The sequence below is a fragment of the Periplaneta americana genome, chromosome 15 (assembly GCF_040183065.1).
Source record: "Periplaneta americana isolate PAMFEO1 chromosome 15, P.americana_PAMFEO1_priV1, whole genome shotgun sequence".
NCBI classification, from domain to species: Eukaryota; Metazoa; Arthropoda; class Insecta; order Blattodea; family Blattidae; genus Periplaneta; species Periplaneta americana.
The window spans coordinates 167,213,556-167,285,644 of NC_091131.1; the positions used below are offsets into that span (position 1 = coordinate 167,213,556).

At 35.1% G+C, this 72,089-nt stretch overlaps 1 protein-coding gene across 1 annotated transcript; it reads left to right on the forward strand.

Moving 5' to 3' along the window:
• Positions 1-5,246: 5,246 nt before the first annotated feature.
• On the forward strand, positions 5,247-46,455 carry LOC138715511 (allergen Bla g 4-like). The gene is made up of 6 exons (XM_069848520.1): positions 5,247-5,348; positions 12,724-12,867; positions 13,601-13,731; positions 16,256-16,335; positions 37,457-37,546; positions 46,198-46,455. The coding sequence occupies exons 2-6, from the start codon at positions 12,760-12,762 to the stop codon at positions 46,335-46,337; spliced, it is 549 nt and encodes a 182-aa protein (XP_069704621.1). The 5' UTR covers positions 5,247-5,348; positions 12,724-12,759; the 3' UTR covers positions 46,338-46,455.
• Positions 46,456-72,089: the final 25,634 nt, after the last annotated feature.

Below are 72,089 nucleotides of genomic sequence, written 5' to 3' on the forward strand. Positions count from 1 at the left end.
GGCAAGCATATATATAATGTAGGCCTACCTCTGAATGTTTCACATCACAGTAATGTCACGTCAACAAGTTTGTTTTCTTTATGCAGAAGATTGGTCCAGCACGTACGAGAGATTGGCCACAAATAATGGAAGTTTCATTATCGCGGGCGGATGTCCCAAAGTCATAAATGCAGAGAGTGGGTACACATGTAATTAGATGCCACATTCCTACTACAAATTAAACCGGTATCAATGTAGAACTTTATTTTCAGCTGTGGCAATTATCCTTTTTCCTACGTGGACCCCTACCGAAGAAGATGTGAACGTAGCCAAGGTAGCGCTCTCCAAGACGGGTCTGGGGTTTGAAGGCTTCAAGTTGTTCTGCCCCCTGAGCGAGATATGATTGGACTACGTTCCCAGCTGAGATCCATAAATAATAATATTAAAATACAAGTCTCTGCAAAGCGAAGCAAACCATGATCTTATACGTTATAGGCGTCTTCAGCCTCAAAATCTTATATAAATGTTAGTCAAAGATTCCATTTCAGTGAATAAATATTACGTTTTATAACAACACTTTCAAAATGTTTCGAATAATTATTAATTTCTCCCAATGCAATGAACACCGCATTACTATTAACTTCGGGGTGGTAGCTTACAGACTCAAAGCAAATCATTGCTGAGTAGTGAAACACCAGCTTCATTACTCATTGTTACTGTAGCCGAAAATGAATGGATATTACGTACACCTTCTGCATCCAAATTCAATAAACATTTCTTAATTCTCAACAGTTATTTAATTATGGACACTTATTCATATTTAGTTTACGTTTACTTATATATGCCCTAAGGATATCACATAAAATGGACCTTGTGGACTTTGACGGAACATGCGTGCGATGTATTGTGGATTAAATTGGCAGTGAATGTTGGATATACAGTGGCTCTTCCTGAAAGCGTTATCATCACATGCTACTTACTATGACTGTTTAGAAACAGCCAAACCATGAATATAATTGAAGACCTCCCTGGCAAATGAATGCATCCAAAAGCTTAATAAACTCGTATCCTTGATTAATCAAATAGTTTCGCTAATAAATGTAGGCCTTAAGAAATATGACCTGAAATTATTTTCTTTTCTCCTGAAACGTGTATTATAGATTTGTTGGTTACACCCTCATTCGAGGGAGGTCTTCAATTCTTTTCCTTTTTATTCTTCTATAAGCTCTTGAGTTCAGTTTTGCCACAATTTTCGAATGACCCGTATAATATCTTCTTTCTGTTAACAGAAACACAATTTTCGTGTATTTAGAGGAAAGGAACCGCGTTTTCCAATTGGGAGAAGAAAGTGATGCCATTGCAGTCCATATATGAAGTTCGTGGAAGTGCTGGTACATCTATTCCTCAATACCGCAAGCGCATTTTGTTAAGAAACGTGATTTTCCACCGCACTTGAAAAAGCTGAAATAACACTTTTCTCGTGGTTTTCCATGAAATATTTGTCTGTCTCATCATAAGAGGAATTATCAGTATTTTTTTATAATCTGATTCATTGGAATCCTAAAAAAAATCTACTCAACAATTTTCAAACATGTATATGTAGCACTGACGTTTGAGCAACAGTGCTAAAAACCAACATTTTCCTTTGAAACAAACGTAAGTATCGGTTAGCCTCGGCATAAATTTTAGAATGATTACACAGGAACTGGAAATGTTGTTTGCGATAGCATTGTTGTCTCATTATTATATAAATAGTTGAACGATATATTTTGAAATGATATGGGCACACGAAAGTTGACAGTGAGATAGAGGCTCGAAGTTATTGCAAGAAGCTTTTACGTTTGAGTTCGATACGTCCCACACATTCATAAAATTAACGCACTATCTTTCAACACGGCAGAACGATTCATGGTCATCGAGTCAAGTTCGTTGAATAACATGTGCTGTGTTATCAGCAACTTGCTTGTCTCAGAATGCCGTAAACAGTTTATATTTATGTATGAGCAATTTTCAAAATTCGAGTTGGGAGAAATAAATTATCTTTGTAATTAATTTTAAACATGAGCAATGCATATCTCTGACATTGAGTACACGATCAGGAAACGTATTTCAGTGAAATTCGCATCATGCTCTAGTGATTTACGCTTTATTTAATCTTCCTTTATATGTGTGTAAAGTAAAATTATTAGAATAATATCGTCATTAATTATTACACTACACACTAGTCGAAATTTGTCTCCCGTCCGAAGGGCACACGTCTTGCATTGTCGGAGACCAATATGCTTGGGATATTACGATCGCATATCCTTACTTATAATTATTTTGTCTTTTAGTTTACTATGGATTGTATTTTAACTTCATAAATTCATTTTATCATTGAAGTTACGTTATTTCGTTGATTATCACATGTTTCAATATATATTCAAAATCATGTTCTCAATGCGATATATGCGGTTTTATCCGGATACGCCGCTTCTCCTGTAACATTCTAACAATAGAATAATTCTCAATCAACATTATTAATTACGAGTGTAATGCACAGTATATTCATCGCATATGGTGTAATCAAGGTAGTTTCTTGTGTACCTAGTGATCTACCTTCTCAGCACTAGCGACACCTGTGACTCTGCTTCTATACTTGAGGCGAATAATAATGTAGAGAACTTTACAAACAATACATCAATTGAATCAGTCGGAGCTAAAAGGAATTAAGTCACTTTTCACAACTTTTGAGGAGAAGCAGAAAACATTCCACTAATAACACGAATGTATACATTTTTAAGTTATAGAAGACAAAAGAATATTTAAAAGTCTTAGTTCCTTCTTCCACCGTTCGATGTGCATGACATCCATTGTTGAAATTGTTGCATAACCCAAAACTCCATATTTTGACTTAGTTCCTTTTAGCTCCGACCGATTCAATTGTATCCTCTGCTTTCCTCTCCGGTTCTGTAAAACTTCAAAAGAAAATTCAGTTGTACAAATGTCTCATTCTCCCAGTAATACTTTATGCAGCGTCTGATTGGGAGCCTACAGCAAAGAAACTCCAAAAACTACAAGTCCTTCAAACTAAGTTTGCAGAGTAATTTCTGGAGCAGATTACAACATTTGCATTCTTCAATTACATGAAGATCTTATCTTAAATATATGACACAAGAAGTTCAAAAGATAGCCAGCACTTTCTACCTTCAAACCAGTGAAAACATTAATCCAGTTATCTCAAATTTAGAAAACAATGATCCTTATAACAACTCCGTGAATAAGTAAAAACACCTGGTACCATGACCACTTCATAGATTATGGTAGAGTGTTATCATATCATCTGTTGTTTCTAAAAATAGTGTTATGTATTTATGTTGAATAGGTATTTAGTCAACTGTCGAAAGACATCTCTGAACCTCACAAGTGATACCAGCAAGACACCACTTACGAAGCAACTAGGCCAGGAGATAATGGGGTTTGGTGGCCAGTCCCTTTCCTCCTGCATTGCATACATCGCCAATTAGCTACATATTAACTACATGTACTAACGCGGTTAGTTCTTGACAGTAATTACATGATAAATTAAACCTAAAATAATAAAGCATGTCTGTTAGTACAATCTTAGGGTTATCTTCGATAGAAAGCTGAATTAATTATTCGAATATAAATTATTTTATCAAACTTCATGTTGCGATACCTCTAAAATTTTCTTGAGTGGAGTAAGGTAGAAGATTTTATTTCCAGCCATTGGTACATAAAAAAAGGATTCAATTACCACTCTATGTTTATTTAATAATCTATTTAATCAAACCTTGCATTACTTATTGTAGTATCAATAATAATGAAAGTAATACTCTTGTGAACTCTAGCTCTTCCATCTAAAGCGTGTTTGGATGCTTTGTCTTGAAATGATCAGCCAGCAAAGTATTGAAGTGGGCTACTGCAAACTTATCATGCTGCGTATAATCAGACACTATAACATAGGATTCATGGTCTAATTGTTCAGTTTCTGAAGCAAAATATATTATAGCAGCATACAAAGTACAACTATGTGACTCCCAATGAGCAGACTGAATCTCATCTTGGTATTGGAAGAATAATTATTGCATTGGGCATAATGTTTTCTTCAGGTTTTCAAAATAATAAGATTGTTTTGAGTTAATAAGCACACGTTTAAGGAATTGTTAGGAACCACATAATTTATAACTTTGTTCTTACTAATAAAAGAACATAATAATTTACAATCGATTAACTCGAAGCACTACGCCTAGAATCTGAAAATTCACAAAGTTTTATGACTTACACGACAATCGCATCTTACTTAAACAATTAACTTTATTTCAGCATTCATTGCCAACATTAACTTACCTTTTAGTTCGGTGTGAAGAAAAATAGTTATATTTCAAGTTATTATGGTAAGTAATATCTAGTTTTAGCACTTATAAACGTTCTACATGCTTTTATTCTTAGTATAATATTTAATACTTCAGTTTTATGACAGTTTCCTCCAATCTGACAACAGTGCTGCCAACTGTGTTCAAAATTTAAACTATGTCATATGTTTCTGGAAGCTTCAATGATTAGACAACATTATTTTTTAGTGTTACCAGCTTAAAATAATACTTCAATATTTTCACTCTGGGTATATATTTTCATGAAATTCACCGGTGAACATGGGGAAGATTACGAGAAGAATGGGAAAACAAATAGAACGTGGGAATACAAGGAAAATGGAAAGAGAAGAACAAACGGAATACAAGAAGAACAGAAAGATAACGACAAGACTAAGACAAATGCATGGAGAACAAAGAAATGAAAGTTTTCTGTCTTCCGGCAGAACTGTAGATAATTACATTATTTTAGGACTATAGCTCAACAAATTCAACAGATAACTGGAAGAATTGTCTGCGATAACATACAAGCGATTGCAAAAAAAAAAAAAAAAAAATTCCCCATAATTATCGGGATAAGGAGAATCATAAGCAGTTGGACGGGAAATGAGATAAGAGGTCACTATTGTCATTATTTCCAGGAATTTCACAGCGACATATGAACGGTTCAGAGCCATAGTGGTCCAAGCGCCATTAATGAAAAACGCAGAAAACAAGAGTTAAAAGTAAGTGATTACCATGATTTAACGAAACATATAGCAAGTAATATAAAGTATGCACATTCAAACTAAATGATATGTCAATCTTCATTAAATTATGCTATTCACTTAACTTTAACCCTTGCTTCCTCCGTTTTTAATAAATGGCGCTTGGCCCTCTACAGCACTGAACCCTTCATATGTAATGGAAGGGGAACGTTGATAAACTTTAGAATAAATTGTCCATGAAGCTACGTTAGCTGCATTAGTTCGTGAACTAGCTGACAGCATTAAGCAAGTAAGTATGCGTAGTATACAGTAAAGATAATAATGTTATCCAACTGAGAGTATGTAATTTATTCTCACTTCAAACTAGATTGTATACAAGCGGTGCTCATATTCGAAAAGTGCGCTGCAAAGCTGTGCAACATGAAGTGTTGTTACCTAAACTAGCGGTAAGCCTCGGTGATTGGCCCCACAATGCGTCTAGAATAAACTTACATACATATGAAAATAACTGTTTCGGTATCGTACTACATTCCGAATTTTAAGGTGATTAGGAACCGGAATTTAATTTATTGAGCGTATGGAAATTGGGTCCAAAATTAGGAATAGGTTGAGTTTCGTTGTCGGAAACTGTGCGATGTGAAAAGACTCTCGACACACTCTGAGTAACTTTTTGGGGTCGCGCATGTGAGATGAGAGGAGAATGCAGCACAAGGGGAGGTAATATTTACCGCATTTCGCTTCATTCCCATAGTCGTAACTCAATAACCAATAAATCTACGAAATTAAAATGCAAAACTACTGCACGTTAAATGTTATATAGTAAAATTAGAAAAAAAAAACAAGAACCAAATTTTGGACTTCATTTCAAAATGTTGAATTGCAGCCAATACGAACCGAAGAATTCTCGAAATGAGACAGACTTTTACCAGGTCAAGAGAAAAGTCGAAGAGGTATTTGGGAATAGTCCGTGAACAAGACCAATTTTTGGATTCTTTGTACGTAGTAATAATATAGATGCCACGGTATTTGCAACAGAAATATGCTTTACACTTTTAAGAGCTCTATGTAGCCTAGTATGCAATCGCTATTATTATTAGATATGTAGAATTCCATTTCGAGGTTCAGGTAAATAAGTATTTCTTATGAACCTCCTCACTTATTTTATTATCTTGATACGCCAAAATAAATTCGCGATTATATATTTCGCATTACTTCCGGGAAAAGAGCAAATGAATGTTTCTCCCTCCTATCAGCATAACAAAATGAGAGTGGACGTATTTGAAGATAGTTCGTGAACTCGTCCTAAATGCGCGTTTTAAATGTTTAGTAATATCATCAACTGCAAGGTATGGAGAATTAATTATGTCTCTCTATTATCGTGCAATATCATACCTCCTCGCTCATCATACCATCCTCAATCCTGGCAGCACCAGGGGAGGAAGTGACTTCACTAACGATTGCATGCATGTAAATGAGAGTGACATTTTTTAAAAAATTCGAGCCGCTAAATAGAGACTGTATAATAAATGTATTTCACAACATAAAACGAGACAAGAGGCACAAATGTCTGGGGGTGCTGCACCTTCGCAGCCCCCCTTCGAAAGCCGCCCCTGGTGACAGCAATAAAATACCACTCATGAGGCAACTAAGCAAGGGGATCATGGGGTATGGTGGCCAGATCCTTTCCCCCTACTTTGCATACATCGCTGTCTAATAAAATATGTGGAATATTAACTTCAATATTATTGGAGATGAATTACACAAACGTACTACATACCGTATTAAGAATTTGTGGATTTATAATATAAGGATATTTAAAAAAATGTGTTTTCATATAAGTTACTTCAGAACTACACACAATTAATAGACACATTTCAGTTGCTTGATCAAGATCGCATGTTTACACTACTTTGTTGTATATTTCAAGGCGTACTGTACCTACAATACATTACTTATTATCCACCCCAACATGATTATGTAGAAACTTATTCCTCTACACAGAGCCATTCTCTGTATTCCGAAAATCATGTCTAAGCTGATCTCTATGACTGCACCTCAATACCAATTGATGTGCCTAACACTGATCAAGTTATGAATCCATTTACTTACTATTGTTACATATTTTTATCTAGCTTTTACTTTACATCAATTCTAAAATATGGAGACCTACAATGAAACAGAAAAGAAACTTTCTGGAATGATAGCTGACCGAGAACTATTGTACAATAACTTCACAATGTATTTGAAGATAGCTTCACTTAGCAACTTGTATTAACAGGAGCAAATTACTTTGAGTTATCGAGGATGCCGTGAATTATGTCATGCAACATTGAAGAAAACTATCTAAAACTTTTCCATGTTTGATGTCACGTACGCCAAATAATAATATCAACAATTATACTTACTTACTTACTTACTTACAAATGGCTTTTAAGGAACCCGAAGGTTCATTGCCGCCCTCACATAAGCCCGCCAGCGGTCCCTATCCTGTGCAAGATTAATCCAGTCTCTATCATCATACCCCACCTCCCTCAAATCCATTTTAATATTATCCTCCCATCTACGTCTCGGCCTCTCTAAAGGTCTTTTTCCCTCCGGTCTCCCAACTAACACTCTATATGCATTTCTGGATTCGCCCATACGTGCTACATGCCCTGCCCATCTCAAACGTCTGGATTTCAAGTTCCTAATTATGTCAGGTGAAGAATACAATGCGTGCAGTTCTGTGTTGTGTAACTTTCTCCATTCTCCTGTAACTTCATCCCGCTTAGCCCCAAATATTTTCCTAAGCACCTTATTCTCAAACACCCTTAACCTATGTTCCTCTCTCAGAGTGAGAGTCCAAGTTTCACAGCCATATAGAACAACCGGTAATATAACTGTTTTATAAATTCTAACTTTCAGATTTTTGGACAGCAGACTGGATGATAAGAGCTTCTCAACCGAATAATAACAGGCATTTCCCATATTTATTCTGCGTTTAATTTCCTCCCGAGTGTCATTTACATTTGTTACTGTTGCTCCAAGATATTTGAATTTTTCCACCTCTTCGAAGGATAAATCTCCAATATTTATATTTCCATTTCGTACAATATTCCCGTCACGAGACATAATCATATACTTTGTCTTTATACAGCTTAAAACATAATTTTTAATATTTCACCAAAAACAGACCTACTACTGGTTGAAAAAGACGAAGAACATAGACCTCATACGAAAATTATACTGTATTAACATTACCTTAAGTGTTTTAAGTAAATGTGAGGCATAATTCAGTGCAATGGTTATTTGACGATAGGCCTATGTGTGTTTATTTACGGATGTATACAAACGTCTATAATTTCAGGATGTCGTAGCAATAGCATACGTGCAGTTAACGCATGTCAACCGGTACTACCACAGTACTTGATGGAAATCGTCTTTTAGCTGCCTGGAAGCAGCAGTTCCGGTGCGTCACACAGCTAAAAACAAGTGACATTTAATATGAATAACAGCAAAGTTCTGCAACCATTACTTCAATTTCTGGCCTCATCTCATATCAGAGAACTCAGGTTGCCGCTGGAATCACCAGTACCAAATTAATTTCTTGTTTATGAAACGACCATTTCAAGTCCAGATTAAACCGTCTTTTTGTGTTACTATTCTTGCTTTTTTATTATTTGCTTTGAGATTTATTGTGTAATATGCTGTATAGATTCCCTCATTAAACAAAATAATGCTGGAAATGTTTCCGTTACAATCTTAAAATTAATTTTAGTTATTCAATTCGAAATATGAACAGTACTAGATCTGCTTGATAGATTTGTTCTGTTTAGCCAGGAAGGACGAACATTTCTAGCTTGAATGAATTAAAACAAACAGGATTTGAGAACATTGCAGCATTCTTCCTCGTTTCATCAACGGCCACGAACAATGTGTGGGGCCTGAAAGAGAAACAGAACTGTTACTAACGCAGCCTAGCCTATTCATGGACTTCCTTTTGCAGTTTAAAAGCATCATACTCATTTCATTTTATCATTTCGCTTCGCCATTCTTTTTCATTCGAAGAATTTGTTTTCCTAATATTTAATAACAGATGAGTTTACTTTTTTGGAATCATACATAATATTAACATTACGTAAATAATACAATAATAACAGAATAGCTGACTTTGTTCAAATCCTAAACTATTAATATAAATTAACAATATTCTTCAAACTATCCACGACTGTACACAGCTCCACAGAATGATACTATGCGTTGTTTATGTGAACTGCATATCGTCTGTAGTAGGCGAGGCACGAGTGACATCTAAACCCTTCGCTGTACTTAACGGAAGTCTACTGTTTTGGTACGGACTTCCTACCTGTGGTAATAACGCATTTACCACACTTTTATCGCAATGTACTGTATTATAGTCAAACTATATCATTTACAGAAGAAATGAAGTACCTCATGGGATTTACAAAATTGTCTCTTGCATACACTAAATAACTTAGACGTATATAGAATTCCAAATTTATATATTTAGTAAGTTACATTAGATTTGAGCTACATTAGGCGTTGCAGCAAGGAAGAGCAGAAGCTCCTAATGAATTTAACAGAATTAGAAGAGGGTGAAATTGGTTTTGCAAGTATTCTGTGTAGGCATTCAGGGATACATACCGGCATACAAGATACCGTACCGAGGAAGAGTGTTCATTTTCCTTTCGTTGATACATTGCAACTGTTCATACACTTTCCCACTTCTGGGTCCTCCCTATTGCTATCGTCGAAAATAAAAATTCAGGATTTGGATGATTTCAGTTATACGTGGTCAAATTAAACTCCAATTAAATAGAAGCTCCACTATTGTGCACGAGGAAATTCAAGGACTAACTAAACATCGTTCATCGCATCGCGTAAATGTATTTCTACAAAAGAGCGCAATTTTCACCTAAATATTACTTAACAGCGTTTTTTGCTCTTAACAGCTGTATCTGGTCCTATAAATCCTTCCAGGAAATTGTGTTTTCTTTCTCTAAACGCCCCCACGGAAACTTACTTTCTGGGAGGCCCTCGTAATTGCGTTCGAGTGGCCAAAATTTGCACAGGCACTTGTTTTGATATTGTTAACATGGTGGAAGAAAACAAGTAACATTTTTATCTGCCCCCGTGAGAATGTTTGCTTATTAATATTTTCGTGAAGAATGTGCTAATTTATATGATCCAGTAGTGATTATTAATAATTCTGTAATTCACTTTCAATTTCGAGAGAGTAAAAATAAAACATGGATATTTATTACATGCTATTGCAATTTAATGTTTCACATTCCGGTTACATCCAAATAAAAAAACGGTCTCTTGCAGCTTTTAATTCCATTATTTATATGGTAGAATAATGTATTAATATAGGCGAATTTTATTCATTCTGGTTATTTTCTGGCTTAGAAACACATGACATGTCCCTAAGAGAAGCTCAAAGACTGTTTTATCGAAGCATAGGTTAAAATCAGTGACAAATTCTGAGTTCCTCTTCTTGGAACACACTGTAACTACATTCCTGTTTCCTGACAACAAATTGATGTACAGGGCACCGAAATATATACTTTCCATTAAGACTACTTATGTTTTAAGCTGTATGATTGTTGATATTATTATTTGGCGTACGTTTCACCCTGTTCGATTTACTCTTTCGAAAGTCTGCTTTACATACAAGAAACGGGTGAAATTGGGCCACGTCAACACTTAAATGAGATTCTTTGAATCTTAATTTCATAAGCCTGAATTTTCAAGTAAAACTGTATGTCAGGGTTCAAGGTAACTTTACAGTTAACATCCGACAAGACCTAAGGTTCTTTCGCTCATGTTGAAAGAAGAATTGCTACCTTCAAATTTACACTTCATTAGACATAATGAAATTAAGAGTTAAGAATTGCCTGGTACGTAACAGGAGAAAACTTCACTAATAAAATGTATTCTGTTGAATTTAAAGTTTACGGAATGACGTTCAGTCTTTAACCACGTATTTAACAAATTTAAAATACTTCAATCAAAATTTAAACCTGATTCCATTGTTTGAACTTCAAGTACAGGGGTTCTGTAAGAAGAGAGAGCTACTGCGTAACAATCATAGACAAATAAATAGGTAACAACAGACACCATCTTGTCCGTACAGCAATTACCAACCTGCTAAGAAACAGAGGATGGGAAGTACATGAAGGTATTCATTGTGTGTCTGAAGATGATTCTCATAGAAGAGTCGATATAATTGCCATCAATAGAAGAACCCAGAAAGCGATGATCTTAGACCCTATGATTTGCTTTGAACGAGACAGGAATCAGGCACTGCAGATAAATGATGACAAGCGAGCTAACTATGTACCTTGTCTTCCATACTTCAGTGTAAAATATGGCATTCCGCTTTACAACTGGGATGTTATAAGCTTACTATTTGGAGCGAGGCGTTGTTTACCAAAATTTATATGTGATATCCCTAAATCCTTTAAAATTCCCTTTTATGAGGTTCAGAAGATTGTGATGGAAATTCTTAAGACCTCTCTTCAAATTCTACACTATCATTTATATGTCATCACGTAAATTTTTGTTTTACTGTACAAATCGAGTAATTATTTTAGTCGTTTCATTTCACTTTATCTTTTAATGTTTGTTAATTCCGGATCCCAGTGATCAACATCACTTGAGAACAGATAATTTTATATAAAATTTAGTAGTGAATTCCATTCCACTAAACTAGAAAATATAGTTTTGTAAATTGAATATAATCTCCCATTATGAAATTTGTCTACACGTAGCCTATATAAAACGAACAGTGCGAATGCGGTATCAATAATTGAATAACGAATAAAAACGGAATCAAATTTTCACGCGTTAGAATTATCGTGTAAAATTGTCCGGCGTATCAAATTCATTGAACATGCAATGTACTTTTTATTGTGGGACCATTTCAAAACCCTCGTTTATAACACACCGATCGAATAAAAATATGACATGGTACCAATGATCACACAAATCACCATTAGAACATGCCGGGAAGCTTCGAACGAGTTCGACAGTCGATGGCACGAAGTTGTAATAACTGCCTGTACTGAGGCGGGTGGAAGATTTGTGTGATGAGTAAGGTTGCTGGCATGTGAGTAGTGATATGCTTCAAGTGAATATTCTTTGTGCGCTATCTATTAATTAAAAGTTCACAATGAAATAATGAATATTTTGTGCTGTTATTCTGCAATGTTAGCACTCACATCAAGTTCTATATCTACCAGACGAAACGTTTCCGGATAGCCTACGGGTTCCTATATGAAAGTTGCTCACAATGATCTCCTCTATCATCTGTAAAATCGTGTAACAAAGTCACAGTACCACTCTGTTTATATGTACAGTATAAGTATACAAATCATATTTAATAAATAACTGTTCACTACATAGGGTAAACTGTCTGTAATATTGTGATATGAGTAATATTGTAATAGTTATTTTTGATAATATATTACAATTTTACTGAGCGAGAGGAAGATCGGTTTTTTGTGTCAACGTATTAAAGGAATGTTCGTGGACAAGTTTCTGCACAAAACAGGTTCTTCTCTCGCTCAGTAAAATTTCAATAAATTCTGAAAAAGAAATATCACAATATTACTCGTATCACAGAGTTACCAACATTTACCCTATATTTTTCTCTTGGCCAGGTGTAATTTTGGTGTCCCATTCCTTTACTGTGTACCATGGCGTCGTTTCTACTTGTATTTGCGCTTTGTCTCGTCGTTCAATCGGCCGTGGCCGAAGACTGCAAGACTGGAAGATCTGTAGTCGAAGACATCGATGTATACAAGGTAAGAAATTGTGTATTGTTTTAAAGTGAAAGATCTCTCGAAGACCCCTTTGAACTGAAATATCTGAATTCAATAAATATTGTTACTAATGAATATCCCAATTTATTCTGAGTGCTTTTCATTACTTAGAAGTAAGTGTCCGTATTAACCAGTGTAACACAGAGGAAGATGCCTGGCTGTTTCATACAGCACTCACCAGAGGACCAATAAAGTGGTGATTCGGCTCCGTGGAGATTCATGTTTCATTAGTTGTTTTAGCAAATAAAAAGAAGGAACCATTACATTTTGATTACCATCACCTCTTACGTCTTGATTACTAGAAGAGGCGTTGTTGCCGGACTGCTGGAACTTCCTACTGAATTTTCTAATTAACCGTGCATTTAATTACGAAACGTAATATAGGTTTCCTATTTCTTTAAGTGTACCCTATCGCCCCTTTCAATCTGCAGGGGTATTTTACTTCCACCCTGTATATAATATAGACCTTTCTACGAGATGTATAGATGAATTCTTTCAATTAAAACTTTACACGACTTTATTGTCATCCTTCAAACAGTTAAAATATGTTTCCTGTAGCTCACTCTTACTCAGATAAACGCTTTATTATTTTTTTAAATCTAGACACAAGACCAAGGCTTCAGCTTCCTTTACAAAGAGTCATGATAATAATCCTCACCCATGAACATAGACTGAGGACGGTCTTGTCTAATTGAGATCTGTAATCTTTATATAGATACAGAAATCTTGGAATGTTGTGTACGTCAACAATAACGAACTGTGGGAAAAATTCTCCTGCTGGGTAAGCGACTACAGCTCCTCGCCCGACGGGGGGCTTCAACTGCAGGTCAGCATCGTTGACAACAGGTAAGACAAAACAAAGCCTAACAGGGAATTTGAGGACATCTATAATATGATTCCTTATACTTATACAGTCTTACTAATAAACCGTGTATAGTTTTTATACGAGACTTATGCAGAGTTGAGACAGAAAACGTTACTAATAAACCGTGAATAAGCTATGGACGTATAAACAGGCTGTAACTATTCAATGGAAATTGCTTTGCAGTAGTTATATACACGAAACCCCTTGTTTAAGCGTTGTATATAGAGAAAAAATGGCCGCACCTTTAACAGCTGTTCGTATCGACTGTCATTTTATGATGATGTTTACCTTGTAACCACAGAAGAACAAACCAAATATCGTAGAATTATTAGAATAATATTGCTGTAGCTTGTACTCTTTGACCAAAATGTAGTGTGGTAATCGATTAGAGCCAGTTTTATTATCGATACTTAGCACCGCACACTAGAGCGCTCTACCGGATCCAGTAGAGAACCTCAGATATTCTATTACCTTTCGTAACGAAGTAATGACGAAACTATGACGTAGCTGTGTAACAATTATACTGTTATACACGACGTATGTAGTGATTATTAGTAAGGACTTATAAACGAGCTACTCATTGTATAAGTATAAGACAGTTAAACGTCTGTATATAGAGTTTTTATTAGTAAGACTGATAAAGTATAAAGAGAATTAGTATTGATAAGTAACTTACAATTTTCTGTAAGATTTCATTGTATGTAATAAAGGAAGGAAATGAGCTGTGTGATCAAATTCAATCTTCCAATAATAATAATAATAATAATAATAATAATAATAATAATAATAATAATAATAATAATAATAATAATAATAATAATAATAATAATAATGATGATCATAACAATAATAACAATAGCAATAATAATAATAATTTATTTATATTTATTTACTTATATTTAATTTATTGTACAACAGCCAGTGGCCAATTACAGTTCCGCAGAAAGAATATACTATAACAAAATCATCAGCAATGATATAAATTACAATAGAAGTACAATGACGTAATTAAAATAAGGGGAATGAAAGAAAATGATAATTACAAATTAAATAATAATAATAATAATAATAATAATAATAATAATAATAATAATAATAATAATAATGGAGTTATATAAATGAAGAATGGAAACATATAAATAGTATTACAAAGGTACGCAGGATGACGAGAATATTATAACACAACGAGAATAATGACATTGGATAGACGGAATAAAGTGGATGAATAAGATACATAAAACAATGACAATTAAAGTAATATTATTTGAAAATGAAAGGATGGAATCATGTAAATGAATAAACAACAAAATAATATAAAAGGTAACGATAATAATATTAAAATACATATTTAAACTAGAGACATAATAATAATAATAATAATAATAATAATAATAATTATTATTATTATTATTATTTATTTATTTATTTATTTATTTATTTATTTATTTATTTATTTATTATTTATTATTAATATTTGTGTGCTGAACAACAGCCAGAGGCCAATTATAGTTCATTATAATAATAATAATAATACAATTTAATACTGAAAACAATATTTAAAATGACAATAATAAAAATATTAAATTAAAAAAAAATTCTTGTTTAGCCGATGATATAATATTATCGGTACTATAAGAATAGGAATACTAGAAATGTTACCATGAAAATTAAGTATAATTTTTAGAAGAATAAATAAATAATAAGTCATTGCAAGAACAAACTGAGCCTATACATTGAAAGGTTCGAATTCGCCTTCATGTATCTTGGCGTTTTAATGCAACTGGAGACTGGTGAAAGAAATGTTGAATTTCTATTATAGAAAAGTTTGTGAGCTCTCGTATCATCGTCTGAATACGTAAGATAATATTCTTTAAGAAGAAGTCACAGGGTACACCTTTTAGAACCTTGCAAAGAATGGATAATCCAACTCATGATAATGAGCAGAAATCTGAATGGGCATAAGGATATAATGTTTCTTTGCATGTATTCTATTTTAGCCGAATCAGTAGTTGTAACAGAGTTCCAAGCTATAGATGCAAAATATTCGAGTTTCGATCGCACTGTTATATGCTGTAGTAGATTCTTAAAAGAGAATCAGCCGTGGAAAAAGAATAAGTTATTGACCGCATTATTCCCAACGTTCTGATTGCATGATTGTAAATTAATGTAATCAACATGATTACGAAAATACAGTTTACTGTCAATGAATATTCCCAGATATTTTACACAATCAGTTCTGTTTATTATAACAGTATTTAGATAATAATTACATTTCAGTGAAGAAGTTTCCGTGGAAAAGGTTATTACATTACTTTTGGAGACGTTAATTTTCATATCATTATCTTCTGACCATTCTGAAACTGAGAGACATAGAAGAGACTGACTTATTTCTAATAAGTTTCCCATTTCATTCTAAGCGTAAAAATATATCTAATTAATTATACGTAAAAAGTTAGTAAACAAGAACAATGTGGAATATTTTACATGTTGTTGTTCCTGTTGCAGTAACGGACAGAACAACACCTTCCAAGGAACCTACGAGAAGGTGAACGGCCACTTCCTGAATTACATTCTTTCTGACAATGGTGAGTGCTAATAAAGTTGCAGCCACGTCGTTCCGGCTGATACTCGTACACTGACGTCCAAAGAAATCTGACCTACGATTTCATGATCGTGTAAGCGAACTTTCCAACCACGGATAAGTCAGACCCAAAGATATCAAATTTAACGAACTTTGAAAGAGTTCCGCTAGTTACTCAGTAGATGGGATGATTATTGGGGCGGTTAAAAGTGTCAGGGAAATTGATTATGTCGAGTAATCATAAATTATTCTCATAATTGACAATATCAGCGGTTTGCAGCTTACCCAAGGTTGTTTTACAATAAGTAGAGTGGTATGAAAAATTGAATTCTATGATTCGGATACATTTATGTACTATTGGCAATAGGCCTACTAATATCTTAGCCAACTATTCACAGAAATAATAACTCAAGAAGTCACACTTAAACCAACAAATTATCGACTACTATCAATTAGTAGGTTAAGATATCTTTGAACGTCAGTGTTCATTCGTAAAGTGTTGTAGCAACGCACCTCCGCCTAGTTGGATATTGGAATATTGTCAAGATTCTCAGGTCGCGAAATCCATTGCAGAGTTGTCAGCAGTTATTTTAGCTCTGTAAAGTTAACGACTTACGCATTTAAATACTCGTACGTACAGTTTCCCTAGAAAAGGATGAGACGATTGAATATTCCTAAGTCTCAGATGTAAGACACTGCGCATGATCAAAGACCAGAGCACTGATACACAAGATAACGAATATTGAGTTACTTAAATTCAGGCTATTTGGTTTGTTACTAGCATCGTTCCGAAATTCACTTCAAAAACTGCAAAAAATATGATAATATTACGTAAATAAAAGATAAATATATACGTAAATCGTGTAGTTAAATCGACAATGGACCTTCATGACTAGCTCGACACTCCGCACAGAAAGGAAAGCTTTCGTGTCGTTTCAATAGCTCAAACGCTAAGACTAGTGCGTCTCGTGTAGAAAAGTGCGAGTTCGATTCCTAGTCTACACAACGATTTTTTTGTCTAAATAACGTTGAAATAGAGTTTTACAAATTCCTCAGATTAAGTGTTAATGATCACAGACAATACAAAATTACAAGTTATAATATTGTAAACGTTAATCTAATGAATGGATTTATACATACACACATACAATGTAAATGCATATATATTAAAAACTAACAATTAAAATGAAATTAAAAAATATTCCTAAGCCACACAGACAAACTTTTACAAAGGTTTAGAGTCCTTAGGCTATGTCATTTGTTGAGTAGTTATTACAATATTTTATTAGTAGCTTTCCCATATGTGTAATAAATGCACTCGCACAAAACAATTTTTGTTAAAAGTGTGGCTTTGGATCATTTCATTATCATCCCTTCAGTTGATTTTAACTATTTTATCTACATGTTTGCAATAGTGTTTAATTTAATGTGCATTCAATTTTATTCATATTATGATTGAATGAAAAAGCACTGTTGCAGTTATTGACTAAATACATATATTAATACGAATTATTAAATGCATCTGTTAAGTAACCAATTGCAGTATCTTTTGCAATATCCTGAATGTTTAAGTTGTCAATAATATTTCTGTACTATATACTATAAGACATTAAAAGAATTTGCAGTAGATTTGGGATCCTCTAGTTTATAATCACTGGTTTTAATGAACAAATATTTTCTTTCTTAGAATATCTACAAGTTCAATTTTAATAATATTCCGAATAGCTTTAACTGCATTATCTGAATGTTGTACTTTTCTATTCAAATGTATTCTATTCCCCTGTTTCATAATTTTTGACAAATTACACCGTACTTCTTGTAGTGTTTAAGAACATGAGGATCATTACATTGCAACTCAATACATATAGATTCTTCTTTTTAGTACATGAGATTTTGAAGTCCCTGCGTTATCTACATATTTTTACTTTTGGATTTTTTCACAACATTGAGTGGAGAACATCCACTAAAGTGATTCTGAAATTAAAGTGAAAAATACAATACATTTACTCTTAATATCAGTAGTACCAGAATCATATACATTTTTCCAAGATTCATTTTGTAGACATAAATGTAAATAGTCACTAGATACAGCATTTACGACCCTTTTTAGTTTTTAAATTAATATTTTGAAATTGTTCAGTGACATTGGAAACACTTAGGATTTGTTTATCATATTCAGACAAGCCATTGATTATAGGTTCTGTCGAATAGGAATTCAGTCTAATTCTGTGTACAAAAATTTATCAATGGCTGTGCTACTTCAGCTTGTATGCTGGTGGGAAAAATGACTCTACGACTAAGGTTTCCAGTTTCAAGGAGTGAATTTAATTTACTTTTACGGAATAGTTCCGAGAGATAATCTATGTTTATGTCACTACAGATCACAAATTCCATATGAGATTTCTAAAGTCTTTTCTTTACAAATTCAATGTTGGCTATAAATATTAATAAATAATGTAAGAAATATGAATGATTGTAGTTAGAAGTCTGATTTACATTATAAAAAGCAAGAAGTTACATTCCGCTGCAAGATTCGAACTTTCGATGTTTGGTTTTGTCGTCCAACGCATAAGCACGGACCTATTCAATGCTTATGTTAATAACTAGAATTTAGCTGTAGCAATGTGGTGTCATAACTTGGGATTTGTTTACTTAATGTAATTAGATTTAATTTGATTAGTTTCGCAACAATAATTGGATTTCTGTTATATCCTGTTATTTAAATATTTATTTTAGGGTTGATTTATTAACTCTTACTATGCAAGATGCCCCTTATTTCAATAATTCTATATCACGCTAAATAGTCATTGTCTACACTAAAGTATTATCGTCATCCCTCATTTCTCATCTTAATGGCGAACCGACGTGACATGAGACAGCGAGTTATAGCTCTAGTTGAGGCTGGATATGGGGCTAGATCTGCTGGCCGTTTGGTCGGTGTTCCTGGAAGTACAGCCGCGAGAGGGTTCTTCGTTACAAAATTCAGGGGAGATCGAAAATCGCCCTATTCCTAGGCGTCCGCGGATTTCTTCATTGGAAGAGGATGCTCTCTTATTCGAGACAGTTCGACTGGACCCCCTTCGGACTGCTAACGAAATAAGAGCAGCATCTAACTTTCCTGGTTCTTCATAGACTGTGATCAGCAGGTTGAGGAACCGCGGTATTAGGAGCCGGAGGGCTGCGCAAATGGAAATATTGGGAGAAGCACAAGCTGTCAACCAACTTGCCTTCGCTACCAATCGAGTGGATTTCGATTGGAGAAATGTATGATGGTATGTGGACAAGATTTTAAGTTAACGGGTCTCTTTTTGTTTTTTTTTAATGATTTTTGTTTGAGGAAGAATATTTTTAACTTCCAAGTAAGATTTATTTTTTTACGAAGTTCAGCCCACTTGTAGACCAAAAAAATTGGACATAAATTATTCCACATTTTTTCGACAAATTATACAGTCGAGGAACTCTGAACGAATTAATTACACCTCAATAAAAAAAAGAGTTTTACCTGGGATCGAACACGAAACGTCTCGGTTATACGGTGGAACCGACACGCTACTATATGAGCTACCGAGACAAGACCGTGACAGCCGCAGTCCAGAATGTAGATCCGATAGCAGGCATTTGCCATTCGGTACAGAGAAGCAATGACATTTTGTTAACCGAGCTATGTTGTAAAATAGTGGCCTTAAATGGCTGTCTTCTTCGTGATCCTTATTCTGGTCCTTGTCCTTGTGGTCCTTGTAACAATTCTTGTTCTATTTGTCATGGTACTTATCGTTATACGTCGATATCGAGTGAACCGCGCTGTAGAACTTTAACTTCCGACAACCAAGAATCGTCTCATTCTTTTTAAGGGTAACTGTACATTATCAAAAAAAAAAAAAAAAAAAAAACGAGCACTTTCCCTTTATGCTTTAAGACGTAGACCTCAATAACAAAACAGTATGACATTAAAGTAACAAACTGGAAACAAATTTATTACAAAGTCCTTACTGCCACATATTACATAAATACTACGACTTGCATTAACTTGTTGCTTACCTCGAAGTGAAGGTCACTGATAACCAATACTGGTGTCTTTGAACCAACCTGTTAGTCAAGTCGAAATATCTCTCGTGCGCTTAGAGACAGTTATGGCTAGCTAAATGGTGTTATACGGCCAACAGTATTTATGATTTTAAATAGAAAACCTGAAGCAAGCACGCCACTGACAACTGTAACTAGTCTGACGGGTACAAAATTGTGGGAAGATGTACAATTGTCAAAATGTTAGCTAGTTCGCATTATTTTGATTTGCTGAAATTGAAACTTATTACAAAATAATTTACATCGCATCCTTTCAAATTAGGAAATAACAAGGAGAATATTAGTAGACCCTGTAGTTTTCACTTATGAGTGCATCAGTGGCGTCAGTTCAGCCTTCTAAATCTAATTCAAGTAAATACGCTGTTTCCTTGCAAAGATTTAATATGTTTTATGTATTATGAAACCAGGAAGCCTATAAAGAAAAACTGTGGTGCTGTGAAGAGTATTGCTGCCATAGTTCATGGGAGGAGTTCAACGGCAGTGACTTCACAGAGCAAAGTCTTTTATATAAAAGGAACAACAATTTATGTTGCCAATTTGCGTTATAACTTATATTTAGTGGACAATTGCCTTTATTTGGAGAAAAATTGCAACATCGTAATAAATTCAGTATCACTTCCCAACGCATGGAAACTCCCCCTCTTCGCAGCTGTGAGGGCGGTTATGTAGTCATTGTCAGCAGCAAATCTTTGTTTTTTTTTTTTCGATATTCTGATGAGCTGTTGGTATGTCTAACAATATTACCAATAATAATAATAATAATAATAATAATAATAATAATAATAATAACAACAGTCCTGACACTTATCTTTCTTGAAATTTAATTATTTGTCTTTAGTTTGTGTCAGGACCAACGTTTTCGACTAACTGAAAATCATCTTCAGGTCCCAATTTACATAAATGAATAGGTCTACCTGCGGGCAAAAAATATTTTAACTGCCAAAACCTAAATTTTTCAAGATAGACAAAAACTATTTTGACAAAATTTTATTGGTAGATATTTTCAATTTTTTTCTTTGGATTCCATAATATTTCTGCAACAATGTAGATTATAGAGAAATGGAAAAACATTTAACATTGCTGAACTTTCAGAAACTGAACAGAATACTAACTTTCCATCTAAGAGTTCGTAACACTTCGTTACATTGTTGGTTACAACCTTTTAACAATTTATACAGTATCTTCTAGAAATTGCCTGACGAGTACTCTTTCTCCTGACATCTATAAGCTCCACACATTCAGCAGATGGGTAAAGACGTCGCTGATTATTAATCCATCTGGCACAATTTTCCAGACAAGAGCTTGCTGTCTTCCTTACTTAAATCCTTGCATGGATAGGGGCATTTGCGTGGAGCCATAAGAAACAAAATATGTATTAGATTGAAATCATTTACGGCTAAGCATTACTGTAATGTTGTCTTTTACTAACTTAATTTTGTATTGAAAATGTTAGTTGTGTCACCATAATCTAAGATTCATATGTGTTTAACAAAAGCTTACAACCTTTATGCACCCACCTCTTCACTTGGTATTTGTCCTAGTCTATGTCTGTTTCCACAGCTATATACTGTATGGATGTCCAGAATTCCTTTTGTGTTTCTTATGATTCCCCTTCCACTTCGACATATTATTTTCGCTTTTTACTTTATTTCTGTCGCCACAAAACTTTGGACTAACTTTAAACCATGCAGTGTCAGCCATTACTACTAAACGTTGCAACCTTCTTGTTCCCGCTCAACAATATAATTTCAAATATAAACAGACAAATATCAGAGTAGCCAAAATTAACTCCATACAAACATTTCTCATGGCTTCTACAGCCTTTCTGTATGGAGCCATGTCTTTGAGAAAAGAAATACAATTTACAACATTTTTTCTCGCAGGTATTCAAATGTAACTACTTAGTGAACACAGTAATATAAGTTACGGTATAAGGTTTACAAATCAGCATATATTTAAATTAGAGCTTAAAATTGCGTAAAGGTGGAAATCATACAGTTAACCAGACGACAACTCCGTAAGGTAGGCTATTGCCAAATTAATCGAATAACTGCAATATTAATAAAAATGGAATATTCCATTTCAAATTATAGGCTTAATTATTAATTTTTTACAAACTCGCATGCTCGGAACGTCAATGCTTTGGATTATCTCACATCGCCATAATGTAAAATTGTTTAATTATGATACCTGTTTGCAATTGGTGAATTAACATCTTTCCTCAAGAATTCGTTAAATGTTCAAATGTTTTTAAGCAGTTACTGTTTGTAAAATCCACATTAACTGTTAAACCATAAGGTTAGCTTTACGTAATTTTAACATTTAATTTCAATACATGACTGTGCTAATCTGTAAACCTTATAACTGACATTCCTGTGTTCGCAATGCAATTATATAGGGCGTATGTAAATTGGGACCTGGAGATGACTACCATATTAATATTATAAGAAAGATAATTGTTTAAGACTGTTGCTATTACTTAGTTATATTGTCAAGTTTGTTTTACGAGATGACTGACTGCCTTTTGCAAAATAATCATTCATCATAATATATATATATATATATATATATATATATATATATACATATATATATAGTGTTTTATTAACATATTTATATTTGCGCACTAAATAAATTACTGTACGAGTTTTACTGCAAACCAATCAAGTATCGCTACTTAATATCAAACAGTTAAGTAATTGGATGAGGCACAAGATTGTGTAGGCAATTCAGAAGCAAGTTTTAAATAATAATAATAAAAAAAGTTAATTTCAAACTATGTCTAATATCATTTCCACGCTGCATTGAATTCAATAAACGAAAGATGTCACTTTTTACTGGAATAATAAAATTAGGCGAAATATGAAGCTAACATCAGAATTACAATATGAAGACTTAAAATTTTCTGTTCTGTAAAAGTCCAGTACACATCTTAAAAATCTCTGTTTATTACTATGATGCATCAGGTTACAAAAATATCCCATCACATTAAGTTTCAAATAAAAATTTATTACACCAAAATATGAAGCCGTAATCCATTTCACGCAAAGCGCAGTAAAAAGAATAAGTTTTAGGTTGAATTGTTACTTTCTTTAAAGTTATAATGGGTTCCTTATATTTTGTTACAGAGTCGAATTAAGTTACAATCTGTGCCATTTTTCCATTGCTGTTGTTTGTAGTACAACTAACTACCAATTATTAAATTATTTTCATTATTTAGTACATTAAAAGTCTCTTTAGCATATACATAAGCTTTTCAGAAATATATTTGCATAAAAAATTTCAACGTATATAGGTGAATTTGAAATAAATGCTAGATCCCCTTTCGTAGGAATCCCGTAGCCTACCTTCAAAGAACCTAACATAAAGAACTCACCCTCTCGGCAGCATGTTACGAAAAAAAGATAGGGCGAAGCATGCGTCTACATATCGGTAACTATTATATTACAATTGCTTTTAAAGAACCCGGAGGTTCATTGCCGCCCTCACATAAGCCCGTCATCGGTTCCTATCCTGAGCAAGATTAATCCAGTCTCTAACATCATTAGCCCACCTCCCTCAAATCCATTTTAATATTATCTTCGCATCTACGTCTCAGCTTTCCCAAAGATTTTATTCCCTCCGGCCTCCCAACTAACACTCTATATGCATTTCTGGATTAGCCCATACCTGCTTCATGTCCTGCCCATCTCAAACGTCTGGATTTAATGTTCCTAATTATGTCAGGTCAAGAATAAAATACATGCACATCTGCGTTCTGTAACTTTCTCCATTCTCCTGTAACTTCATCCCTCTTAGTCCCAAATATTTTTCTAAGCACCTTATTCTCAAATACCCTTAACAGCTGTCCCTCCTCAAAGTGAGCGTTCAAGTAAAACAACCTACACAAGAACCAGTAATATAATTATTCTTTTATAAATTCTAACTTTCAGCTTTTTTTTATAGTAGACTGGATGATAAAAGCTTCTCAACTGAATAATAACAGGCATTTCCCATATTTATTCTGCGTTTAATTTTCTCCCGAGTGTCATTTATATTTGTTACTGTTGCTTCAAGATATTTGAATTTTTCCACTTCTTCAAAGGATAAATTTCAAGTCTTTATATTTCAATGTCCTACAATAATCTGGTCACGAGACATTATCATATAATTTTTCTTTTAGGGATTTATTTCCAAACCTCTTTCTCTTTACTTGCTTCATGCAAAATTTCCGTGTTTTCCCTAATAGTCTGTCGATTTTCTCTTAACGTAGTTACGTTATCGGCATAAACAACGAACTGATGTAACCCATTCAATTCCAAACCCTCTCTGTAGGCCTACATACCGGTAACAGCGTTGCCAAATATCCATTAATTTAACTGCTTTATTAATTATTAAAGTAATGGAATACCCCTAAATTGTAAACATGGCAGACACATTATACAAAATATTCGTTGCAACTGAGCACTCTTATGCAAAGACATTCATAAAATACGTGTTTGAAAAATAATAAGATCAAAATTTATAATGTCAAACAATTATTTCTGGGAAATTTAGCGAAAAAGAACAAATAGTAGAGTAGGCACTTTTCCTATACGTACTTTCAAGAAAAATAACGCCAAGAGATTTTATGAGTTTAGGACTATCACCCTGTTATCGGACTCGATGAAGATTCTCTTGCGAATATTGAATCAACATTTATATTCTAAGATGGAAGGATAGTTGGAAGAAGAGCAATTTGGCTTCAGAAAGGAAAAATTACGAGAGATGCTATTGGACAACTGCGAACAATCGGCGAAAGATACCTAGAAAGAAAGAAAGAAAGAAAGAAAGAAAGAAAGAAAGAAAGAAAGAAAGAAATAGAGAAAGAAAGATAGAAAAAGAAAGAAAGAGAGAAAGAAAGAAAGAAAGAAAGAAAAAAAAAAAGAAACACGTGTCGTATCTGTGGACATGGAAAAGGCTTATGACAGAGTGGATTTAAATAAACTTACGGGGTACTGAAAAAAATTGGTATGGATTGGAAAGAGAGGACTATTCCATAATTTATACCAATAATAAATCTGTAACCGAAGATTTCTGGTAATTTTCGCTTTTCCAAAAATAATTGGTGTCAATATGTACAGTATAATTAATCATCCTGAAACCGAAAATCGATTTTTTTTTAAATTATTGTTTGTATATCTGTCTATGTGGATGTTTTTTTTTACCTTTTTCACGCGATAATGTTTGAATGGATTTCGATGAAAACTGGAGTATAAATTAAGTGCGTTGTAACTTAGATTTTAGGCTATATGCCATTCAAAATACTTTATTTAAAAGGGGGGTTATAAGAGGGTCTGTATTAAATAAATCCAAATATCTCGCTTATTACTAATTTTGTGACAAATGTTTCATAATAAAAGTTTGTTTAAAAATGATTTCCGATAACTTTTATTCTATGCGAAATTTTGATGGTACTGATATCACTATGTAATATATCCGTGCAGGAATTCTACATTGCCATGTGCGAGATATATCTGTTTTAAAATAACAATGCTTTGTATATCATGGCCAAGTTCGATTAATATACGAGTAATAACGATAAAACAAATGACTCTGCATTTATTTAAGGCGGTAACAATCGGATTAATATACGGATGATATAATATGTGTTTATAGTATACTAAATATTACTAGCCTATTTTGTGTGTTTGTATGAGGCAATCTCAGGAAACTATATAATAGGAGGCGCGTCCATAAAGTAACTTTCCAACTCGTCCCACATATGTTGCGCGAAGAGACGGCGTGTACGTGATAGAATAATATCTTGGCATGGCGCATGCGCTAGCGGAACTTCCCGAGTGCTCTGAGTAGCTTCGTTGCATTGGTTGAAGATGGACGTTCATATTCCAGCTCCCGCTGCATGTGAAGTGCGATCGGTGATAAAGTTTTTGAATGCACAGGGCATAGCGCCGATTGAAATTGATCGTCAGCTGTGCCTAACGTCGTGAGCAAGCAGATGGTGCGTTGCTCCACAAGGTCGTCTGTGATGATGGTTGGCCTTCCACTGCGCTCCTCGTCATGCACATTTTGGCGTCCTGCAGTAGCAACGCACCATCTGCTTGCCCAGATATCTGGCACAGCTGACAATCAACTTATTTCAATCCGCGCTATACCCTGTGTATTCAAAAACTTTATCACTGACGCGGCGGGAGCTGGAATAGGAACGTCCATCTACAACCAATGAAACGAAGCTACTGAGAGCACTCGGGAAGTTCCGCTAACGCATGCGCCATGGCAGGATATTACTCTATCATGTACACGCAGTCGCTTCGCTCAACATATGGTTTGCTAGCTGTGGGACGAGTGGGAAAGTTACTTTATGGACGCGCCTCGTACATTTCAATAATTGTTTCATCATTGGAAAGTGTAGTTCCTTTAGATGGACGTAGGCTTTATGTCATTACAGAAGGTCACGGATGAATCGATGACTGGGCACAAATGCATATAAGGTAGGAATAAACAGAACCTTACGCACAGAACACTTTGTATAGTGTCGAAACTAATAATTAGCTATATGTACTGCAGTTAAATTTAATGCTATTTGGAGGTACCGTACAGTACTGAAATTTGATGTCAGATTTGCGTTGCGTTTTTTATGAAAGAATGAAAGCCAGAGATGGAATAATTTTACAAATACACACGCGGCACATATTAAGTATTAATTATTCAGTAACATAACACTACAAATTTTTATTTCTTAATTACGTATTTGGGTGAGCTACGGTAATGTATAGGAGGTAACAGTTCTATGTAGTGCATAATACTCCACATTGAATAATTAACAAACCAACATTTTTAGCATGACTTGTGGTTTGGAGGCCATCTCAAACTCCGAACTCCAACCCTCTGAGCGCGAGATCTTATATACTCGGTCAGTTATGGCCGAATGTTACAATAAAAACAATTAAAAACATAGGTATTTCAGTCATAACGTCATACAACACCAGATGAAATTTTCAAGTAATTGCATAATTGAAATATGACTACTTTGTCTAGGGAGTATCCGTTTTCGCTGCAAGAATAATTCGTTCGACATGTTTGTAAATTAGTCTTGAATACGTTGCGGTGCTGGGAAAGTTTTTCTTCATCAGATTCAAGAGCCCTCACAACCAAATAAAACCTCAGGTAGGTACTTACAGCAGTACATCTGTTATCAACACACGCTTTAAATAATATAGGGCAGTACAACACCTTATTTCAAATGGTATCGTTTGGTGACAAAGCCTTCTTCCAGCTGAGAGTAACAACCTTAAGTTCTTACAAATATATTCTATTTCAGACGCTGTTAAGTCTAACATAGTACCAAACTTAAAAGTAGAATTAATCGAACAACTCCAGAACCTATTGCATGGTAATAACAGTAACTTTCATATTTCTAAATACAATTGTGAACGTAATTCAGGAGCAAAAGATTTATAACTGATAATAAATTAATTATTTAGTAACAATAACAAAGCTGTATTTGGAAATATATCAGATTTAAGACAATGATATTTATTTATAACAAGTGCAGCGGGCACGGCTAGTCTTTATATAAAACTATGAGTGAAAGTCAGGATAGGAGAAGAAATGTCAGGGAGAAGTGGAGTAGGGAAAGGAGTGCGACAAGGATGCTGTCATTTACCGCAATAGTCATATGAATAGATTCGAGAAAGTGTGAACACATTATCACAGCCGATAAACGCCGTTCTCCGTAACACAGGCTACATGCGTATATGAGGACGTGGGGTTTACGCCGTTCCTCCGTAACACAGGCGTACATGCGTATATGAGGACGTGGGATTTGCGCCGTTCCTCCGTAACACAGGCCTACATGCGTATATGAGGACGTGCGGTTTGCGCCGTTCCTCCGTAACATAGGCGTACATGCGTATATGAGGACGTAGGATTTTGCGCCGTTCCTCCGTAACATAGCCTACATGCGTATATGAGGACGTGGGATTTGCGCCGTTCATCCTGCCGTTCTGCGATACATATCCGCGGTGTAGCACAGAAACTTTATGCGATGGCAGCAACGGAACATTGACGTCATTGGTGAAATTTTACCAGTGACGTCAATGACACTCAAGAGGAAATTAAACGTAGAATATATATATAATATGTATTTGAAATGGCTGTTATTATTCGGTTGAGAAGCTTTTCTCATTCAGACTGCTATCGAAAAACTGGAAGTTAGAATTTATAAAATAATTACATTACAGGTTGTTCTGTAAAGTTGCAAACTTGGACTCTCACTTTGAGAAACAGACGTTTAGGGTGTTCGAGAATAAGTTGCTTTGGAAAATATTTGGATGAAGTTTCAGGAGTATGAGGAAAGTTACACAACGCAGAACTGCACGCTTGTATTCTACAACTAACATAATGAGAAACATTAAATCCAGAGGTTTGAGATAGGCAGGGCATGTAGAACGTACGGGAGAATCCAAAAATTCATATAGAGTGTTAGTTGGAAGATTTGAAGGGAAAAGACATTTGGGGAGAGCAAGGCTTACATGGGAGTATATTAAAATAAATTTGAGGGAGGTGCGATATGATAGGGACTGGATTAATCTTGTCACGATAAGGACTGATGACGGGCTTATGTGAGGGCGGCAATGAATGATTAATCTTGTCAGGATAAGGATTGATGACGGGCTTATGTGGAGGCGGCAATGAATGATTAATCTTGTCAGGATTAGGACTGATGACGGGCTTATGTGTAGGCGGCAATGAATGATTAATCTTGATAGGATAAGGATTGATGACGGGCTTATGTGAAGCTGGCAATGATTGATAAATCTTGTCAGGATAAGGACTGATGACGGGCTTATGTGAAGGAGACAATGAATGATTAATCTTGTCAGGATAAGAACAGATGACGGGCTTATGTGAGGGCGGCAATGAATGATTAATCTTGTCAGGATAAGCACTGATGACGGGCTTATGTGTAGGCGGCGATGAATGATTAATCTTGTCAGGATAAGAACTGATGACAGACTTACGTGAAAGCGGCAATGAATGATTAATATTGTCAGGATAAAAACTCATGACGAGCTTATGTGAAGGCGGCTATGAATGATTTATCTTGTCAGGATAAGAACTGATGACGGGCTTATGTGAAGGCGGCAATGTGTAGGCGGCAATGAATGATTAATCTTGTCAGGAAAAGGACTGATGACGGGCTTATGTGTAGGCGCCAATGAATGATTAATCTTGTCAGGATAAGAACAGATGACGGGCTTATGTGAAGGCGTCATATAATGATTAATCTTGTCTGGATAAGAACTGACGACGGGCTTATGTGGGGGCGGCAATGAATGATTAATCTTGTCAGGAAAAGGACTGATGACGGGCTTATGTGAAGGAGACAATGAATGATTAATCTTGTCAGGAAAAGGACTGATGACGGGCTTATGTGAAGGAGACAATGAATGATTAATCTTGTCAGGATAAGCACTGATGACGGGCTTATGTGAAGGCGACAATGAATGATTAATCTTGTCAGGATAAGGACTGATGACGGCCTTATGTGAGGGCGGCAAAGAATGATTAATCTTGTCAGGATAAGGACTGATGACGGCCTTATGTGAGGGCGGCAATGAATGATTAATCTTGTGAGGATAAGCACTGATGACGGGCTTATGTGTAGGCGGCAATGAACGATTAATCTTGTCAGATTAAGGACAGATGACGGGTTTATGTGAAGGCGGAAAAGAATGATTAATCTTGTCAGGGTAAGCACTGATGAAGGGCTTATGTGAAGGCGGCAATGAATGACTAATCTTGTTAGGATAAGGATTGATGACGGGCTTATGTAAAGCTGGCAATGAATGATTAATCTTGTCAGGATAAGGACAGATGACGGGCTTATGTGAAGGAGACAATGAATGATTAATCTTGTCAGGATAAGGACTGATGACGGGCTAATGTGAGGGCGGCAATGAATGATTAATATTGTCAGGATAAGAACTGATGACGGGCTTATGTGAAGGAAGCAATGAATGATTAATCTTGTCAGGATAAGAACTGATGACGGGCTTATGTGAAGGCGGCAATGAATGATTAATCTTGTAAGGATAAGGATTGATGACGGGCTTATGTAAAGCTGGCAATGAATGATTAATCTTGACAGGATAAGGACAGATGACGGGCTTATGTGAAGGAGACAATGAATTATTAATCTTTTCAGGATAAGAACTGATGACGGGCTTATGTGAAGGCGGCAATGAATGATTAATCTTGTCAGGAACAGGACTGATGACGGGCAAGTGAAGGCGGCAATGAATGATTAATCTTGTCAGGATAAGCACTGATGACGGGCTTATGTGAAGGCGGCAATGAATGATTAATCTTGTCAGGATAAGCACTGATGACGGGCTTATGTGAAGGGGGCAATGAATGATTAATCTTGTCAGGATAAGCACTGATGATGGGCTTATGTGAAGGCGGCAATGAATGATTAATCTTGTCAGGATAAGAACTGATGACGGGCTTATGTGAAGGCGGCAATGAATGATTAATCTTGTCAGGATAAGAACTGATGACGGGCTTATGTGAAGGCGGCAATGTGTAGGCGGCAATGAATGATTAATCTTGTAAGGAAAGGGACTGATGACGGGCTTATGTGTAGGCGCCAATGAATGATTAATCTTTTCAGGATAAGAACTGATGACGGGCTTATGTGAAGGCGACAAATAATGATTAATCTTGTCTGGATAAGAACTGACGACGGGCTTATGTGGGGGCGGCAATGAATGATTAATCTTGTCAGGAAAAGGACTGATGACGGGCTTATGTGAAGGCGGCAATGAATGATTAATCTTGTCAGGATAAGGACTGATGACGGGCTTATGTGAAGGAGACAATGAATGATTAATCTTGTCAGGATAAGAACTGACGACGGGCTTATGTGAGGGCGGCAATGAATGATTAAACTTGTCGGGATAAGCACTGATGACGGGCTTATGTGAGGGCGGCAATGAATGATTAATCTTGTCAGGATAAGCACTGATGACGGGCTTATGTGAAGGCGGCAACGAATGATTAATATTGTCAGGATAAGGACTGATGTCGGGCTTATGTGAGGACGGCAATGAATGATTAATCTTGTGAGGATAAGCACCGATGACGGGCTTATGTGTAGGCGGCAATGAACGATTAGTCTTGTCAGATTAAGGACAGATGACGGGTTTATGTGAAGGCGGAAATGAATGATTAATCTTGTCAGGATAAGAACTGATGACGGGCTTATGTGAAGGAGACAATGAATGATTAATCTTGTCAGGAAAAGAACTGATGACGGGCTTATGTGAAGGCGGCAATGAATGATTAATATTGTCAGGATAAGAACTGATGACGGGCTTATGTGAAGGCGGCAATGAATGATTAATCTTGTCAGGATAAGAACTGATGACGGGCTTAAGTGAAGGCGGCAATGAATGATTAATCTTGTCAGGATAAGAACTGATGACGGGCTTATGTGAAGGCGGCAATTAATGATTAATCTTGTCAGGATAAGCACTGATGACGGGCTTATGTGAAGGCGGCAATGTGTAGGCGGCAATGAATGATTAATCTTGTCATGATAAGGACTGATGACGGGCTTATGTGAAGGCGGCAATGAATGATTAATCTTGTCAGGATAAGAACTGATGACGGGCTTATGTGAAGGCGGCAATGAATGATTAATCTTGTCAGGAAAAGGACTGATGACGGGCTTATGTGTAGGCGGCAATGAATGAAAAATCTTGTCAGGATAAGAACTGATGACGGGCTTATGTGAAGGCGACAAATAATCATTAATCTTGTCTGGATAAGAACTGATGACGGGCTTATGTGGGGGCGGCAAAGAATGATTAATCTTGTCAGGAAAAGGACTGATGACGGGCTTATGTGAAGGCGGCAATGAATGATTAATCTTGTCAGGATAAGAACTGATGACGGGCTTATGTGAAGGCGACAATGAATGATTAATCTTGTCAGGATAAGGACTGATGACGGGCTTATATGAGGACGGCAATGAATGATTAATCTTGTCAGGATAAGCACTGATGACGGGCTTATGTGAAGGCGGCAATGAATGAATAATCTTGTCAGGATAAGCCCTGATGACGGGCTTATGTGAGGACGGCAATGAATGAATAATCTTGTCAGGATAAGGACTGATGACGGGCTTATTTGAGGATGGCAATGAATGAATAATCTTGTCAGGATAAGCCCTGATGACGGGCTTATGTGTAGGCGGCAATGAATGATTAATCTTGTCAGATTAAGGACCGATGACGGGTTTATGTGAAGGCGGCAATGAATGATTAATCTTGTCAGGATAAGAACTGATGACGGGCTTATGTGAAAGCGACAAATAATGATTAATCTTCTCTGGATAAGAACTGACGACGGGCTTATGTGGGGGCGGCAATGAATGATTAATCTTGTCAGGAAAAGGACTGATGACGGGCTTATGTGAAGGCGGCAATGAATGATTAATCTTGTCAGGATAAGGACTGATGACGGGCTTATGTGAAGGAGACAATGAATGATTAATCTTGTCAGGATAAGAACTGACGACGGGCTTATGTGAGGGCGGCAATGAATGATTAATCTTGTCGGGATAAGCACTGATGACGGGCTTATGTGAGGGCGGCAATGAATGATTAATCTTGTCAGGATAAGCACTGATGACGGGCTTATGTGAAGGCGGCAATGAATGATTAATATTGTCAAGATAAGGACTGATGTCGGGCTTATGCGAGGACGGCAATGAATGATTAATCTTGTGAGGATAAGCACCGATGACGGGCTTATGTGTAGGCGGCAATGAACGATTAATCTTGTCAGATTAAGGACAGATGACGGGTTTATGTGAAGGCGGAAATGAATGATTAATCTTGTCAGGATAAGAACTGATGACGGGCTTATGTGAAGGAGACAATGAATGATTAATCTTGTCAGGAAAGGAACTGATGACGGGCTTATGTGAGGGCGGCAATGAATGATTAATCTAGTTAGGATAAGGATTGATGAAGGGCTTATGTAAAGCTGGCAATGAATGATTAATCTTGTCAGGATAAGGACTGATGACGGGCTTATGTGAAGGAGACAATGAATGATTAATCTTGTCAGGAAAAGAACTGATGACGGGCTTATGTGAGGGCGGCAATGAATGATAAATCTTGTCAGGATAAGAAGTGATGACGGGCTTATGTGAAGGCGGCAATGAATGATTAATATTGTCAGGATAAGAACTGATGACGGGCTTATGTGAAGGCGGCAATCAATGATTAATCTTGTCAGGATAAGAACTGATGACGGGCTTAAGTGAAGGCGGCAATGAATGATTAAACTTGTCAGGATAAGAACTGATGACGGGCTTATGTGAAGGCGGCAATGAATGATTAATCTTGTCAGGAACAGGACTGATGACAGGCAAGTGAAGGCTGCAATGAATGATTAATATTGTCAGGATAAGCACTGATGACGGGCTTATGTGAAGGCGGCAATGTGTAGGCGGCAATGAATGATTAATCTTGTCAGGATAAGGACTGATGACGGGCTTATGTGAAGGCGGCAATGAATGATTAATCTTGTCAGGATAAGAACTGATGACGGGCTTATGTGAAGGCGGCAATGTGTAGGCGGCAATGAATGATTAATCTTGTCAGGAAAAGGACTGATGACGGGCTTATGTGAAGGCGGCAATGAATGTTTAATCTTGTCAGGATAAGAACTGATGACGGGCTTATGTGAAGGCGACAAATAATCATTAATCTTCTCTGGATAAGAACTGATGACGGGCTTATGTGGGGGCGGCAATGAATGATTAAACTTGTCAGGAAAAGGACTGATGACGGGCTTATGTGAAGGCGGCAATGAATGAATAATCTTGTCAGGATAAGCCCTGATGACGGGCTTATGTGAGGACGGCAATGAATGAATAATCTTGTCAGGATAAGGACTGATGACGGGCTTATGTGAGGACGGCAATGAATGAATAATCTTGTCAGGATAAGCCCTGATGACGGGCTTATGTGTAGGCGGCAATGAATGATTAATCTTGTCAGATTAAGGACCGATGACGGGTTTATGTGAAGGCGGCAATGAATGATTAATCTTGTCAGGGTAATCACTGATGACGGGCTTATGTGAAGGAGGCAATGAACGATTAATCTTGTCAGAATACCATTGATGATGGGCTTATGTGTAGGCGGCAATGAATGATTAATCTTGTCAGGATAAGAACTGATGACGGGCCTATGTGAAGGCGGCAATGAATGATTGATCTTGTCAGGATAAGAACTGATGACGGGCTTATGTGAAGGCAACAATGAATGATTAATCTTGTCAGGATAAGAACTGATGACGGCCTTATGTGAAGGCGGCAATGAATGATTAATCTTGTCAGGATAAGGACAGATGACGGGCTTATGTTAGGGCGGCAATGAATGATTAATCTTGTCTTGATAAAGACTGATGACGGGCTTATGTGAGGGCGGCAATGAATGATTACTCTTGTCAGGATAAGGATTGGTGACGCGCTTAAGTGTAGGCGGCAATGAATGATTAATCTTGTCAGGATAAGGACTGATGACGGGCTTATATGAGGGCGGCAATGAATGCTTAATCTTGTCAGGAAAAGTACTGATGACGGGCTTATATGTAGGCGGCAATGAATGATTAATCTTGTCAGGTTAAGGACTGATGACGGACTTATGTGAGGGCGGCAATGAATGATCAATCTTGTCAGGATAAAGACTGACGACAGACTAATGTGAGGGCGGCAATGAATGAATAATCTTGTCAGGATAAGAACTGATGACGGCCTTATGTGGAGGCGGCAATGAATGATTAATCTTGTCAGGATAAGAACTGATGACTGGCTTATGTGATGGCAGCAATGAATGATTAATCTTGTCAGGATAAGGACTGTTGGCTAGCTTATGTGTAGGCGGCAATGAATGATTAATGTTGTCAGAATAAGGACTGATGACAGATTTATGTGAGGACGGCAATGAATGATTAATCTTGTCAGGATAAGAACTGATGACGGGCTTATGTGAAGGCGGCAATGAATGATTAGTCTTGTCTGGATAAGAACTGATGACGGGCTTATGTGTAGGCGGCAATGAATAATTAATCTTGTCAGAATAATGACTGATGACGGGCTTATGTGTAGGCGGCAATGAATGATAAATCTTGTCAGAATAAGCACTGAAGACGGGCTTATGTGTAGGCGGCAATGAGTGATTAATCTTGTCAGGATTAGGCCTGATGAGGGGCTTATGTGAATGCGGCAATGAATAATTAATCTTGTCAGAATAACAACTGATGACGGGTTATGTGAATGCGGCAATGAATAATTAATCTTGTCAGAATAATGACTGATGACGGGATTATGTGTAGGCGGCAATGAATGATTAATCTTGTCAGAATAAGCACTGAAGACGGGCTTATGTGTAGGCGGCAATGAATGATTAATCTTGTCAGGGTAAGAACTGATGACGGGCTTATGTGAAGGCGGCAAGGAATGATTAATCTTGTCAGGATAAGAAGTGATGACGGGCTGATGTGAAGGCGGCAATGAATGATTAATCTTGTCAGGATAAGGACTTATGACGGGCTTATGTGAAGGCGGCAATGAATGATTAATCTTGTCAGGATAACAAATGATGACGGGCTTATGTGAAGGCGGCAATGAATGATTAATCTTGTCAGGATAGGGACTGATGACGGGCTTATGTGAGGTCGGCAAGGAATGATTAATCTTGTCAGGATAGGGACTGATGACGGGCTTATGTGAGGTCGGCAAGGAATGATTAATCTTGTCAGGATAAGAACTGATGACGGGCTTATGTGAAGGCAGCAATGAATGTTTTATCCTGTCAGGATAGGGACTGATGACGGGCTTATGTGAGGTCGGCAAGGAATGATTAATCTTGTCAGGATAAGAAGTGATGACGGGCTTATGTGAAGGCGTCAATGAATGATTAATCTTGTCAGGATAAGGACTGATGACGGCATTATGTGAAGGCGGCAATGAATGATTAATCTTGTCAGGATAAGAACTGATGACGGGCTTATGTGAAGGCGGCAATGAATGATTAATCTTGTCAGGATAAGAACTGATGACGGGCTTATGATAAGGCGGCAATGAATGATTAATCTTGTCAGGATAAGAACTGATGACGGCATTATATGGAGGCGGCAATGAATGATTAATCTTGTCAGGATAAGAATTGATGACGGGCTTATGTGAAGGCGGCAATGAATGATTAATCTTGTCAGGATAATTACTGATGACGGGCTTATGTGTAGGCGGCAATGAATGATTAATCTTGTCAGGATAAGAACTGATGACGGGCTTATGTGAGGGCGGCAATGAATGATTAATCTTGTCAGGATAAGTACTGATGACGGGCTTATGTGAAGGAGACAATGAATGATTAATCTTGTCAGGATAAGTACTGATGACGGGCTTATGTGAGGGCGGCAATGAATGATTAATCTTGTCAGGATAAGTACTGATGACGGGCTTATGTGAAGGCGGCAATGAATGATTAATCTTGTCAGGATAAGTGCTGATGACGGGCTTATGTGAGGGCGGCAATGAATGATTAATCTTGTCAGGATGAGAACTGATGACGGGCTTATGTGAGGGCGGCAATGAATGATTAATCTTGTCAGGATAAGTACTGATGACGGGCTTATGTGAAGGCGGCAATGAATGATTAATCTTGTCAGGATAAGGGCTGATGACGGGCTTATGTGGAGGTGGCAATGAATGATTAATCTTGTCAGAATAAAGACTGATGACGGGCTTATGTGTAGGCGGCAATGAACCTGCATGTTTCTTAAAAGCGATTTGTAAGTATGGTTATATAACTTATATAATATGGACGACAATTTTGGGCAGGAGGATGCAATTATAGCTACCACGCATTCACATCGTTTTTTTTAAGTGTGCTCTTTCATTCTCTTGGTTTTCTAGTGATTTTACAAAGTCTACGAATGTGTGCTTATAATTTATTTCTGTCTCATTTTTGTAGCGGCCTTATCATCTCTCTACGAGATTTTGGCGGTGGATTACCTGCGGTTTAAAGTCGTTGGAGGATGCCCTGGCGCCATTAACGGACAACGTGAGTATTAAATTCAAATTCGTATCAAATTTTGTATGCATTGTTATTAAATCATCACATAAATAGTTACGGACTGCAAGAAAATTGAGTTCTACCTCTTGGAAGATCGTATGCGGTTTGACCGTCAGCCTATTTGTATAGTTCTCTGCACGACTCAGTAACGACAAGAGAGTTCAGTCAGTGTCATGAAAAATAATACAATAAACCACCATTCTTCTGTTCCCTATGGAAAAACGCAATTTTAGAGCTGGAGCAGTTTATCTCAATATGTAGAAGAGCTCTTCTATCCCACGGATCGCTTCTATCCTGTATTAGTACATGATGAAAGTTTGAAATGGCATTTCATAGCATTTTATAGTATTTTAGAAATTCTTGTTTTATTTTCCAGAAATATTACATACAAATGACGTTATTGCTTTTCCACTGCTTTATAATTTTCTTCACAAAGGAAAGTAGTAGCAGTAGTAGTAGTAGTAGTAGTAGTAGTAGTAGTAGTAGTAGCAGTAGCTGTACTAGTAGTAGTAGTAGTAATAGTAGTAGTAGTAGTAGTAGTAGTAGTAGTAGTAGTAGAATTTCCATTACCCAGATAGGCTATAATGCTTCGATATGGAATATAAATAAGAAACGAGAATACACTAATTCAGGGGTTCCTAACCTGTGTGTCGCTGAATATGGAACTGAAAAATAAGTTTTATGCCATCCAGAAAGTATCTTTACAACTTAGTTTTTTATTTACAACGAAGTCTTTGATATGGCACATTTTATTTTGAAACAGACTTTAACAACGAAACGTGAACACCTGCAACAATGCTTTGTAATTATAATTAATTTACTCTTACCACTTAGTAAAAAACAGAGATTAGAATCGGCGGAACATATTGGCCAGTTTCAGTATATAAGTACGTGTGAGCGGGTGATAGTGCTTCACAAAAACGTTCTGAGTTTCATGAATATAATGATGAATACTTATAATATGGTTTTACGTGGCGTGGAGATGAATATAAACATAATCCCGAGTGTTTATATGCGGAAATGTTTTATCAAATCAGTCGATGGTACCGAATAAACTAAAAATTTATTTAGAACTGCCGTTTCCAAATTCATACTTGTGTCAATCAGCAATTTTCTACCATCAAATAGTCAAGTCTAAAAAAAAGGGAACTGACTGCTGCATCTTGATGATTTACGTGCTGGCCTGTCAACCATAAGGCAGCATAGAGAAACTCTGTGAAGCCCACCAAGCGCACACTTCATATTAATTTAAATACGTGAGTTTTCAAAAACGATAATAAAAATCATTTATCAGACATCCAGTATAGACAGGTTGGGATTTTTTACACATAGGTATTGTACCTTTGCTTTTTTCTAATGCCACTCAAGTTGCTGCTTTTTTTTTTTTTCGATTGCGTGTTAACATCGACCTAACTACAGCACTGGATGTCCAACATTACACAGAAGTTATCAGTGCTTTCTTTTCTGGCGGAACGCACTGGAACGGCTTAGACCTTGAAAGTCTTAGTTGAACGAAAAGGAGGTAAAACGACAAAATTCTCGTGGAATGAATAGTAATCATCACCCTCGTTTGCTACAAAATATTCTACACAGAGTTCAATCACCTTTTGCTCTAGAAGGAAGCACTGGTTATTATGTATTATTATTATTATTATTATTATTATTATTATTATTATTATCATCATTATTATTATTATTATTAAAAACAAATAATTGTGTCGGGATATCGTGGGCATTCTGTAAAGTTTGTCTTCAGTCGCAAAAGCTTGGGAACCACTGCATTAATTGATGAATTGTAAATAAAAATAAAATAGAATAGGTAGAAAGTAATCATTAAAAATAGGAATTTACAAAGGAAGTAAAATTTATTAAGAAGAGGAGTATATTTGGATGTTTAAAATAGGCAGAAAATCACATGCTATTTAAAATTGAATCGGTATTTTTTTTTTTTTTTTTTTTTTTAGAAATACGATAAGTCAAATTTTAACGAAATAGAGTGTATTGCTAATTATTTATGTTGCATAGGGATAGATACACCATTTTCAGAAAAATGTCACAAGCCGAACGGCATTTCTGCTGTAACATGTGCGCTTGAAAATTGTTTCGTGGATAAGTCACAGGATTGACACAGAATGAACAAAACTATAGCCTAAGCTGTTGTGTTTGATAAATTAATTTAATTTTGAGTGTGAATTTCGGATTTGTTAGAATAATGTTTATAAGGTATTACTGATTTATTGTACTGAATTATTTCATGCAGAAGTTCATTATTTATGTCTTTAGTGACATTATATACAGGTTGGAGTAAAGTTTGTCCACAAGAAGCAAAAATTATGAACTCAGCTTCTAAATATTGTTTTCGAGAATGAAATTCGTATTTTTTAACCAAATTTTCTATTATTTCAAGAAATAAATATATTGTTGTGTTAAATCTTTACCAGAATTTGATAAACGCCATAAGTCAGACATTTTCAAACATGAATATTGAGTCATATTCTATTTAAAATTATTCTTTTGGACATAGAATTATTCGTTAAGGTTTCACTAACATTTCCCATTTCAAACATTCCAGTTCTCAAGTCATGCATTTGTTTTAAACATTTTTTTCTTTTTCCCCAAACGCTGTATTTCGTGACTTAAGGGGTTTCTAAAAAAACGATTCAATTAACGATAACAGTGCAAATAATTTTTTGAAGTTAATATCAAATTGCAAGCTAACAAAATTTAACAACATTACAAATGCATCTGTGGAATAAATAGCAAATCACAGACCACAAGTTAATTACAGTGACAGCAGTGTAAATGATTTTATTTAAATAAATACCAAATTACAAGCTAACAAAATATAACATCTACAGTATATACAAATGAATGTTTAAATACCCGTGAATGGCAAATTACAACTAACTAAAATTAACATTTATTCATAGAACTAATTGCTCAGCATAGCCAAACCGTGATTAAACGTTAGAGCAAACATAAATGGAGGGATATATGGCAGAGTATGAAGTACAGAGGTAAAGAGTATCACAGAAACCTATGTGAGCAGTTTACGCTGAGTTTAGAGTACTTGCATTAGTTGTCCCTTTGTACATTGTTTCTGAAGTAGTACGATTGTTTACGAGGAAATGCTTTAGAGAGTTTCAAAAAGAATTTTCTGTTTTCTGAATGCAGATGTTGGCCGGAAGCGAATTAAAAATCTTGAAACATTGGTCAAAGGGAGGCGATTCAAAAAGTTTAGTAGTATGCTTAGAGAGGGTTAGGGCGTTTTTTTTTTTAGTATAATAATATTGATAACCACAATATCGCTTGAATAAATTGTTATGTTTCAAAGCATTATGGACACATTCGAAGACAATTATGGACAGAACTGTTAGAATCTTCTGTTTTTTGAATAGACGTTGTAAGACTCGCGAGTTTTAATTCTGAAAATGGTTATAATTATTCGTTTTTGTAGGACAAAAATTCTGTCTGTTAAGCACTGTATGCTGCACCCCAAGAGATTATAGGCTTTGGTATTTTATCCTGGGCTAGTTACTGCTATAAATGCAAGGCGAGGTGCATTCATAAATGAAATTAATATGTCCTAGAATAGAAAGAGGCAGGTAACTTCCTGAATAGGCAATAGCTAATATGCATAGAATTAAAGAAATCCCTACGAAAATTCACTACTTGCTTTATTAAATTATAAACTGTTATTCATTGTAATTACTCGGTTAAAATTTCCACACGAATATACAGATCATTCGAGAACAACATTGGCTGTGATTGGAAAAGGAGCATTCTGCTGCAAATCCCTATTGCACGAACATAACAATATTAAGCCTTATTTTTATGCATGGAACTGGGGCGGGGGATTAGGTGATCCCACCTGTAAGTAGGGCACTGATACTGATATTAGTATGCAATCCGGACGCTCTTGAAGTTCGGCTAGTGCGGAAACTATACAATGCAATGGCGCAATTTTCATTGCAATGTTTGGTGAGAGTACTACTTCAAAACGGAACGTTACTTTACATAAGTTTAATAAGTGAGGGAAGCGTTTATTAGAATTTTATATGATGTGTTATAGCCTCGATATTAGCCTACACTGAATTGTATGTGGAACAAAGATAAATATATCACTATTAGCAGATTGTGCAGGCTAACTGTAGTAATAGAATTTACTAAGGCAGAGGTTCTCGCTTATTAGCACTGCGGACCCACTGCCCATAGGTCGCGGGCTCCATGAAAGTTGTCATTGGAATGATGGATAGGTTAATTTTGGGTTTAATAGTAAATGAATATGACTAATGAAAATTATATTTCTGTTATATTTTCCAAAATTGAATCAATACTAATACTATTTCTGAATGAAAGCAATCGTAAATAATATAATACTGTCTTGAATAAAGTAGAAAGCCTTCATTGATATCTTAGAGGGGAATTGGTATTGAAAAAGTAAAGCAAAAAATATTCTACTACATGATTACTACTCGGTATGTCCTTGACTTAGTGAACCATTGAGCCTTATAGTTCACAAGCACGTCTGTGTACAGTAGTGGCAAATACAACCGGACCGACCCTTCTACCTGATTCCTTGTTCACTCCAGAGCACGATTGACTGGTAACTAAGACTTTCGTGGTTCGAATCGTGCCTGGGAAGGAAACTTTTTTTTTTGTTTCTTTTTCAAATTTATTCCCAATACTTTTTTAATGATTTTTTCTCAGACAATCTATCAAAGGTAGAGAAGTGATCTTGCATCATATTGTAGATATGACATGCATAAATATACACAAAAAATTTCATCACAGAATGTTGGATAGATTTGCATCATATTGTAGATATGACGTGCATAAATATACACAAAAAATTTCATCACATAATGTTGGATAGTTTTTGAAACGCTTCATCACTGCATAGTGAACTGAATTTTGAAAAAAAAAAACAATAATGTAAATAATTTTTTAAATCTTACAAATATTTTTTCATATAGCAGAAGAACAGTGTTTTGCACATGCTAATTTTCATTATTGTACAATATACAGTAGTGGAGGAAAAAATGTTGAATATTTCCAAACTTTTACTGCTGTAAGCTGTACCTAACGCATTGAGAAAAGTGAAGTAAAAAGAACAGAGACCTCAGAATTATGGTTCTTGAGAACAGTGGCTGCCTTTACTCTAACAGATAAAAAAGTAAAAGTACAGAGCTAGGTATAAATATGATGACAGAAATGTTCGAAAATAATATAAAAAATAATGGAAAGAACATAGAAAAGAATTGAAACGGTGAGTTCAAAAACTCCCCAAGTCCAGGGAAGTAAAATTTTCAGAAAATGAAAAAAAAAAAATGTATAAATCTGTATTTTTTAAAACAAATTTAATTTTTAAGGTATCATATTTTAGAATGATATCATATGAATTGTTCAATAAGTTTTTGTATCAGTTTGTACATTAAATCATTATTAAACGACATTTGAAGGTTGTGGGGTTGGGAGACATTTAAAATCACTCACCTTTTTGTAAAGGAAACGCATTGCACAAAGGTTAATTTCTGTATTAAGGTTAGAAAATTACACAGAAACATGAAGCCTGTAAACTGAGTTATTCATGATCATAATCTCATCCTCATTAACATTATCATTAGTGCCAACAACTGACTGAATGTAATTCACAGCATCATTGTGTAAGAATTTCATTGTGGTATCAACACAAATTTCATCAACATTGTCACTACTGAATGTGAATCGCCCCTATTTTGTGTTGTATTAAACTTTTTCTTATTTTTGGTGACATTACTCTTAAAAATATTTTAAATTCATTCTTGAAATCAATTATTTCATTGCCATTTACAGTATAAACAGAGAATGTATTTTCAATTAACTGAATCTATCCTTCACACATTTCCATGGACTCAAGATTTCTTTTCATTTTTTCAATGACGGCAAAATGCTGGTCACAAGCTTGGAAAGAATGTCCGCAAACTGAGAACATTTGTTGCATTTTCTTGAGCCTACCAAGTTCTGGACTTCGAATCATATTGAAATCACTGAATATTTTCAAGGCTGTCGAAATACCTGTGAGGAGCGTGGACTTGGACATTTCTTACATTCCTGGATGAAATGTATATAAACCAATGTATTTAAGTAAAAAAACACAGTTCGAAAAAAAGTGCCTTGGGAAGTTTTTGAACTCAACGTTTCAATTGAAATTAACAGGCCACCAAAAACAATATAAAAATACAACCGTCTGGGCTATAGAAGTGTAGGCATTCAACGGCGATATTGATGACAAAAATAGCGAAATTTTAAAGAACTACGGATACCATGACTGATGTAATTTGGAGGCGAAAACCGACCGAAGACGTGATTGTTATTGATGATGAAAAAAATGGACTTAGTTATTTTAATTAATATAGCAAATTTTTTACCTAGAACAGAAAAATAGCTGGACATAAGGTACACAGCATTTGTGACGTAATATATTATCAACTGGTACATAATGGATCATCAGTAAAATCTGAGAAATTTAATTGTATTTTTATTTAATTTAGTAGGTTATTTTACAACGCTTTATCAACAGCTTAAGTTATTTAGCGTCTGAATGAGATGAAGGTGATAATGCCGGTGAAATGAGTCCGTGGTCCAGCACCGAAAGTTACCCAGCATTTGCTCATATTGGGTTGAGGGGAAACCCCGGAAAAACCTCAACCAGGTAACTTGTCCCGACCGGGAATCGAACCCGGGCCACCTGGTTTCGCGGCCAGACGCGATAACCGTTACTCCACAGGTGTGGACAATTTACTATATCTGAGCAGCTTTATTAAATAATTCAGAATTTAAATTTTTGAATTTATAAACATTCAAACCTAAAAACATATATCATAATGTTAAAGAAGAGAAAAGGCGCCACAAATAAGCGTAACTATAACAAATCTCGTATCCTTGGATATTATAGCAATTATAAACTCCATAAAACTTGAACATACGTGAAACTCAATTTGCACTTTGCGCGGCCAGATAGCGAAAAAGGGTCACTGTGCGCCGTGAAGGTAGATGCTGAAGGATTTCTGATTTCGTAAAACTTGCAGTCTTTATCTTCGAAAAAAGAATATCACACATAACGTGGTGAACGTAACCTATGAAGACTTTGCCTAATTTGCAACCACGGACAATGTCAAATCGTGTCTTACTCCACAGAGTGGACTCACCCTGCCTTCTGAAAGATTTTATGGTTTACTACAGAGATTACTCTCCAAGAATGTCCTTTTATTGTAAAAATGTAAACACCATTTGGATACACTAACCTACTCTTAACATCGGGGACATAAATTTTAAATCATTACCTGCGAATTACATCCATTCCATGGAATTATTCCCGCAAAAATATGTTTCCAAATGCTTCACTCTAAGAAAAATTTTCTAAACGTGTTTCTATTTCAACGAGTAAGGTTGTAGTTTCTCATTGTCAAATTCTAACACGCACACACTGACTAAGGTACCGTATAGAGTGACGGGAAAAATATTTTAATTTGAACTCATTTAGTAATAATGAATATATTCACGGAACGAAGTATACCATGCCTATGTCTTAGTTTCAAAAGTTACAGTAAATCTTTTAAATATCAATATTGAACTTGCTATGGTTCATCATATTATTATATTAGCTACTATGAAAAATATCTGAAACAGGTAACTTCCAATAACAGAAAAGTTCTGTAGCGAGTTTATTAAACGCTAAATTATACTTCTATGAAATTATTGATAAATTTCCTATTATACAGTGTCCGAAATGTACCTCAACAACAGGACATTTTTGTAATGCTTAGTATTAATATTTCTATTCTTGCTGCAAGAATCATGATGATAATGGACTATCCCGTTGAGGCCAATAAGTACATGCGGACGTGAGGGTTGATCTCATTGTAACGTTCAAGATGATTCCGAACGACGGATGGAGATGTGAGTGATTCCTTGGTCAAACAGAAACAGAATAATATATTTTCATCAGGAATGTCCTATTCTGCAATTAGGAAAAAGTTATGTTAAAGCATTCATTCTTTATATTGGTGCGCTCAGTTGGAAACTACTGCCCCGTGGATTGGCCTGTGCTTCCAGCGAGTCCTTGGAAGTCTGAACACGACGAATCTGCTACCGAGGTCGTTGAATTTTCTTAACAATTGAGCGAACAGTTCTGCTGTACCTGCCAACTGGGATGAAGTTCATTCAGCTCATCAGGCAACGCTCTCGTGACCATCCCTCATGTTAGCAGAGGAAATGCAATGATGTTCGGGTAAAGGGAGTTAAGCCATTTTTGTGCAAATAGAGCTTTGTTCCCCCGGGTGAATACAGAAATTAAATTCTGTAAGTGGGTGTACAAAACAACAGATAGTAATATTAGTACAGTATGTGATGTATTTTATTAGTGCAGAAAATTATTTTCAATACGCTGCGAACTTTAATTTTCATTTATCTCAAAACTCATTTTTATGACTTATCTCGCTTTACCCTAACACCATCGAGTAATCATCCCAACACAATGCTCAACATGATTCATCTGGAACGAAAGAAAAAAAATAATACTAAACATTACAACATCTTTCACCTATGATGTGGGGTCTTCGGATATTCTGTATATAAAAATGAGAAATTTGTTGCAGCTGCGGTTGGCATAGCTTTTCCCAGGACATGGACACCAAGTGAGGCCGATCTTAAAGCCGCAAAAGAGGCTCTCGCCGAGATTGGTCTCGATTTCGAGGACTTCAAGCCATTCTGTCCACTGAGTGAAATAAAGGAATAATAAGTTCGTCAGCACTACCAACGATGGGGAATTAAATTAGTAGAAGTACTAATTTCATTATACTGTGTGTGGTTTAAAATGTATTGTTGTTCTGACATAATAAATATTGTAAACGCAACCATTACTCTCTCACTCAAAATGAATACCAACAATATATGAATATATTAGACCATACAATTAGAAAATTTGTAATTTTTTTTCGTACCATTTTACTTTTCAACATGAAACGTTTATGCTTTAGGTCCAAATGCAGAGAATGTTAAGAAAGTGTCAACATCTGAAGTAAATTTATTTTTTTTTAAGATGAAGTTCCTAAAGTTGATTACAGAGGCAACACCATCGCTTTTGTTATTGCATCGGGCGACAAACGACAGTTTCGCAACCAAATGTGTATGAAAGAGATTGTTGCGCGTCATATTCAAATATAGACGTATGAAAACCTAGTTGCTTAAAAATATTGTTTAATTTAGTTACTAGTTACTATTATCTTTAATAGTAATCTACGTTACAAGAGCGGTATGTTGACGTTTTCATGGTCGAGGAAAAGACTGGAAATGCGAAACGTAGTTGAGCTTTTTTAATTTCCGAGAACATGAAAATAGACATACCGCTCGTGTATTGTACATTATTTTGTGCGAAGATCGTGTATTATATACCTGAAAGACGAATTTCTAATTAGTTGCAATGAAATCTCCATGTTGGTTTCTGTTTAATGACGGCAACTTCGGAAAACCAAAATATCTTTCTTCAACATTATTGCTATGAAATGTTTTCTGTGCTTACTTTACTCCAGCAGGCCGTGATATACGTGTGTCTTCCCGCCCCCCCCCCAGTCTATAAATGCAAACTTAAAACAAAGGGTAAGGTTATGTAATTATTTATTTTTCATTTAAATATTTTAACAATATTATTTATATAACATATTGCAGTAATAACATCGGCATCTGGTTGATTTTTTCACGGCTTCCTTAATGTTACTTGTATCAGGAATGCAATAAGTTTCGTGGAGTAGTAGACTTTACTTAATTTTTGCAAATATTTAAAAACAACAATTAACATTGCAATTTAGGTGAAATTGCAGTGGTAAGTTTCCAATTTATAATTATTACTATGTTAAAAGCCTAAAGCAGTAAAATGAATGTTGCGCTTAAGCGGTAAGAAGAGGGAAATTGTTATGTGTGTTACGTTGGGAATACTGAATGTGGTATTTCACACTTACCGCGTATTGGTTCTGTGCGGAAAACAAGCAAATACGCACGATCTCGCACAAAATAATACTTCCTGTGAGTTTATAGTTTCGTGTGTTCTTAACTCTATAATTTGTGACTAGTTCCAGGAAATACGACCTAAAGTCGGATTTTTCATTTTCTTGTTTCTTGTGGTTTCAAAAAGAGAATGAAATAGTGAGGACTTAAAAAAAATCCATGGTTCTAGGTGCTAGAGTTTTTAATATATTACTTACTGAATATTGATATTACATTTTCGAGAAAAATGCAATTAAAGTTTTCATTTGTTTGCTTAGCAACTATAAGAAAGATTTAGATATTTAAGAAGCACTGTGCAAAATTACGTCCTAGTTTAGTATGTAAAAAAAGCCTGCAGGTAGCGCAAGATGTCAAAATATAGAAATGCAGTTCTTACACCGCAAATTCGTTATTTTGCTTTCTGTAAAATTTCCTTTCACGACTTTAGGTCCCTTTTCGCGCAACGGGTCACATTTATAAATAGGCATTGTGGCTGAAAATCAGTCAAATTTATGTATACGATGAGATTTCTATCCTAATGGGACTAACAACAACATGGAAATTGAAACTACAAATGAATGCATGGAACTTCGCTCTTCCAGCGGAGTCATCAATCCCGCAGAGTTGTATTGCTGCCAGTTTGCACAGCACTGTTTTAACCAAGACATACGAAAATAATAAGACTTCACCCAGCGCTACAGATTCTGTAAGTAGATGATGAAATAATCCCACTATACGGAGGTAAATACCAAGGAGGGAAGACAACTTGAATCAGATAATTAATCTACAATAGAAGTGTGTGATCCCAAAAGTAGCTCAGTCCATTTGGTCATTTTTATTTAATTCATTCTGTGTTCTGCCTAAGGGCAGGTCTGTCACTGCAAACCCAGTTTCCTCCAATCTTTCCTATTTTCTGCCTTCCTCTTTATCTCTGCATACGATCCATATATCTTCATGTCGTCTATCATCTGATATATTCTTCTGCCCAGAACTCTTCCCCCGTTCATCATTCCTTCCAGTGCATCCTTCAGTAGGCAGTTTCTTCTCAGCCTGTAACCCAACTAATTACTTTTCCTCTTTCTGATCAGTGTCAGCATCATTCTTTCTTCACCCATTCTTTCCAACACAGCTTCATTTCTTATTTTGTGTGTCCACTTCACATGTTCCATTCGTCTCCATATCGACATATCAAATGCTTTTATTGGCTTCTCTTCACTTCGTCACAATGTCCATGTTTCTGCCCCAAACAATGCCACAATCCACACAAAGCACTTTAGTAGTCTCTTATTTAGTTCTATTTCCAGAGGTTCACAGAAAATGCTACTTTTTCTATTAAAAGCTTCCTTGGCCATTGCTATCCTCCTTTTGACTTCCTGGCTGCAGCTCATGTTACTGCTTATAGTACACCACAAATATTTGAAGCTGTCCACTCCCTCTACTGCCTCATTTAGAATTCGCAAGTTTACCTTCATTCTTCTTCTTCTTCTTCCCATGACCATCCTCTTCGTCTTATTTGCATTTATCTTCATCTTATTTGTATTTATCTTCATTCCATTCGATTTATATATTTGCGATCTATATCAATTATTAACAATGTTCTCTTCTAAAACAATGCTAATCCTTGTCTAAATGGTTGTGTTATTGTGTATGTAACTAGAAAACTTGCTCAGTCCGTAGATCGGTGGATACAAAAACTAGCCTAGTCCTTTAAGAAAAATGGACTGATCACACTCTTCAATTAAACAACAACGAGCAAAGCCAATGATGATTCTCAACGATTTATGATACCAACATCAAATAAATATATTCTCTATTATGAGAACTTAAGAACTATACTCAAGCATCATCTACATCGACCAAACAACAATATATTATTCCTATTCGTCAAAACGAAAATCAAATGTTCCATATGTACAATTCTAACAACCAAGCTATCAAATTTTTTCTCTAGAAACAAAACATTTTAATCATACATGGAAGACAATTAAAAAATCACTTATTCTAAGGAAGATATAAAATACTTTTGTGAAATAGGAACTGACTTCATTAAGCTTACAGAAATATTTAAAAATCATTAATATGGGTACTACACTTATACACATATAAATAAATGTCCATTTAAGGTAGGCCTACTCATTCGAAAATTGTCTTGTAGGATCACTGAACAAAAAGTTTACGATAACCTTCAAAGATTAAATTTTCCACTACTACTAGTTCAACAATGACTAAAAAAAAGGTGATGAAAACAGGAAATGTGAACTTTCAATATTTCAGGTTACATTAAAAAGTTATGCAAAATCAAAAGAAATACGTCAATTAAAAATCTTACAGCATATTGTTATTCAAGGTGAAACATATAATCCTCCAAAGCGACTAAGACAATGTCACAGGTTTCAAACTTTCGGTCACATTTCTTCTGGATGTCAGAGAGGACCTTACTGTCTAAAATGCGGAGAAAATCACTTAATTGCTCATTGCAAGGAAGGGATACAAAATGTGCTACAGTAACTTCTCTACGATCACATATCTAATTATAGGCATGTTTCAGAATTTCAACGTCATTTATACCAGTTTAATAACAAGGGCCTGTTTCTCTAAATTACTAGTTTAGTAATTCACCAGTTACTAGTTACCAGAGCACATTTCGCCAGCTCTAGTAGATTCTGTTTCTCAAACTATTTCACCAGTCTAGTAACTTGTGACAATTTTTCACTAGTCACATGATTTTTTATATTAATCAGCTCATTGTGTTCATTTGTTTATAGTCATTTGTAGGTATTGTTATTTGAGGTTAGAAGGCTAAGTTGCTTGTGTTTTGGTTTTGATTTCTCTTTTCGGCTAAAATGCCAACAGTTCAAAGAAAATTAACTATATTCAATATGATTAATGAATCAAAAGATATATTATTCAGTGCTTTTTGAAGCATATTAAGAAAAGTGATAACATAAAAGAATGGACAAAAGTTTGTAATGTGTGAGGCTATGGAAATGATACCTCAGAACAAAGACTATGCATACGTTAGGGACACTTACTGGCCCAACATTAAGAAAGCAATTTTGGTAAGTAGCAATTCAAGTTTACAGTTAGTATCATAATATGAATATATGCTGTAAAGTAGGTAGTGGGTCTACTGCCGATATGGATGGCACTTATGCCTTGATAAAAAATTTCACTAATTTTCTGTTTCAATTTTACATTTGATCTATTCACAAATTAGTGTGGTTTTATATTTTATTTGTAGGCCAAAGCTGACAATTCCAGAGAAACTGGCAGTGGAGGAAAGCCAGCAAAATTCACTGCAGTTGATGAATTGGTATTACATTATTAGGAAAAAATTCTGAAAGTTGCTGGTCTAGGACAGAAAGACCTGGTGGCATTGGAAAGTAATCAACATCCGAGTTTGTAGACCAACTTGTACTTGAAGCAGGGCTTCTATTTATTTCTTTTGTTTTGTCAAGTCCCACTATATTTAACAACTCTTCAAGCTTTTCATCACTTTACCTAAACCGTTCATTATATTTATACAAGGCTCCCATAGAGGAATAATTGTTCTTTCTCTATATAGTTTAGCTCTTCTCACAACAAATTTTTGATCAATTGAACCGGAAAACTAAACCACATATTAAAAATAAACAACCACAATATTTTATTTTATTATCTGAGAAAGGGCGTTACTAGTCATTGATAATACAGAAATCATCAGTCTTTAGAATATTGTTTCCTGTTGAAAACCAGTATAATCAACTAGATTAGCAATTTGAGAAACAGAATCACTTATGGACTGGTGAAATCGACCAATAATATTAGTCTGTGAAATGGTTACTACCACTTTATTCTTGAAGTTTCTAGAGACACAGACTTGTAAGGTAAACCAATATTACTACTGTGCAGTCTAGTGTTACTAGTCCATGAGTTTTGAGAAACAGGCCCATATCAAACAGTTTCACAACAAGCAACACCAGCTATCCACATTAGCAGCGTCAAGGATTTCCCTTCACTATAGACAACAGCTATTCCAGGATCTTGTCCCAATCGCAACAGCAGCAGCAGCAACATGAATAACAACAAACGTGTTGTGTGCCTACAAGTTCATTTGAAGATATTAAGTCAATTATTCAACTTTCTAAAGAAACAAATTTCCAAGAAATTATAAAAACAATAAAATCTACTCAACACAAACTATTTACGTGCGTTCTAAAAATTCTTCCCTTAATTGAAGTAGCCATATAATTATTTTCTGAGGACGGTAACTCAACGTAAATTTAAACTTATATAATATATACATCTAGAAAATAATGTGGAAACAACAATACTTGGACCCCGGATTCATTTCACCAGCATTATCACCTTCATTTCATTCAGACGCTAAATAACCTAGATGTTGATACAGCGTCGTAAAATAACCCAACAAAATAAAATAAAAAAAGAACAATACTATCCGTTTTCAACCTGCCAGTAAATCTTTCTTACGTTCAGATTTAGATGAACTTATACACATAAATAAACATTTCATTATTGCTGACGATCTTAATGCTAAACATCCAAACTGACACTCAAAGATACAAAATAAAAGACGTATAATATTGCAAGCTATTCTTCAAAGGAACTGAGCTATTCAGAACGAATAATTTGGCTTCCGAGCTCAACTCAGTACTACGCAACAAGTACAGAGGGTGCCAAAAATGTATACAAATTTCAAGCAAAGAAAAAACTATGTTAACATATCAAAGCTGAATCCACACAAACAGAAAATGATGGGCACTAATCATGTTCGACTTTTACGGTTACAACAGTTATTCAAAATGCCCAACGTGGACGTCGAAAAACTATGTTAACGTAACAAAGCTGAATCCACACAAACAGAAAATGATGAGCACTAATCTTCTTAGACTTTTACAGTTACAACAGTTGTTCAAAATGCCCACCATGGACGTCGAAAAACTATGTTAACATAACAAAGCTGAATTCACACAAACAGAAAATGATGAGCACTAATCATCTTAGGCTGGTATTCATAGTCGACACTTTCGATTAAAGTGTCCTTTGGAAGACGCAAAGTATCACTTTTCCGTTGCACAGTCGACACTTTGGTGCAAAGGGACACTTTGGATGAAAGTGTAGTTCCGACCACACTTTGAGCTGAAAGTGGCACTTTATATAAAAAAGGCGGACGTCTTGGAAATTGTCGAATTATTAGAACGTGCGGAAGAGATGGCACAATTAGTGGACAATGTACAAATTAGAGATATGCCTAAAGACAATCCCATGGAATTTTATAATGATATAGAATTAAAAAAAACGGTTCCGATTTGATAAAGAAACTTACTGAGATTGCTTATATTTTCGATGTTAATGTTATGTTTTTATTTAACGACGCTCGCAACTGCAGAGGTTATATCAGCGTCGCCGGATGTGCCGGAATTTTGTCCCGCAGGAGTTCTTTTACATGCCAGTAAATCTACTGACATGAGCCTGTCACATTTAAGCACACTTAAATGCCATCGACCTGGCCCGGGATCGAACCCGCAACCTTGGGCATAGAAGGCCAGCGCTATACCAACTTGCCAACCAGGTCGACTGTATTTTCGATGACTGGTTGACAAAAACGAATAATAGACGTTTGCCAGTGCCTCTAATAATACAGTTATTGACTGCATTAAAATTCTATGCTACAGATATGTACCATACATTAATATATATAATATTATAGTTCAGGTATTTCTGTAGTAACATTAGTATATTTATAACCTCAATTCGATGAAGTGATATGTAGGTAGATATGCCTATGTAACCTATTTTTTATTACTGAAACGAATTTTTTAACTTAAATAATATTAAACTAACTTCAATCTAATGTAGGCATAATTATTTTAAATTAGCATTGAGAGACCTCACGTGCCTGCCTTCTAAGCAGATTCCATAATTATATTGGGTTTAAAATGATTTTGATTTTTGTTGACTACCTGTATTTTGAGATAAGATTTATCTTGGTGTTGATATAATCATTACTGTTTTGATACCGGTAATATATATTTTCACGCAGGTAAGCAATACATCTACTGTCTGTAGTTCATGTGCAGTCATAACCTCACCATGAAAAGAGATCTTATACTATTAGGCCTATTTTGTTTTGGATTATAGAAACATTTGGCATTCAAAATATTCCTGAAGAGCAGGCAATAATAGAAACGAGAGAGTAATAATAATAATAATAATAATAATAATAATAATAATAATAATAATAACAGCAGTAGTAATGTGTTTATCTCATTCTTTTTTTTACTTCTATTCACTATTCACGAAAAAGACAAAAATGAAAATAACGGAAATAACACGATATATCAATGAAGCAGATACGTATAAAACCTAACCTAACGATATAAATTTAATGATTACACAAAACTTAACCTACTCAGTCTAACTTAACCTAACTATATAAACTAATAGAAGATACGTAGGCTACAAAATCTAACCGAACTGTATAAATCAGTGGAACGGATACATACAAAATCTAACTTAGCGACATAAATCAATGAAAAAGATATGTACAGAACCTAATCTAAATATATAAATTAATGGATCAGTTATGTACTGTACAAAACCTAACCTAATTTCACCAGCAGTATCACTAACTATTTAATAAAATGCTATATATCTGAACTGACTGAAATAATCTAAACTATCGGCAACAAAAACTAGAAACTGAAATAAAACTACTTTAAATATATATTTTCTTCCTCGCGCAATCAAAAGGCTCCCAATTCAAACTACAAGCATTGTAATTTGTAGGTTATACGTCATTAATTTGTTATTGTTTGTTCACTTGTTTTGAAAGGCATTGTGGGACTTCTATTACCATCCAAATTGTAACTCTACACTTTGCTGGCGTAAAGTGACACTTTGTGAAGTGCACTTCTTCAATCGTCTATGAATACCACTAATATGAAAGAGCCACTTTCGTCAAAAGTGTCACTTTGCAAAGTGGTGATATAAAGTGTCGACTATGAATATCAGCCTTAGACTTTTCCAGTTACAACAGTTGTTCAAAATGCCCACCGTGGACGTCGGAAAACTACGTTAACATAACAAAGCTGAGTCCACACAAACAGAAAATGATGAGCAATAATCATCTTAGGCTTTTACAGTCACAACAGTTGTTCAAAATGCCCACCGTGGACGTCGAGAAACTATATTAACATAAGAAAGCTGAGTCCACACAAGCAGAAAATGATGAGCACTAATCATCTTAGAGTTTTACAGTTACAACAACTGCTCAAAATGCTCATCGTGGACGTGATATACCTCTTTGGCAAAACCAGCTGAGAGAGGACGGCCTGTTGTTAATGTGGCATCTGTTCACATCAACACTGGTTACGAGCTTAGAAACTTAGGCATTCTGGAGTCATAATCAACCAACTGCCGGGCTGTATTTTCTCCATACATAATGCGTTGAAGCACCCACAAGTACATGGCGGACCTATACCGAGAACTTGCACATGTCGAGATATTTTCGTACTAATGTACGATTCACCTTTGTTTCTTTTAATCTTTGCTTGTACGTTAATCCATTTTTCGACATGCCTCTGACGTTTCCTACAATAACGAGATATGCCTGTTGATCATCACTGTCACCATACTAAGCTATTACAATGCCCATAAATACACGTAATTCCTCACTACGGTTGTACTCGTCTGTGTGGTTACAACAACACTGAGACAATGAATGGCGCGCCTTTAGGCAGAGTGGCGTATTCGCCTTTTCGTACGGAGTAATATGAATATTATGAACCTGTCACAGACTGCGCAGTTGCTCCAACCTTACAAACAATGATAATTTCGATGTAGTAAGGGAGAGCCCGCCAACATCTGCCAGGCTTAAGTTGCAGATATGTGTCTTAAATATTCGGAGGAGTAAAAAACACAAAATTCGACACTTGGCGGCTCGAACGCCTCATATATTTCACGTAATTTCCTGGCTATATGTGCTTTCACTTGAACTTCAGAGACAGCTGACAATAAATACGGAATTCCATTGTTCCCAGTTTAAACCCGTTGGGGAGTTGTCAGCCAAAATATATCTCTCTATCGGCCGTACCTAAGAATCAATATAGGCCTATACACGTACTTACATAACACTATTTATATTTGACCACTGTACCCCTTATACTGTACCTGATTTTTTAAAATATGACTGAAGAAATTATATCTCACAAATTATTCAGAAAATAGTAAATACAATATTTTTTTTATTTATTTACAGAATTCAATACAGTATAATTTCGCAAGAAGTCATTGTTTAACATAAGTAATAATATCACTGATTAAATTTAGGATTTACCTAGGCTGACTACTTTCGAAGTCTTGTTCTTCATTGTCGAAAGCCTGCTGGAGGTCTCGCGCTATCTTCTGGTTTCCTGTTGTAGTGGGGTGTGTTCATGATTGTGTCGGAAAGTGTGTGTGTTTTGAAATTGAGTTGACTTTTCATGATGTGATGTGGGTGTGTTCCTGTATGTTTATAAATTTCATATTATTCTAGGGTGTCACATTTCTTGTTTTTGGCTGATGTGTATTGTTTTTATGTCGTTGACTATGTTGCCGTAGCTGTGAATGGTGTTTGTGGTATGTTCTGCGTAGGATTAATTGTTGCGTAGTTTGATTATGGCTACGATGTGTTCTTTGTGACGTGTTTGAAATGATCTTCCAGTCTATCCAGAAGTTGTTGAAAATGTTGCCTGATAGTTTGTAAACTCCTGTTAAGTTGTATTTATTTTTGTGTCTTTCTGTATGTTAAGATGCTTTTGTAGTGTGTTCTGTATGCAATGTTGTATTTCAGTTTGTTGAATGATGATGCAATCTTGTAGCCAATGTGTTCTTGTTTTCGTATGTTAGTGTGATGTATTGTTTCTTTCCTGTGTTTAAGTGGCGTTTTTTTGTTTGCGTTTAGTCATTCTTATGATGTTATCTATTACGTTGGGGATGTATCTATTTTCCTGTGGTATGTATAGATAGTGTGTATTTTTTCGTTATAGTCTTGTTGGCTCACAGGAATGTTGATGAGTCTGTATATCACGGATCGGAATGCTGCGTGTTTGTGTTGTGTGGGGTGACTGAAGATGCTGAGTATGTGTGTTACCGTGGTTGTAGGTTCCCTGTATATTTTGAATATGAGTTTATTGTCTGTATTTGTTATTGTGATGTCTAAGAAATTTATGGATTTGTTGTTTCCTGTTTCTAGTGTGTAGTGTAGTTTCGGATGTAAGTTATTTTGTTTATGAGATACGCCGTTTATTTGTAGAAAGTCTCAGTTACTACAGAATTTGTGTGTGTTTTTATTCTCTATATTTATTTAAGATTCACATGTTATCAGTGTTTTGAGTATAAGTTGCTAGTCACACTTTATCTTTTTAAAGAATGCGATCCTAAGATATTGCTGTAGCCGATGCTCTAAACTATTATGGACGCAGTGTACATTACATCGCAGATATCATGAATATGGCTAGAAGTAGACCTATCATTCAGGATGCCCTAAAGCATTTCAGAGAGACACAAAAACAGACCAGGAAACTAGGTTCGGGCAGAGCCTTCTTCAGTTACAACCCGGAGCCATACGTCGGCAACACTGTAATTAACTCTGAAACGGAGGCCTACTATCCAGAACATGTGTTGGTGCTAATGCCGATTTTCCATCTAAATTAATGTTACAATATAAGTGTGTGTCCATGGCATTATGTCCGCGGTCGTACCAAACGTTAATTGTTGATGTATTATAAACTAAGTGCCTGTTGGCGATAAAAACAAGACAATAAATGAAAATATGGCTGCAGTTTATGGCAATTTTTACGGTTATTATTAATGACAAAATGATTGAACAATTCTTCTAAATATTAAATACTGTATAAACTACATTTTTATAGTCTTACTTGTGGTTTGTGGTGTATCAGAATTCTAGCCAAATTGTTGGTTGATTTTCAAATTCATTGTAAACAGCTGTTTTGTGATCCCATAAATGTTGCAGTTTTGTTGAAGATTCGGAATGCCTGCTATACGTCAGAACTACCTATAATTTGTAGATGCATACACATACTTTGTTTTTTTCAAGGTTTGTTTATTGATAATATTTCTTTTGTAATAAATTAGTTACAAACATGTTTCTTTTCACTTCGTATTTACAGGATTTAATGTTCGAGTTTACGCTAACTGGCACATACTTAATAGATAATGATGTGTTTTGTTACGTATTATGTTGAAGGTGTGTTTCTTCGTTACTTGGCCTTAGCCTATTTAAAATTATATTTTACAAAATTTGTAAGAAATAATTCAGGATAACAGTATTGTTATGGTGACTAGCGAGGTTCAAACTAAAACTGGCTTCGTAGACATCTGAAATATTTATAGAAAAGCACGACAAATAATCACATGAAATTAAAATGTATATGATATCCTAGGCCAGCGGTGGCGAAAATGTAATCGTGCGCCGAGCCACTGTGTAAACTGCAACGTGCATAGCACCTATGCAGGGAGGCTGACACCCGAAGGGGAAGTGAAGCAACTGTCTGACTTATTAACGGTTTTTCATTTTCCTTACGTTAAGCACTTAAATATAATTTTATACAGTGCAAGGCTACAAACTAATGTTTAGTACTGTAACGAAGAAAGAAATGAACAATAAATGAACAATATCACAATCTAAAATTAACTGCCTTCAGAATGTCTTTGCGACAAAGTTTCAAAATCAGGAATTATGTCACTTACTGCCAGTCGTAGTTGATCACGAAGGTACTTGTCTATCAGTCGTGATCTAAATTTGGGTTTTTTAATTGTTGAAAATAATTTTTCACAAACGTAAGTTGTAGCGAACATGGCTTCAACATAGCAAGCGAAAGAACGAAGCTTCGGATATTTATTTTTTTGGAAAGATTTGAAAGTTCAACATTTGTCAAGTCCTTACATCTAGCTTTCATTTGCCATCACATAGTAAATCGAGTTCAAATTGAAGAGCTAACCGCATTATTCGTACATCTGCTGAAAAAGGGTCGACGTACAGAGATGATGATGATGATGATGATGATGAAGATGATGATGATATCAGTAACATGTAGTATAATGCCGTTTTATGTTATACAACCGTTTTCCTCGTAATACTTGTGAATAAATGATACATTTAATATTCTCATCATATTGACAGCAAAAAAAATAATGCGTCCTCCCATCCTACTTGGAACTTTCGTACATGGTTTCGAGAGAGACATATGCCACCCGCAGGTCAGAGACAAATACAAATGGAACGGAGTTTGACTCCAGTTAGTGAGAGGGTGGGGGTTGGCGGAGGTTAGAAGCAATCGAAATGCACAGCTATCACTGCGAGCCACAATGTCTCGCGAGTCACGTTCTTGCCAAGGCTGTCCTAGACCTTTCACGTCAGAGGTGAAACAACATAAAGCGGCAAAACATTGTCAGTTTACTACTCACATAATGGTTAATTGATTGGAATAGGGTACTGCGAAAGTACGTCGTTATTTTATTTATTTTTGGTACAAGTAACATTTCTTTAAGTATTTATTTATTTTCCCTTGTACCATCAATAAAAAAAGACGTAAGCTTTCAATTTTTTAAAGTTGTAAGTGGCTGTATATGCAAGTACTTACGCGATATTCTGAAACTCAAATAAATACCATTTCGGATTCCGTAATAAATTACGTACATCAATCATATGCACTTAGTTTTGTATCAATTAATGTCGAAAATGTACATGTGACAACGAAATCAAAGCACTAAAACGTCAAACGTGATGCCTTTATTTCTTCTCCGCCCGCTTCCACTCTGCGTTGCCAAACCTACCAATGCTCCGGCTTGTAACTGAAGATGGCTCTGGTTCGGGTCGTCCGTGATGCACAGCTCAAGACGCATGGAGTTATCAGTTCTTAGGGAGCGCATCCTGCCAGCTACGATGGTAGCCCAACGACTTGTTGACATGCATGGACGTCCAATATTGGCAAAAACAGGTAGAAGAAGGTTGAAAAAAAGTGGACTGATATCGGCTAAACCTGCAACTAGCCCCAGATTGAACAATTTCCAGGTAAAAATTGTTCCGGGGCCGGGTATCGATCCCGGGAACCTTTGCTTAGAGAAGGAATGCTCTACCGACTGAGCTACCCCAGATTACTCAGGATGAATAGCGTCGAAAGATTGCGTTTCGCATAGAATCATAGAGTGTGGGAAAATGAACAGTGGAGCTGTGTTCTGTTTACAGACGAGTCCCATTTCAATCTACGCTCACTTGATGGACGTGAAAGGATTTGGAGAAGGAGAGGGGAACGATTTTCGCAATGTTGTATTTCCGAGAGATCGCCATTTGGAGATGGTGGAGTGATGGTTTGGGCAGGAGTGTGTATGAATGCTCGTACGGAGAAAGTTTTCATAGATGGAAATCTAACGGCTGATAGGTACATAAATAAATGTTTGGTCCATCATGAGGTGCCATTTGGTCCATATATAGGCAATGGTTTTCTTCTAATGCACGCCCACACGTCGCTCGCATTACCAGGGATTATTATCTGCAAGAAGTGGGGATTCGTGTTTTACATGGCCAGCAAGGAGTCCTGACATCAATCATATTTAGCATTTGTGGAGATACTGGCACAGCATATTAGGAAGAGGCAGCCAACACCAGAAAACTTACAGGAGTTAAGACAAGCATTTCTTGAAGCATGGGAAGACATTCCTGAAGAAGCCCTTTCTAACCTGATTAAAGACATGGCAAGACGTATGCATGCAGTTATTCAATGCCGACGGAGTAACACACGTTACTAAAAATGTGATTTCAATGTTACAACCACGAAACATCCGAACCACAGCTGGAAAAAAATATATATATATTGTTACTGGTTTTACGCCCTTCGCATTCTGTCAAAAAGACTGAATTTCTAATAGTGTATTTATGAGGAATTACACTATCCTTTGTTTTAAATGTGTTTTTCTAAAATTTAAAAACCATTAAATTTCATAACCTATAGACCTCCGATTAACAATTTTTGACATAAAAGAAGAGCTCTTGAGCACTAATTATCCGGGCTTTTTTTTTTATCTCCGAGTGTATATTCATTTGTTAGTGGTAGTCGCCACATTACGTCATATATTGTTGTTAAATATCATCAGCAACAACATGGCAAGCATACATATAATGTAGGCCTACCTCTACATCACAGTAATGTCACGTCAACAAGTTTGTTTTCTTTATGCAGAAGATTGGTCCAGCACGTACGAGAGATTGGCCACAAATAATGGAAGTTTCATTATCGCGGGCGGATGTCCCAAAGTCATAAATGCAGAGAGTGGGTACACATGTAATTAGATGCCACATTCCTACTACAAATTAAACCGGTATCAATGTAGAACTTTATTATCAGCTGTGGCAATTATCCTTTTTCCTACGTGGACCCCTACCGAAGAAGATGTGAACGTAGCCAAGGTAGCGCTCTCCAAGACGGGTGTGGGGTTTGAAGGCTTCAAGTTGTTCTACCCCCTGAGCGAGATATGATTGGACTACGTTCCCAGCTGAGATCCATAAACAAATAATTAAAATACAAATCTCTGCAAAGCGAAGCAAACCATCATCTTATTTGTTATAGGCGTCTTTAGCATCAAAATCATATATAAATGTTAGTCAAATATTCCATTTCCGTGAATAAATATTACGTTTTATAACAACACTTTCAAAATGTTTCGAATAATTATTAATTTCTCCCTTTGCAATGAACACCGCATTACTATTAACTTCGGGGTGGTAGCTTACAGACTCGAAGCAAATCATTGCTGAGTAGTGAAACACCAGCTTCATTACTCATTGTTACTGTAGCCGAAAATGAATGGATATTACGTACACCTTCTGCATCCAAATTCAATAAACATTTCTTAATTCTCAACAGTTATTTAATTATGAACACTTATTCATATTTTGTTTACGATTATTTATATATGCCCTAAGGATATCACATAAAATGGACCTTGCGGACTTTGACGGAACATGCGTGCGATGTATTGTGAATTAAATTGGCAGTGAATGTTGGATATACAGTGGCTCTTCCTGAAAGCGTCATCATCACACGCTACTTACTATGACAGTTTAGAAACAGCCAAACCATGCACATAATTGAAGACATCCCTGGCAAATGAATGCATCCAATAGCTTAATAACTCATATCCTTGATTAATCAAATAGTTTTGCTAAAAATGTAGGCCTTAAGAAATATGACCTGAAATTATTTTCTTTTCTCCTGAAACGTGTATTATACATTTGTTGGTTACACCCTCATTCGAAGGGAGGTCTTCAATTCTTATCCTTTTTATTCTTCTATAAGTTCTTGAGATCAGTATTATCTCCCATCAATACAGAATATTTTAAAATCCATAAGCTATCGGAAATTCCGTAAACTATATGTTAACAAATTGCTTTCAAAATTCTTTTTAGTATGCCCTCGAATACAGAAATTCGTCTTATGCAGTGCCTGTAGCCTTGGTTCACTTGGATGTAACTCTTATTATCTTGCCAACTCCAGAAAACGGGTCAAAGTTAGTGAAATGTCCCCTCATCCTGTATACAGAATACTAGTTGTATTTGTTTATTTATAACTAGCCGTACCCGTGCGCTCCGCTGCACCCGTTAGAAATAAATATAAAGTAATTACATAATTAAAATAGGACGTTTGATCCAGGGAACATTCGTGTTTGATAGAAGGATAAATCTTTTAATATGTTACTTAAATTAAATTGCATCCAAATAATTAAAATGCGATCATTTTGGTCCAGAGACCACTCATTGGTGCAATGACAATTCCTTTAACATGTTTCTAATTTTTATTACATGCAACCATAGTTTAATGAACATTGACATCATTTAGATTTAATGAGTATACTTTATTTTACTTGTTATAGGTTTCCGTTGAATTATGGTAATAACTTAATTTTGTGCGAGATCGTGCGTATTTGCTTGTTTTCCGCACAGAACCAATACGCGGTAAGTGTGAAATACCACATTCAGTATTCCCAACGTAACACACATAACAATTTGCCTCTTCTTACCGCTTAAGCGCGACATTCATGTTACTGCTTTAGGCTTTTAACATATCATTTTTAGAGACGTTTAACATAGTAATAATTATAAATTGGAAACTTACCACTGCAATTTCACCTAAATTGCAATGTTAATTATTGTTTTTAAATATTTGCAAAAATTAAGTAAAGTCTACTACTCCACGAAGCTTATTGCATTCCTGATACAAGTAACATTAAGGAAGCAGTGAAAAAATCAACGAGATTCCAGATGCCGATGTTATTACTGCAACATGTTATATAAATAATATTGTTAAAATATTAAAATGAAAAATAAATCATTACATAACCTTACCGTTTGTTTTAAGTTCGCATTTATAGACTGGGGGAAAAAAAAGACAGACGTATATCACGGCCTGCTGGAGTATAGTAAACGCAGAAAACATTTTATAGCAACAATGTTGAAGAAAGATATTTTGGTGTTCCGAAGTTGGCGTCATTAAACAGAAACCAACATGGAGATTTCATTGCAACTAATTAGAAATTCGTCTTTCAGGTATGTAATAAACGATCTTCGCACAAAATAATGTACGATACACGAGCGGTATGTTTGTTTTCATGTTCTCGGAAATTAAAAAAGCTCAACTACGTTTCGCTTTTTCAATCGTTTCCTTCACCAAGAAAACGTCAACATACCGCTCTTGTAACGTATAATACTATTAACCCTTGTTTTATACGTATTCTGAAAATGTCGTTTGGCCCACTATGGTTCTGATCCCTTCAAATAACTTAAATTATATTATATAATATTACATATATTATATTATATTATATTATATTATATTATATTATATATCACATTATATTATATCAGAAGTTACTGTAATAACATTATAGCATTATGTCCATCTAGAGAAACTACACTTTCCAATGGTGAAATAATAATTTATACAAGTTGGTTAATTTAGCTTCCGATATTACTTCATACAAACACAGAAACATTCTCTGTAGGCTATCTTTCATAGCTTTCGATTGTTGCTGTCCAAGGCCCCTTATAGACGAAGTCATTTGTTTTTTATTTCATAATACGGCCTTAGATGACAGTTATTTTAATTTTAAAACTCATTTATCTCATTAAATATCGGTCCTATCAAAATTTTTCAAGGAATAAAACTTATCGCAAATTAGTTTTAAAGAAACGTTTGCTATGTAACATTTTTCACAAAAATCAATAATAAGCGAGATATTTCGATTTATTTAATTCAGGCCCCCTTATAACCCCCTTTTAAATAATGTATTTTGAATGCCATATAGCCTAAAATCTAAGTTACAACGAACATAATTTATATTCCAATTTTCATCGAAATCCGTTCATCCATTATCGCGTGAAAAGGTAACAAACATACATAGAGACAGACAGACATACAAACAAAAATAAAAAAATAAACGATTTTCGGTTTCAGGGTGGTTAATTATATATGTTAGGACCAATTGTTTTTGGAAAATCGAAAATTACTAGAAAAATTTCGGCTACAGAATTATTATTAGTATAGATATCTTCCTTTATTCCAAATTATAATATTAACTTAAACAACAAAGTGTAGTTTTATTCCAGATTTTGAAATTCTTCTTCTTCGAGATTATTTTTTACTCTGGAAAATATAAAAAAAAAAATCCATATGTTGATAGGATAATGTTACTATTATCGATTATTTTGGTCACGGTCAATGCACACATTGGAATCAGGACTTCGGTTTCAGACTTTTTCGGTCAATACCTTGTATAAATGGCCGGCAAAAAAGTTAATCAATAACAAAGCTCATTGTAAAATTAACTTAACGTAAAATCTGTGCACTTCATTCATGACATCAACATGTTTGTTTGCAGTTCTAAAATGTTCGCGATGTAACCAAGCGCAAGTTCCCTGAAGCTGGACGATCTCTGATCATATTTTGCCTTACAGTATGTGCGGGTGAGCATTTTACGAGTCAGGTTGGGCTAGCTGGTTGTCCTGGGATTGTTCAGTGTATAGTGGGGATTCGCGGGCGGTTATTCCCGTCGTAGGGCATGAAGTAGCGGCTCGCCTCTCGTGCAGGACTTGCCATCAGGTGTGCAATGCCAGGCTTCAAGAACAATAACTCTACCTAGCATATAGCTTGCAATAGTTTATGGGTATATAAGGCCTGGTATACCTTTCACAGTGAATTACTATGAAGCTATTCTGTCGCAGGTACTTGCTCCATATCTACTAGCGGAGGATTTCAATGCATCCTTCTACTCTTGGGGCTCTAGGTCCGATGATGACAGAGGTAATAGAATAGCAGATTACCCTGATCAGGGGAAGTCACACATCTGTCCCTGGCTCACGGTACCTTCTCCATGATAGATATCTGCATTTGTAGCCCCGTTTTGTCCACGCATTTTGACTGGTCTGTGACTTATAAATTTGTCAATTGGGAATAAATATGACGCATTTGTTCTTAATTAAAGTTTTGCCATAATTTTCGAATGACCAGTATAATATCTTCTTTCTGTTAACAGAAACACAATTTTCGTGTATTTAGAAGAAAGGAACCGCGTGTTCCAATTGGGAGAAGAAAGTGATGCCATTGCAGTCCATATATGAAGTTCGTGGAAGTGCTCGTACATCTATTTCTCAATTATGCCAGCACATTTTGTTAAGAAACGTGATTTTCCACCACACTTGAAAAAGCTGAAATAACACATATCTCATAGTTTTCCATCAAATATTTGTCTATCTCATCATAAGAGGAATTATCAGTATTTATTATATAATCTGATTCATTGGAATTGTAAAAAATCTACTCAACAATTTTCAGATATGTATATGTAACATTGACATTTCAGAAACAGTGGTAAAATCGAACATTTTCCTTCGAACCAAACGTAAATATCGCTCAGCCTCGCCATAGGTTTTAGAATAACTACACAGGAACTGGAAATGTTGTTTGCGATAGCATGGTAGGCTCATTATTATGTATTTAGTCGAACGATATATTTTGAAATGATATGGGCATGCGGAAGTTGACAGTGATATAGAGGCTCGATGTTATTTGAAGAAGCTTTTACGTTTGAGTTCGATACGTCTCACACATTCATAAAATTAACGCACTATCTCACAAAACGGCAGAACGATTCATGGTCATCGAGTCAAGTTCGCTAAATAACATGTACTGTGTTATCAGCAACTTGCTTGTCTCAGAATTCCGTAAACAGTTTATATTTATATACGAGCAATTTTTAAAATTCGAGCTGAGGAAAATAAATTAATTGTTTGTAATTAATTTTACACATGAGTAAAGCACACCTCTGACATAGAGTACACGATCAGGAAACGTATTTCAGTGAAATTCGCATCATGTTATAGTGTCTTACGCTTTATTTAATCTTCCTTTATATCTGTATAAAGTAATATAAGCTATAAATTATTAGAATGATATCGTCATTAATTATTACACCACACACTAGTTGAAATTTGTCTACCGTCTGAAGGACACACGTGTTGCATCGCGAAGACCATGGTTGGTTCTACAAGTGCTTCGTCTGCTCTCTGTAAGCGATGAAAGTCTAAAGTTGTTAGTGGAGTTAAATGCAGTGTTTGTAGTAACGTTTTCCACAGCAGCTGTGCAAAATTAATTAATAACGTTATTTCGATTGATGAAAATACTGTGAAGTGTTGTGTTAATGACAGTGAACTGTGTGAAAGTGATAGTCACGAAGTTATGCTATACGATGCTCTAACTGAAATTGCAGATCAATATAATAAGGTTGACATTAAATTCATCCAATATATTCTGAATCAAAAGGACTTAATAATTAGTAAATTACGGGAAAGAATTGACATACGAAACATGTGAATCTATTAAACATTCATTATCAGGCTACTTCTAATGTAAACAATAATGTTTATGAACAATGCGAAACTGCGGAAAGACACGATCCTAGATTATCACTTGATATATTTAATGAGAAGTTAGACAATCTTTTAAATTATTTAACTAAGATTAACTGCAAGTTTTTAATTTTCAGTGACTTTAATATACATTTTATGAATAACTCAAAGGAAAGTAAATGCCTATGTAATTTATTTAGAATGTATGATGGTCATAGAACTGTTTTTGAACCAACCAGAGATGAGTCATGTTTAGATAATATATTTACTAGCCTACAGCCGCATTTGTATAATGAAAAGGTCATCGATCCTGGATTCTCCGATCACAAAGCAATTGTTTGCGAAGTTATTGAGTATAATAGGAATTTAAACTTGGGCCAGAATACAACTGTACCTTTTAGGAAAATCACTAATGTTAATCTGTATGTTTTTAAATGAATTATCCATTACCACTTGGTATAATACTATTGGCAATCACTCTCAATCACAAGATAACTTGTTTAACATATTTTTTGCGGAGTTTATGGAAATCTTTAATATTTTTTTTCCATTGGAATTGATTAGATTTACAGGAAACCATGAACATAAAGTTTATTGGTATAATAATAAACTACAGAATATGAAAAAAAAAAAAAAAAAAAGGTATGTGTCTTCATATATTGGCTAATAGCACTAAAGATCCCATAATATTTCAGACCTATAAAAAGTGTAATAAATAATATAAATATTCCATTAGGAAAGCTAAGTTGGATGCTAATGTCAGACTTATTGAAGCTTCTGATAATAAATGTAGAACAGCATGGTCCTTAATTAAATCGAAAGCTACTCAACGTAAAAAGAATAAGGCGGTTGTTATATGTGACGAATTTAGTGAGTATCTGTCCAATCTTTCTGAGAATATAAATGCTCAGCTGGAACTATCTGATACTTCAGCGAGTGAATTATTATCGAACTTTAATAGGCCCAACTTGGTTTTCAAATGGAAATTTATTTCTACAGATGATGTTCTAAAAATTGTTTCGTCCATGAAAAACAGAAGTAGTAAAGATTATTATGATATTTCTAATAAGTTTATGAAACAAATCATTCAATGTATTGTAGATCCACTGACTGCATGTATTAATGATTGTCTTAGCACTGGTGTATTTCCTGATGCTTTTTAAGATTTCCAAGGTGATTCCCATTTTTAAGAAGGGCAACGATACGCAACCCAGTAGCTATAGGCCAATTTCGCATATTCCTGTTTTTGCTAAAATATTTGAAACTGTAATCATGATTCAAATTTGTGAATACTTTGAATCTAATAACATGTTTTCTAAATCTCAATATGGATTCAGATCTAATTCTAATACAAATGAAACTGTTATTAGTTTTATTAGTTATATTTTAGAAGGTCTTGAGGACCATAAATTCAGTTCTGCTACATTTTGTGATTTAAGTAAGGCTTTCGACTGTGTTTCGCATGATGTTATATTAGAAAAATTACAATATTATGGCATTAGAGGTAATGAATTAAAATTATTTGTGTCTTATTTTAGTAACCGTCAGCACTGTGTCTTCATTTATGGCAATAAATCTAAGCTCATGAATGTAAAATATGGTATGCCTCAAATATCAGTGTAGGGTCCTATCTTATTTTTAACTAGCCGTACCCGTGCGCTCCGCTGCACCTGTTAGAAATAAATATAAAGTAATTGCATAATTAAAATAGGAAGTTTGATCCAGGGTACATTCGTGTTTGTTAGAAGGATAAATCGTTTAATATGTCACTTAATTGAAATTGTAATTAAATAATTAAATTGCGATCATTTTGGTCCGGTGAAAACGTATTGTATTGTTATTTTAAAAGTCTATCAGACCTACCAAATTTTGCATAGAATAAAACTTATCGGAAATCATTTTAAAAGAAACTTTTGTTACGTAACATTTTTCACAAAAAAGCAATAACAAGCGAGATATTTCGATTTAATTCAGGCCCCGTTAAATGAAGTATTTTGAATGCCATATAGCCTAAAATCTAAATTACAACGAACTTAATTTATATTTCAATTTTCATCGAAATCCGTTCAGCCATTATCGCGTGAAAAGGTAACAAACATCCAGACAGACATACAAACAAAAATGTCAAAAAAGCGATTTTCGGTCTCAGGATGAATAATTATACATGTTAACACCAATTATTTTTGGAAAAGCGAAAATTACCAGAAAATGTTTGGAAATTTTTGGCTACATATTTATTATTAATATATATTATATTATATTATACTATATTATATTATATTATATTATATTATATTATATTATATTATATTATATTATATTATATTATATTATATAAAAAGTGCGTTGATAACGGATGTACTCCGATAAGAATGTTTTTAATTTGTTGTGGGGGCTCTTGAATCTCAGAAGCAACAACTTTTACAACAGCGCAACATAATCTGCTTGGCTCTTTACCCAATTTTTTTTTTGCATTGCATTTCTTTCATATATAGTCTATTTTATGTATTTTAACACGATTCGATTGAGCATAGTTAAAGTTTGAATTATAAAATAATGGATTGCTAAGCTAACGTACTATTACTGCATACTAAATCAATACACTCTCGTTGTTCGTTAATTCTCTGAGATTAAAATGAGAGTGTACATAAATATTATTTTAAGAAATACAGAAAACGAATGTAAAAAAAAAAAACTATCAAATTTTCTGTGCATAGGAAGCTAATTTAAACTTACCTGTCCTCGATTTACTAAGAAGTTAACTGTAATAACATTATAGCAGTATGTCCATCTAGAGAAACTACACTTTCCAATGGTGAAATAATAATTAATTATACAAATCGGTTAATTTAGCTTTCGATATTACTTCATACAAACACAGAAACATTCTCTGTTGGCTAAGTTTAATGGCTTTCGATTGTTGCTGTCCAAGGCCCCTTTTTCGATTGTTGTTGTCCAAGGCCCCTTATAGACGAAGTCATTTGTTATTTCATTGCACCGTCTTAGATGGCGTCATTTTAATTTTAAAACTCATTTATCTCATTAAATATCAGTCCTATCAAAATTTTGTAAAGAATAAAACTTATCGGAAATCAATTTTAAAGAAACTTGTGTTACGTAATACTTTTCACAAACGCCAATAATAAGCGAGATATTTCGATTTATTTAATTCAGGCCCCCTTATAACCCCCCTTTTAAATAAAGTATTTTGAATGCCATATAGCCTAATATCTAAGTTACAACAAACTTAATTTATATTCCAATTTTCATATAAATCGGTTCAGCCATTATCGCGTGAAAAGGTAACAAATATCCAGACAGACATACAAACAAAAATTTCAAAAATGCGATTTTCGGTTTCAGGGTGGTTAATTATATATGTTAGGACCAATTATTTTTGGAAAATCGAAAATTACCAGAAAAATTTCGGCTACAGATTTATTATTAGTATAGATAATGGTTAATGATTTGATGTGCAATGTCTCTGCTTATTCTGTGGTATTCGCTAATGACGCCACTTTCTTGACAAGTCATAGTGATATTAATGAATTGAAAACTCTTAGTAATTCCGTTTTTAATAAAGCCAAGAAATGGTTTAATTCTAATAAATTTCTTTTAAATGTAAGTGAAACTGCATCTTTGTTGTTTAGTAGTACAGAAATGTAAAATAATTTTAAACTTCTTGGTATTACTGTGGAGAGCACACTTACTTGGGCCGACCATGTTGATTCTGTTTGTAAAAGTTGTCAACAGTAATATTTCTTCTGCGAAATTTGAAAATGTATGTTCCGAAGAATTACATTAGAGTTGTCTATTTTTCTTATTTTCATAGTATACTTTCTTATGGACTACTTTTATGGGGTAATAATTCTCATACTAATAAGGTACTTATGTTACAAAAAAAAGCTATTAGAATTATGACTAATTCATCAATGAAGGCACACTGCTGACCGTTATTTGTAAATGAAAAAATTGTGACTGTAACATCACTGTATATTTATCAAGCCCTAAATATCGTCAAAGAAAATTCACATATGTTGACACATAGGAATGATGTATATATATATATATATATATATATATATATATATATATATATATATAACACCAGAAACCGTGACCTTTTTGACATACCTAAGTGTAGGCTAACTAAAACTATGAATAATTATTTTATTATGTCGTTAAAAATAGCAAATAAATTTCCGAAATATCTTTTTAATCTGGAAAGGAAGTCTTTTAACAGACTTGTCTCTGGTTGGTTAATCAACAAACCATTTTATGAAATTAATGAGTTTTTTAATGTCAATTTTATTGTTTTGTTTACTTTTTATTACTGACTTTGTCAATTGCACTATGTTGTGTGCTCTGCCTGTATAACATGAAATATACTGAATATAGAAATATGCTTGGGATACTACGATCGCAAATCCTTACCTATAAAAATTTTGTCTTTTAGTTTACTATGGATTGTATTTTAACTTCATAAATTCATTTTATCATTGAAGTTACGTTGTTTCGTTGATTATCACATGTTTCAATATATATGCAAAATCATGTTCTCAATGCGACATGTACGGTTTTATCCGGATACTCCGGTTCTCCTGTAACATTCTAACAATAGAATAATTCTCAATCAACATTATTCATTACAAGTGTAATGTACAGTATATTCGTCGCATATGGTGCAATACCTCTAAAATTTTCCTGAGTGGAGTAAGGTGAAAGATTTTATTTCCAGCCATTAGTACATAAAAAAGGAGTCAATTATCACTCTAATTGTACTTAGTGATCTACCTTCTCAGCACTAGCGACACCTGTGACTCTACTTCTATACTTGAGGCGAATAATAATGTAGAGAATTTACAAAGAAACATCAATTGTATCCCCAGCTTTCCCCTCCGGTTCTGAAACTTCAAAAGGAAATTCAGTTGTGCAAATGTCTCATTCTTCCAGTACTGCTTTATGCAGCGCCTGCTTGGGGGTCCGCAGCAAAGAAATATCTCCAAAGACTACAAGTCCTTCAAAATAAAGTTGGCAAAGTAATTTCTGGAGCAGATTACAACATTTGCATTCTTCAATTACATGAAGATATCTTAAATATATCACACAAGAAGGTCAACAGATCGCCAGCACTTTCTACCTTCAAACTAGTGAAATCTTTAATCCAGTTATTTCAAATTTAGAACACTATGATCCTGGAATTTCAAGTACAAAATGCCTAAACTTATTTTAATAACAACTCCGTGAATAAATAAAAACACCTGGTACCATGCCCACTTCATGGATTGCGGTGGAGTGTTATCATACCATCTGTTGTTTCTAAAAATATATAGTGCTATGTATTTATGTTGTATAGGTGTTTAGTCAACTGTCGAAAGACATCTCTGAACCTCACAAGTGATATCAGCAAGACACCACTTACGAAGCAACTAGGCCAGGAGATAATGGGGTTTGGTGGCCAATCCCTTTCCTCCTGCATTGCATACATCGCCAATTAGCTACATATTAACTGCATGTACTAACTCGGTTAGTTCTTGACAGCAATTA

Excerpts from the sequence above, each read along its gene's own strand:
- LOC138715511 (XM_069848520.1), top strand. The coding sequence starts at position 12,760 with ATGGCGTCGTTTCTACTTGTATTTGCGCTTTGTCTCGTCGTTCAATCG. Across the intron at positions 16,336-37,456 it reads TTACATTCTTTCTGACAATG|CGGCCTTATCATCTCTCTAC; the intron begins GTGAGTGCTAAT and ends TCATTTTTGTAG. Across the intron at positions 37,547-46,197 it reads TGGCGCCATTAACGGACAAC|CTGCGGTTGGCATAGCTTTT; the intron begins GTGAGTATTAAA and ends AATTTGTTGCAG.